Source organism: Populus trichocarpa, chromosome 1, assembly GCF_000002775.5.
Source record: "Populus trichocarpa isolate Nisqually-1 chromosome 1, P.trichocarpa_v4.1, whole genome shotgun sequence".
NCBI lineage: Eukaryota > Viridiplantae > Streptophyta > Magnoliopsida > Malpighiales > Salicaceae > Populus > Populus trichocarpa.
Window position 1 is genome coordinate 7,710,935 of NC_037285.2, and position 71,574 is coordinate 7,782,508.

Sequence of the window (71,574 nt, forward strand, 5' to 3'; positions counted from 1 at the left end):
TTTAAACCAGAATTTTAAAAACACCAAAAAAAATCATATATTTATTAATATTTGGGGTATAAATTTTACAATGTAATACATATTCCCAATGTTAAATTAAATGAATGGACAAAAATAAAATGTTAGAAATTAACTGTAAACTTTAATATTTGAGGGTATAAAATTTCACTGTAAAGTATATCTTCAGGTATTAAAAATACAAAATAAAAATAAATACACCATTAAAAATTAAACTTTAAAAGATTATGTTTTAGTCGTGTAAGATAATGATCTCCTTATTGAAGAGAATATTTCTTAAATTTTAGATGGACCAACAAATAGAAACATGAATTAAAAACAATCAATCAATAATGCAGTTTACCACAGATAAGGTGCGCTGGGGTGATGCATCTTTTCCGTGGACAACTAGTTTTCTTATCCAAGTTCTTAGAGACTAACAAGTTTTCATGTAACCATAATGTTAGATGACGAATCCTGAAACCTTCAACTCATATTTTTATGATTAATTCCAACACTTCTAAAAAAAACCTCAATCTAGGAGAAAAACTCGTCATTTAACGTCGTGCATGCCACGACAAGAAGCATGATTTTTTAAATCAATACCTAATATAATTAAAACAAGCATTTACAAAAATAAAAATTTAAATGATTTAAGTCAATTAGAATATATATATATATATATATATATATATATAAATTAGCCAAAATTCACCTTGCTTATTCATTTGTTTTCTAAAGAAAACAAGTTTTTTAATTCGAAGAATGATTTTTTAAATAAAATCTTAACATCATGTGAAAATCAAATTTTCATTTAAAAAAAATCATGTTGTGATATTTTCGATGCAATAGTATAAAAAATAAAAAAGCAATTAATTTTTGAAAATTATATAAAAAAATTATTCTCATTGAATGTTTTTTTTTAAATATGCATATTAGATTCATATAATGTTTTCTTATAAATTAATTTACAATATTGCCATAAAATGTTCTAATCTTATTTGAAAAGTAAGACATAATTGAATGATGTTTTAAATTTTATTGTAATAATATTCATGAAAAAGTATTTTATCCTAAAAAAACAAAGCAATTAAAAAACATTTAAAAAATAAAAGGTCAATTGCTCTAGGCTTTAAAAGGTTAGGCCCGCTCACCTAGCCTTAAAAAAAAAAAAACCTAAGAGCTTAGAATTGATAGACCAGATCTATACATCACTTTTTTAAATCCAAACAAATGACATGTCGTTCATTTTTTTTTTTAGAGTCCATGTTGAGTTAACAGTGTATCATCGCTTGATTCAATTTCTGACCATCAAATGTGGCATCAAAGGGATGAAAAAATAAGGTCCAACATATACAGACCTTAAAAACATAAATGTCTAATTATTTTCATCTAAAAATATTATAGAAAGCTCAATAAACTCATTAACAATTGCAATACACCATTCAATATATCTAAAAACACAAAATCAATCCTGAAAAATTTCAAGGTTGGCTTTGCTTTTTTTTTTTAAATGATTAAAGACTTAAAACCACCTCAATAGAACCACCCCATAAAAGCAAACTCATTGATACCAAGTTGTTATATTTCATGGCTAGAATGTGTTCGTATTAGACCTTTATCTCTCCTAACTTCTTTCCGGCGGCTATTACTATAAAAAAAAACAAATATGTTGTTTTAGTTTTTTATTCTAGTAACTTTTCCCCGCATTGTCGCAAACAATTAGGTCACCTTGGTGACCAGTCAACCCAACATCTAAACTAAGCCAAGTTTCAAAGTAAATCGGGTGGGAGCTGATCTAGTATGGGCCAACTAACATAACAAGCGCACTTGCAACTCGATCAACCCGAGCAAAACTTGGTTTGACTTTAAAATATTTAAAATGACATTAATTTCATATTTTTTTATAAAAAAATTGAAACGATAAAGTTTTTGATTGACCTGGATCAAATCAAGTTAACCTGTCTAACTCGTGATCTAGGTTATGATCCTAATAAGGTTCAATAACCTTGCTTTTGGGAATCCATGTTTTGTATAGTTAAATGATTATAAAAATAGACATTTGAAGTAAATACAATGAATAAAATTACCAATAAAAAATGTATTTTCTTAATCTAACCCTCATTTCCTTATTATTGCATCTCTTTATTATTTTAATGAAATCATGTGTTTTAATTGTAAGTACTATTTTTTGAATAAAAACTTATCATGGTCTCAAAAGAAAGTTTAAAGAATATATTAAAATAATGTCTTTATATTCTGTATGTGATTAAAAGGGATAAAATTAATAAATATGATAAAATCATGTAAAAAATCCATCAAAAGATATAAATAAGAGATTCATTTTCATTGAGTATTCATGAATAATTTTAATTTTTTTTTAATTTTTGCATATTAGGTACATAACAATTGAAAAACAATTGTTAATATTCTCATAAAAACCTATAATATTATTTAAGAATCATGAAAAAAATTGAATAGTAATTTAAATCATGTGAAGCTTTTATATATATATATATAGTGCATTTCAATTAAAATTATACATAAAAAAAACTAGAAAAAAAAAACAGAAAGAGGCTAGGCTTCTAAGCAAAAAAGATGAGACCCCAATAAAAAGAAGACTTGTAAAACATGGGCCTACTTTGCACACTGACCTTCTTTTTTATTTTTTTTATTAAGGGAAAAAGATATGTCGTCTACCCTTATTTAAAAAAAATAAAGCAAGCGACACATCATTTGTTTACCCATATTCCAATGATGGGAGAGGTGGTCAAAAAATCAAGCTATGTTATTTAGACTATTTTTTTAAATTTATTCTAATCTATAATTTCATAAAAACCAGTTCACCTAGGTTTCTTAGTGAGACTGAATTAAACAATTAAGTGACGACTCCTCAACCCCAACGTCCTATTATGTCGCACGTGCACATGCAACAATTATTATGGATTCAAAAAAATATTAAGCATATAATATATTAAACTTAAACTAAAATTATATAAGTTACTTACTTCTTGAATCATTTAGAATCTAATCAAGCTGAATATTTGTTGTTATCAAAGATCAATTATTTATTCTTACATATTTATTATTAATTTCTTGTTGTAAATAAAATGTTGCTAATAAACCTCCTAAATCCCAACAATACCTACCTTATTTTATTGCACTTCTTAACAAGATCCATAAACTTAAAAAAATATTACTCTATAAAAACTGGACTTAAGCTCTAGAGTAGGAAAAAAAAAAACAAATAGGAAAAACATAGCTTAAAATTGAGGAGAATAAAATGAAAAACTAACGTGTAAAGGAGTTAGCAAAATTTTATCTAAAATATTCTTCCTTCAACCCTTTTTTATAGTGGATATTTTTAACCAAAACTGATGCAAAATTAATTCTAATAATTATTAGAATAAATCCCCATTATTTTTCTTTAGTTACCCTCCATAAAAAAAAATATCCTGGTAGTTTTTTAGCTTGAAATTATGACATAAAAAATTGTTCAAGACCAAAAAAAAAGAGAGGTTGTATATCTTTCCTTGCCCACTCAATTCAGTCCCTGTTCTAGTAAGAAAAAAAAGTAGAATATTTGTCTCATGATCAAATTCAACTCTAAAGTTCAATTATTTTAAATTAATAAAATTTTATTTTATTTTATCAAACTAAACATCAATCGAGTACTATAAATTTCACTTGATATCGCAAAATCCTTATAGCTAAGCAACCAGAAGGAGCCATGAATTGATCAAGAACCAAAATTTTTATTTGATATCACAAAATTCTTATAGCTAAACAACTAGAACAAACCATCAAGTCTAATCTCAAATCAACGCAACATAAAAAGATTAAATTGAAAAAAAAAAGTGGGATCTAATAAAAAAAGACAAGGAACCTTAAAAAAGAGAGACAATGAGGTTCAAGGTGTGTTTTAGAGAGCTTCTACTCTTGTTTTTGAGTGTTTTTTAAAAGTGTTTTTAATTTGAAAATATCTATTTTTTAGTGTTTTTTTATTGTTTTGATGTATTTATATAAAAAATAAAAACAAATCTAAAAAAAATTCATTTTAATATATTTTTAAGAGAAAAATTATTTTGAAAAGTACTATACAACACAAACTCAAACACACAGTTAAGGTGTATTTGTTTGAGATTGTGGTGCATGGTACTTTTTAAAATAATTTTTGCTAAAAAATATATTAAAATATTTTTTTTATTTTTAATATCAATACATTAAAATCTATAATAAATACTAAAAAGATATTAATTTAATATTTTTTAAAACAAAAATATTTTTTTAAAAATATCTAATAAGTTTGGTGAGACATCCTACAGTTGCAATAGTGAATTTGTCGCACCTGAACTTATCGGACGCCAATCCCCGTTACCAAACATCCACCACTCAGAAAATTAAATAACAACCACATTTTAAATTCCCCATCCACAAGCACAGACCGCCTCTCCTCAACTGCCAAACACGCACCCTTTCCCTCAAAGAAAGCCCGCATTGAATGAATTAGGGTTTTCTTGTTTCAATTTCCCCTAAACTGTGTATGTGAATTCAAAGCAATTAATCAATAAAAATCCACATGCTAATAATTAGAGTTTTTAATCAGTCCCGATGTTGAGCTTATCTCAACGACCCATTTCTGCTCCTTCAATACCCAACCTTAGGGTTTTTAATCGACCTCGAAATCACTCTCTTTTTGCGAGGAATAATCGGATCTTTGAATCCAATTCGAAGCTACCAAAGCTTGTAAGTTCCATTTTTTTCTCCAATTTTTCATTTTAGTTATAGCTGTTTAGTTTAAGATTAGTAGTTAGGTCTTGTTTGGTTGCTGTGAGAATGCAAAGGAAAGAGAGGAACTTGAAAGTTGGAATCTTTTTATTGATTTAGGAGCTGAAGGTACTTAAAAATGCACTGACTTGAGCTAATAAAAGGCTATTTTTTTTAGCCAAATTGGGATTTTTAAGAAAAATGAAAAATGAACCTAATTGGGACCTTTTCTTTTAATCAGTGAATAAGTGTCTAGTTTATCGTTTTTCTTTTGTGGATTATGTTGCAGAAATGGAGAATTTCGTTCTTTAGAAATGAGGAAATTTCTCAGGTAAATCCTGGGTCTGATAGTGTTGAACGCTACGTGCCTGAGGAATTGGTGAAGCCTGAATTGGATAACTCTACGAATGTTAAAGGAGATTGGATATCGAGTCTTCGAGAGGTATGGTTTTTCTGATTTTTATTGATTTTATGATACTTTTAATTGTTTTTATAGTTGCCATTTCAATCTTACTTGTGTTGCTGTTTATATGAAATTACTGAGTTTGGTACGGCGGAGCTGAGTGGTGGGAAAAATCTAGATGGTGTTAGTTTTATGGTTGTGGCTTGGGTGAATTTTAGTTGTGGATTCATGTGATGCATGCCTTTCCTGCTATTTAAATGAAGATGTAGTAGATTTCCACTCAGGTATTATAATATTTAAGTGGTTAAGATCACTGAAGATCCCATGTTCGCATTTCAGCAAGGTAAATGTCTTGGTAATTGATGAGTCTGTGAGTTAATTAATTTACGAACAGATTCTTCATTTTGATAATCAGGACTTGCATACTGACCTCAGCTCGTATATAATTTGGGTGGAGTTGAAACAATGTAAATACTACTCTTGTTAGGAATATAATTTTGGCTATCAAGATAAACATATATGTTTCCAGTAAAATATTATTTGGAAATCTCATTATTTAGTTTGTAAATGTTTCAGGCTGCTCATGTAGTGTTGAGGGCATTTGGGAGCCGGTGGACTGTACCATGGACAGCAGAGACCATAGTTCAGGTTAGCCTTTTCCACTTAATTACTCTTTGATGGACATCTGGGAAATAGCAACTAGATAGTCAGCTTTTGTAGCTGTCAATAAATTACAAGGAGTTATTAGTAGTTAAAAAAAATTAAAATGTACACAAGAACCATAAATTTTTGTTAGTTGATTCCCAATGGCTTTTGCTGGCTTTGTCATGGAATTTTTTCTTCAATTTTATACCACCAGGTGCAACAGTTGAACTTCTGTGCATTGCTTGCTTCCTGATCAGGGCTCTCTAGAATCTCCTTTTTTGTGTTTTTGTGGTGATTGTTGTTTATATCTCATAGTGTCAACAAATAGCTAAATTCTTATTTAGATTGGAATTGAATGAACAAAACATTTACAAAATGCGTTCCAGTAAATGCCAATATGTCATGAAATGGTCATCTACCATGCAAAGTTTCCTTGCAAGTTGAAACTGAAACCTTAAGGATGTAATTGGGAATGAAATAATTGTAGTTGGAGTCATCTGGATTTTCTTTCATAAGATACCAAAAGCAGGACCACTTTGTTATGAACTTGTCAAATATATTTTTAATAGTAACCCTTTCACCCAAGTTAAATCATAGATACTAATTAAGATTGAAAGTGAGGACAGTAACTGAGCAATATTCGGTGATGCAGGTGATGCTTCTCTGGGTTGTTTCATTCTGGTTCATAGGGTCCTGGGTGATTCCTTTTGCAGCACACATTGCAGGTTTCAACAAGGAATCTCTAACATTTAGAGGTCAAGCTTTGTTCAGCCTTGTGACTGATGTGACTGAAGGCCTTGCTGGAATTGCAATTCTTCATCGTTGTCTGTCTCGATTTCGTCCCCTTTCATCTGATTGGTTTAGGTTCAGGCTGAAAGGGAACTGGGTGTTTGACGTTGCTCTTGGATGTCTCATGTTTCCACTAGTTAACCGGCTTTCACAGTTCAACCTTAGCCTATTGCCTATTCTGCCTTCAACACCTGTCACCCTCTCAAGTGTTGAGCAGTCAATTGCAGCACGGGATCCAGTGGCGATGGCACTGTATGCAATAGTAGTTTCAGTGTGTGCTCCTGTATGGGAGGAAATAGTCTTCCGGGGTTTCCTTCTCCCATCCTTGACCAGGTACATGCCAGTCTGGTGTGCAATATTGGTGAGTTCAGTTGCCTTTGCGCTGGCACATTTTAATGTACAGAGAATGCTACCGCTTATTTTTCTTGGAGTGGTGATGGGTGTTATATTTACAAGGTCACGGAATTTATTGCCATCTATGCTTCTTCATAGCCTCTGGAATGGTTTTGTATTCTTGGATTTAATGAAATAGCTCCTTAGCTTTGTACCTCACGTATACATTTACCGGTTGGTCACCTGTCAATGGAACATAGGCACAGGCTGGTGTTGTGGAGCCATATGCTTATCGAAAGGAAATTGAGCATGGGGTTTCTGAGAAGACTGCAGCTTTGGCAATGTTGATCAACCAATGTCTTCTTCTATATAGGTCCACCAACAGAATGCAAGTTAGTATTAATTGACAGAGATTCATAGGCCCCTCTATTATGTCTTTTCACTTGTAGAATTAGTCCATTACATCTTTCAGTCAGGCCTGTAATTATACTAGGGACAATAAGGGAGAAAGGATAATCCTTTTTCTTCCCGACAGTATCTTTCTTGTTAGCGTTGTAAAATACTGTGTTTCTAAATGGGATCCTCTCTTTTCCTCCTTTTGTTTTATTGTTTTTAATTTTTTTTTCTGGTTCTTCTTTGACATGGTAGAAATTTATGGCCATTTTCTGCTACTCTATAATCTATATGTCCACGAAAAAAAGAAGAAAGTAATTGCCAATTGGAATTTAGAGAACATAACTATCACAAATAAGAATTCGAGACCACAACAGTTTAAAGCAGTAAACTAGAAAGCAAAAAAAAAAAGACTGAAAATGCCAGAAGTGGGATTCGAACCCACTAATTATAAATGTGTTGTATAATCTCAAAATTACACTGAAATCTTTGTTTATCTATTATAAATAAGCAGTTGTGAACGCTTGAATTCGCATCCATAATTCCGCTGTAACATCTTTGTTTATGAGAGAAATAGAGACAGCTTCAAAAAATCCTTCCTTTGGGGGTATCAAAGAGAGCGGTTTTGAATTTGTTCGGAAATTGAACCAAACAAAAATAAAAAAATTTATATATACAAGCTTTTAATAAAAAAAAAATCATAGATAATAAATGAAGATGAATATAAAAAATAGAGAAACATATATAAAGCATTTGAACTTGTTGTGTTTAATGATTTTGTTTGCTCAAATAAATTTTTTATTTAATCAAACGATTATAGAAATAGCCACACATGAAATTGACTGAATAAAATAAAAGAGAAAAAAATATTATTTAAGGTTACACACATTAAAATTATTATCCTAAAATAAATATTTTCTATTTATATAAAATACAAAAAGAAAAAGTTATAGATGAATTAAAATAATCTCTTCAAAAACTAAATGTATATAAAAAAAAGTAACAAATAACCTTTATTTAAAAGAGGCTAAATAAATAAAATAAAAGAGAGAATGATTATTAATTTCAATCTAAAATAAAAAATTATTTTAAAAAAAAAAGCATAAAAGAAACTTTTTTTTTTTTAAAAAAAAGGCCAAATGCTCCTAGACTTGGCAAGCCAGGCCAGTGCATCTGGCCCATTTAGTAAGGGTCAACGTATTGTCTCATTTTGCTTAAATTCTGACTATTATGGTGGTTGAAAAATTAGAGTTGAAGGTTTTTTTGACCAAAAAACCTATTTTCAATCTATTTTTAACCTAAAATAACTAGAAAATACTAGGGGTGTTCAAAATAACCGAGAAAACCGAAGAAAAATTAACCGAAAAAACCGAACCGAAATGAAAAACCGATTAAACCGATTGTCAAAACCATAAATTTTAACAGGTCCGGTTTTTCGGTTTTGAACCAAAAACCGGAACAAACCGAACCGGACCCATTAAAAACCAAAAATTACACAAATCTCTGAGTCTGAGGTATAAATAGTTAATTGTAACCTAACCCTCCTGTCTCTCACAAAAAGTCGCCGCCCCCCTATCAATTAATTTCTAATTTTCCTTTCCCGGCTTCCCAATCTTCCTCTCAATTAATTTCTAATCTTCCTTTTCCATTTCCCAAGCTTCCTTTCCAGTGGGTTTTTCCCAATCTTCCTTTCCCATTTCCCAATCTTCCTTTCCAGTGGGTTTGTTGAAAGAGCTTTCAATGCAAAGGTCACATTTTTCAACTTCACATACGAAAATTGATGGCAAAGGGCAATGGAAACCATAATCTTTCTTTTTTTCTTGTTTTTATCTTTTCTCCCTTTTCATTTTTAGTTGTCTTTCTTGTGGTAAGTATTGGTGGTAATGGTTGAGATCGGTGGGACTAATGGCAATGGAAACCATGGAGGAGTTGTTTTGGATATTAAAGATAATTATCCTTCATCTAGCTCCATCAAGAAAGTTTCTGTTTTGAATTTCTGTGCCTTTCATGCAAAGGGTGTTGTAAATCCATCTTCTTTCTGTGTTTGTGTTTTCCTTGCCGTATGAAAAATATTCTGGATGATGGGATTAGGTTTCTCGGTTTTTTGCCAAAAAAACCGGATTTAACCGAACCGGACCGGTTCGGTTTGAACCGGTTTTCGGTCCGGTTTGGTTAATATTTCACAAAATTAATGTAATTCGGTTCGGTTGGTTTTTTGAGTCTAAACCGAACCGAACCGAACCGTGAACACCCCTAGAAAATACCGTAGATACCTTGATAAATCCATACATGACCTCAAAAAAATCAAAAAACATTTTCAAAAACAAAAATCCTCTTGAGCTTAGATCTATTTTTTAAGGCACTTTCAAGGTAAAAAGAAAAACTTAAGTTGAACTCTTCTCATCAAATGAAATCATTTGACATAAAAATCAACTGTTTTTGTGATCGAAATCAGTGCCAATGATGTTTTTCTCTCTTCACCGCCTGAATCTGACGATCTCTCTCTTTTCTCTTTCAAACCAGGGATTGAAAAAATATTGAGGGACTAAAGAGGTATAGTATGTGAAGTTTGAGGACTAAAATGAACTTTTTTTGAGAACTTTGAAACTATCACTCATTTGTGGTGTCTTTTCCACTATGGTCCCTTGTCTTTTAATTTTTTTTCTTAATCAACAAATTTGATTCAATTATCCTTTAATTTAACTAAAAAAATACAATTGTGTAAATATGTTCGATAATCAAAATAAAAAAAAATAAAACATTTTGAATAGTAAATCTATAGTAAAATATGAAAAATAAAAAGTGCACGTGTAAAGTAAAAAAAAACTTACAAACTCACATCGTGTAGTGTTTTCTATAATATAATGGTTCACTCTTTTGCATGAAAACTATATAGTAATTTGCACGAATAAGGATCTTGTAATGTCAATTAATGAGATATGTATCAACTTCAATGCATACGCAAATTACAGAGAATGCTCAGAAACCCAATAACTCAATTTTTCAGATCACAAGGATCTTGTAAAGATTCATGGACATCCCGTTTCTCACATCAATGATGCTCTAACGCATCATGGCCCGGCGTGTTTCCCACTTAATGTTTCAATCGTGACGGTATGCAGGACTGTTTGGGAAAGGAGAACAAAAGAATCGGGTTTTATGCCCACCCAGAAATGTTGCTTCTGTTATTGGATAATTTCCTTGCATAGATTGAGACTTTTTCTTAGAGTTTACCCGAGTGGAGGGTGGATTTGGTTCCTGTATTATCTTCTTGGTTCCAAAATCAAGGAGCGGTCTTGATCTCGATGCTCCAAAACTATCAGATAATACATGAACTTCAAAACTAAAATATAATTATTTGTATGTGTCTGTCTTAAATATCTGTAGTCTATGTAATATAGGCTCAATCAGTAACTACTAGAGAGGCAGTTCGCGCTATGCTGCTAATCAACTTATTTTTTATCCCACATAATAAAAATATTAAGATAATGTAAAAATTTTCAAGAAAAAAATTAAGATTCTGGTTATTGAATTGAATAGGTTTAATAAGTTTAACTAATTTAGTAACATATTTAGAAAATAAAATATCAACAGCAAATAAAACGAAAAAAAAATTAACAACAATTCAATGCAAGACATGAATGTTTATCAATGTTATAAAAATATATCATTATAATATTCTTAAAACGCCTCAATGATCTTATTTATTAACAAAGTAAAAATTAAAAGAGAATGAAATAATTGTACAGACAAATAAAAAAAATATGAATTTCAATTCCAAACAAATAAATTGATGAACAATGAAATTAAAAAGAAAATAATTTAATACAACAAAAAAACAAAAAACAAATTAACATGAGTATATTCGAGTTAGCACATAGATAAATTCTTAAAAATACATCCTTTAAAGAATAGAACATGATAATTTTTTATTTTCTAGCTCAAGCAAAAAATCAAATTAAATTTATATAACCCTGTAAAAAGAGTTTAAAACACGAAATCACAAGCTTAAATGTCTGTAACCAGACAGGATCGACCAACCATGCATGTTGCAATTCCTACACGGAATTCACGTAGGTGAGGACGGTAGTCCATAGGCCTCCGTGTGGAGTTATGGACAGACCTCCAATATGGGGTCCGTACATAAGAAATTTCCATGCTTCTTCCATGACTAATGACTTCATTTTGTAAAAGAGAGTCTAGCGTAGCTAGTGTTCATTTCACGTGCAGTACAGCTGTAGTGGCTCTGCTCGCAGCCAAACTTTGCCGGCCATTTTGCCAGCAATTAGTAACACTGAGCTGGCCACTTCAACGAGCTAAAAATAAATAAAATATATTTATTAATTATATTTTATAAAATAAAATTATTTTTATTTAATAAAAAGTTCAATTAAAGATTACCCAAAACTTATTTATAAGACATTTATAAAAAATATTTTAAAAAAATCTCATTTTACCAAATCCCTTATTCATCTTGAACCAATTATAAGTGCCTCTTGACATGGCCAGCCCCCATATGCATTGGTTTTATACATGAGTATATACAAAAGTTGCTGCTCTTCTCCTCATTTCCCATAAATAGAAATAGAACGTGGGGAAATTCTCTAGCGATGTTATTAACCCATGGCCTAGCTGGTAAATCTAGATATCATCTAACCTAACTCTTTACTATGTATTTAATTTGGATTTCAAATTAAATCTTATATGAGTTAACCCAATTAACAATAATATTTTAAATTAATCTGTGTAAATTCATATTAATTTGTCATACCTGTAATCTAGATCATAAACTTGATTAGGTTTAATAAATTTATCTTTAAAAAAATATTTTTTATTTAATTATACGATAATAAAAATTAACATGTCCAAGAAAACTAACAAAAACCAAATATACCAAGAAAACTAACTAAAACCTTTATTTAATGTATTATAGTGTTGATTAACATAATTTAAATCTAATTCATAAAAATCCTAAATTACCCTAAAAACCATAACCCTAAACCCTAAAAAAATCAAAAAAGAAATTTAGCACAAATCTTATGCAATTGATAGAGCAAAAGTGTGTAATATACTTTTAAACAATAAATGTAGGTGGTGGTGGTGGTAAATGGCAATGGCGGCAGAGAATTGAAGGGAGGCGCACACAGAGAATGTTGTGTCTCGTAATAGAAAGAAGGGATGGTGTTGTAGTTGTATTGTGGGTGTTTCACAATGGGGAGAAAGAGATGGGTGGGTAGCAACAAGTCTCGTAGTGATGGTAAGGGAAGAAGAGGAGAGGGAAAATAATGAAAGAAATGAGAAGAAAAATTGGTATGAGGTTATAATTTGATGGGAGTCGTATGCGACTTATGAGTCGCATATGTAGCATGTGACTCGTGAGTCGTGAGTGTTAGATATTACATACGACTCACTAAATTGTATTATTTATCTAAATATTTTATAGGTTGTGCTGTTTTTTCTCTTTTACTATGCTATTTTTTTTAAAAAAAAAGTTATTATTACCACATGTAGCATTGTTGTTGGAACTTTAATCGTTGAAAAAAAAGGGTGTAACTTGATTGCTCATCGATACGTGTATATGAAGTTTTTAGCCTATTCCTGTAACTAACAAATATATAGAAAATGCAACTTTTATATGAATATAATACTAACAGGACCACACTACTTTGTGGCTTGAATATAAAAAATTAACGTAAAATAAATATCCAGGCTATATGAAGTACTATTTGGTATTGTTATTAAATCTGATCTGATTTTTTATCTAACTCGAGTTTAAAGTTAAATCATATGGGAGTTGCTTCAACATAACCCGATCAACTTGACAAATCCAAAAACAATCTAGACAAGCGGTAAAAAACATGATTTGGCTTTAAGTAAATTCAAGATGATTTTTTTTAATATTGAAAACAAATTTAAAATCAAGCAGATTTTGAATGATGAAATTGAAAAAAAAAACAAAAATAAATGAAAAAAAAAAATAAATGAAAAAAAAGGATGAAAAAAAGAAAAAAGAAGAAGAAGAGGTCACTTCTTTCACTAATCATATAAGCAGTGAAGGCGAGTTGGCATCCCAACTCTCTTAGATGTCTTAAGTAACTAGTTTACAGGTTTGCGCTACGTTGCAAGTCGAATATAGAAAAATTGAACTTAAAAAAAAAATACGTTGTCGAGAACTATTTGACATTATTATTATACTCAGTCTAGCAAGCCAATCTTGAAATCTCTTAACCCGACTTCTTACTTGGCCCAGGTTTAAAATTAAATCAAGTGAGTGTTGTTCTGATGTGATTCAGTCAACTCAGAAAGTCCAAAGACAACTCAGACGACCGATAAGAAGCACGGTTTGACTTTAAAAAAATTTCAAGATGATTTTTTTTAATATTAAGACAGTGACATATTGCATCGATTTGAACTTTGCGGCTTAACCCTCCAAATCCACAATCATAGTCATGGACTCCATTGGGTTTAAGAATTTTGTTTATTAAACTATCTTTTTACTTAATTAAATAATAATAAAAATAGACGCTCATAAAATCAAATACAAAATAAATATTGGGATATTTGTTTAAGACTGTGATAACTTTATATAAAGCAAACCAAAATAATTTCTGAAGTAAAATTGAAAATCAAGTAAATACTAAATGATAACTTTTTTTTTTAAAAAAAAAAAGCCAGCTGTTTTCGCACCGCAAATTTTACAGGGTATAATTGGCAATGTAATCAATTAAAAAAAAAACTATAATTCTCATTGAATAAGAAAATTGCCTGCAACAAATAGAAATAATGAATAAAAAAATGACTACAAAAGGGTAGGAGTAAGTAATTAATAAAATGACTATAGTAATTGATAGATATATTAAAAACATGATTTTGGTAATGGTTGATATTTTTTGTTTGTTTGCCATAGATAGAATTTTGTACTTCATAACCAGTAAAGGATGAACGTTAATAGTCAGTCAATTAAAGAATTAACGTTAATAATTAGTGGTTAGCAGGGCAGGAGGGAAGTCTTATTTCCATTACATACTGAATTGGATAGCACTATGAAAATAATTGTTTTTAGCTCAATGCTTCGTAGAAACTAGAAAGTGTTCAAAACCGTGACACGTTGGACGTACAAGAACTTGCTACCACTGACACGTCACTTAATGAATATATCAGTTATATTTAATCCATGTGATAAAACCAGTATCTGATTTCTAATAATGGACCGCGATTGATATTTTGTGCCCCCAGCAACATGCAGTCATATGCTATTATTTTTAATAACGGGGGATTTCATTAAATTTGATAATAAAAGTAAAAATAAATAAAATAACCCTTTAACATAAAAAAATAAAAAACACTGTCAAACCGAAACAAAAGTCAGCCAAACAGCGACACGTGCCGAACTTTACATAAACACTCAGCACTCCACCTACAATATCCCCTCTTCAAAAACTCTACCCCATCCCCGAGGCTCTTCCCTGAAAAAGCGGGAACTCTCCCTTGCAACCACCTTGCTCTCTAAACAGCCGCCCCCACTCACCACCACAACAGCCGCCACACCATTCCCGTAGTCTCATAAACTTCTTAAGGCAAGCTTTGCGTGTAGTGAGATCCGCTCCTTTCGTTCCTCAGTTTTAGGTGCAATAAAAACTGAAATATTTTTAGAAGAAAACAGAGTAGCGGTTAAGAAGAGTCGCTTAAATCGGTTAGTGTCTTAAATATCAAAAAAGGAAAAGCTTCACTCGAATAAATCCATTACCGTTTATCCTCTGTGTGATTCTAAATTATCCGCTGCTCTTTTTTAAACTTTCTCTAGAATAATCTTTCTCCTCATTTTATTGGACAGTGACAACTCTTTTTTTTTATATATATATATATTTTGGTAATTAGTTATGGAGCAGAAGCACATAGTGTTATCGGCGTTGAGTGTAGGAGTAGGGGTGGGGGTGGGAATAGGATTGGCGTCAGGAAAAACAGTGAGTAAATGGAGAGGAGACGCATCCGACGGTATAAATTCGGAGACGATGGAGCAAGAATTGCTTAGGCAAGTTATTGATGGAAGAGATAGCGGCGTCACCTTTGATCAATTCCCTTACTACCTCAGGTCTCTCTTTCTCTCTCTCATTTGTTATCTCTTCAAAAATCAATATTTTGTGATTGCACTCGCAAACACTGAAATCTGATTAAATATATATAGTGTTATATTAAGTTTTGTTTAGAAAGTTTCATTTATCTATGGAAATATGGATCTTTTCTATAGGTTTTTTTTAAAAAAAAAATTAGTTTGGACATGGAGATTTTGAACTTGTACCATTAGCCTTACAATGCTTGATCAACAATAATTTTTTGAATTTTGATAATCAAAATTCGAGTAAATTTGTAGTTTATGTTGTTATTTACATAATTTTATTTATTTATGGAGAGCTTTTTTTTTTTTTTTTTTGGGGGGGGGGTAATTTAGAGAGTTAATAGTGGCTAAAGAAATTGAAAGTATTATTATTATTGTATGGCAGATAGTTCTTTTAAGCGTGTGTTGAGCACAACGAGGCCTCCTTGAGAATGAAAGTGCGTGAAATAATTAGTGTAGAATAATAGACATTCGTTTTGATTATCGCATAATGTTTGTAGATAAAATAAAATTGGATTCTGTTTGTGGACGGGCTGAGCAGGTCAGTGTTGGTCGTGATTTTCATGCCCTGCTTATGTTACACTTTTATCATTTAAATGATTAATGCTAATTTCGTAGAAAACGTCGGAGATCAGGAACATTTTTCTGTAAAATTAACATTAATCTTGATTTAATTCTTCGTTCAATGTGATTCTGACAATCACATGCATTTTTTTACATGTTTCTTTTGTACAGTGTTTTTAAATTTTAGCATCCTTTTTATTTTATTTTATAGTATCTTTTCAGTTTCCCAGATTCATATTACATTTCTACAAGTTGCTATTTAATTACTAATTACAGTTTAGTTAGTTGATTGATGTTAAGAAATTGCCGTACTGGGAGTTGATTCGAGTTCTTTTTTATCCTACAATTTTTCTTTGGCTTGATTTTCAATCTGCCTGTGCTTTTACGGGTTCAAACTACAAGTACAAATCTTGGTGTTATGGTGTAATAATAAATATGTAAAAATACACCCCTCTAAACTTCTGCAGCTAGGAAGAATTTTTACCTTTGGTTATTCCAATCCATACTAGTTGTGATTGTTTTATGATGATACCCACAGGGCTTTAGTTTTATTTTTTAAAAAAAAAATCTCTGTACTCTCTAATCCTGTATTGGAATTAGATGTTGAATGAAGCCCCTTCTCAAGAGCTCAAAGCATAGACAAGACTAAATAGAGAATTATACCAACATGGAAATGTTTTTTCTAAAAACAAAAAAAAAATTCTTATGTTCTTCCTCAATGTGCTTTGTGATAAGTCTCTTTATTGCTGAAACTCGCTTATAATGCTCAGTGCTACCCTGGTATCTGATTTTGCGTCTCTGGCATCTTTTCTGATGGCACAGTGAGCAGACGCGGGTATTACTAACAAGCGCTGCCTATTTCCACTTGAAGCATGCTGAAGCTTCCAAGTATACGAGGAACCTATCACCAGCAAGTCGGGCCATTTTGCTTTCAGGACCTGCAGGTTGGTTATCTGAAGTATTTTATATTTTGCTTGGTCTAAAAAACACACTCATATTCCTACGTTAACTTATGGGATCACATTTCAATTGCAACTTCTTTTTTTTTAATTCTTGAAGAGCCTTATCAACAAATGCTTGCCAAGGCTTTGGCACATTACTTTGAAGCCAAATTGCTGCTATTAGATGCGACCGACTTTTCTCTTAAGGCGAGTTTATGCTGTTGCAGTTTGTTGGTTCTTTTTTTTTTCCCTTTTTTCTCCTTCTCTTTCTTTCTTTTATTTATTTTGTGTGTACTAATATCTGAAGCGTTGGTTTTGTGCAGATACAGAGCAAATACGGTGCAAACAAAGAATCTGTAAGCTTCCCTTTGTTTATCCTAACCATCCTCTAGTTTGGCATGTGGATTTAGGTCCTTATTACGTTTTGACTTTCTATTTTTGAAATGTGAGGTTATAACTTCCTATTTTCTAAATGTGCTATCTTTATTGCAGTTGTTCAAAAGATCCAATTCAGAGACAACACTAGAGCGATTGTCTGGTTTCCTTGGATCATTTTCGATTCTTCCACAAAAGGAGGAGCCCATGCGTACGTGAAATATGACTAGGATAGGAATTACAGAATGTGTCATTGCTATTAATGAACTACAGTCAGGGAAAATCAGGGAATGTGGGGAGTGATCCATTCTTCGTTCTATCAAACTCTTTTAGGATATCATTTGTGAAATCCATCTGATTATTTCTAGGATGTTGCAGTCTGCTAAGAGCAGTATAAAGATACCTTCATGCATGATTATTCATGTTATTAGAAACTCTTACAATTGTTTTTCATTGCTAACTCAATTTCTATATGGTTTTTATGTTTCAACTTCTTCCGAAGCTCTGACCAAGTCGATGTCTTGCAGGCTCACTGTATAGGCAATCTAGTGGCGTGGATATTCCATCAAGGTAGTGTAGGATAGATTTCTTGATTGATCTTGTGGAACATGCAGCCCATTTTATTATGCTGGTTTTGTATTTTTCCCTTATGTGATGTGTGGCCTTGTCCCTGTTAGTTCAGGGGGCTAGACAGTTCTTATAATCCTCGGAAGCTAAGAAGAAATTCCTCTGCTGCAGCTAATCTAAGCAATGAAATTACACAGAGTAGTCCTGCAAATACAGGTTCTTCAGATTTTGATATTATCAACGTGTTTTCTTATTATATTGACTGTATTGACCTCTAAAGGGTGCAGTATGCAATAAAGTTTTTCATTTAAGAGTTTTATTCTCTTATGTCTGGTTATCTGCTACCATATGGTGTGAATGTCGGATGAGGTTCAGGGCATTGCTGCTACCAGAACTTGGGTTTGTTTATGGGTGCCACGCCACAGAAGCATTTTTTTTCTGATATTCAGTTGACTTTGCATTTCAATTTATGCATAGTGGACTGTATGTTCATTTCTTTCCTTTTTGTTTTTTATAATCATATTTATTTTAAAAGTAGCGTAGTCTAGATGCTAATTTACCATTTCTTTCACACGCTTACATGTCATGAACGTGGAGGTGATGTGCTACCAGGAGCTGTTGGGAATTTTTTTATGCAGGATTACATATACTTACAGTTTTACAGCATCTTTATAATTTAATTGAGCAGCAACTAATATTTCTGCTTCTTATAATTCTTCACATTTTTCTTAAAGCTCCTTTGAAGCGTACAAGCAGTTGGTCTTTTGATGAGAAGCTTCTTATACAGTCTCTTTACAAGGTATTGGCATTTTGGATTATCAGTATTTCACAGCAATATTGTGCTTCTATGTATTTTATGAATATTTATTGCAAATATTGGAGATTAGTTTGGTATACGACACTACTCACTCCAAGTAGAACTTTATGGGCCTTTCAATTTTTGTCACACATGCAGGTTCTGGTTCATGTGTCTAAAACTAGTCCCATTGTGTTGTACCTGAGGGATGCAGAGAAGATCTTATTCAGATCAAAGAGGACGTACAATTTGTTTCAGAAGATGTTCAATAAACTGTCTGGATCGGTACTGATCCTTGGTTCACGAGTTTTAGATCTGAGTAATGACTCCAGAGAGGTCGATGAGGGGCTTACTGCTCTTTTCCCGTACAACATTGAAATCAAGCCTCCTGGAGACGAAACTCATCTAGTCAGCTGGAAAAATAAGCTAGAGGAGGATATGAAGATGATCCAAGTTCGCGATAATAGAAATCACATCATGGAAGTACTCTCAGCGAATGATCTGGATTGTGATGATCTGGATTCAGTCTGTGTGGCAGACACAATGGCTCTCAGTAATTACATAGAAGAGATTGTGGTGTCTGCAATTTCTTACCATTTAATGAACAAGTATCCTGAATACAGAAATGGAAAACTTGTTGTGTCATCCAAAAGGTAAGCTATACAATTATATTGGTGTTCTTGCATTTGAAGTGTTATTCATTTATTCACTGTATTAGCTATGAAACAGTTTATCGCATGGATTGAGTATATTCCAGGAGAGCAAGTCCATGGGCAAAGATTCATTGAAAGTGGAAGCTCAGGCAGAAACATCCAAGGTTTTATACACTCGTCTGTGATTCAACATGAATTTTTTTTTTTTTTAAAAAAAAAGAGTACCGATGCTTGCTCTGCTTCTTGTGAATAATTATAGGAAGCAGGAGGGAATGAGACTGTTGCTGTGAAACCAGAAACAAAAGCTGAAGGTGTAAATCCAGAAAATAAAAGTGAAGTAGAGAAAAAGGCTTCAGGGGTTAAGGCAGTTGGTGAAAATTCCTTACCAGCATCAAAAGCTCCGGTATGCTTTCATTGGTGACCGAGTAGTATCACCTATCTGATGTATGTGCATCTGCAATCATATGAACATTGATTTCCACAATTTTGGATAATGTATAAACCCTGAAAATTTTATATGGTGTACCCCCTTGGTTTCAGGATGGACTTCTTCACTCTGTTTTATATCTGCAGCTCTGTCATTCTCCCTTTTTTTTTACTACTTAAATATCAATCTGATTTCAGGAAGTTCCTCCTGACAATGAATTTGAAAAACGCATAAGGCCAGAGGTGATACCTCCGAATGAGATTAATGTAACTTTTTCCGACATTGGTGCCTTGGAAGAGACCAAAGAATCGCTTCAGGAACTAGTGATGCTTCCTCTTCGTAGACCAGACCTCTTTAAAGGAGGGCTGCTAAAGCCTTGCAGGGGAATTTTGCTGTTTGGCCCTCCTGGAACTGGGAAGACAATGCTTGCAAAAGCTATTGCTAAAGAAGCTGGAGCCAGCTTCATCAATGTATCTATGTCAACCATTACTTCCAAATGGTTTGGTGAAGATGAGAAGAATGTCCGAGCTTTGTTCACACTGGCAGCAAAGGTTTCCCCAACTATTATATTTGTAGATGAGGTGGATAGCATGCTTGGGCAGAGAAGTAGAGCTGGGGAGCATGAAGCGATGAGGAAGATAAAGAATGAGTTCATGACTCATTGGGATGGGCTTTTGACAAATCAGGGTGAGCGCATACTTGTGCTCGCTGCTACCAACCGGCCATTTGACCTTGATGAAGCAATTATTAGGCGTTTTGAGCGGAGGTGGTTATCCTTATTTATAGTTTATATCCCTGTCATTCCTTGTGCCTTTAGTGATTCAATCTGCATTTGTTTGTATTTGCACTTTTGCCTTCTTTTAGAGAAGGAGAGTTGATAGTCTTCAACTGGAGTACTACTTTTCTTGTTCTCATATCATAGTATTCTGAATTATAAGATTTATAAAACAGACTAAATACAATGTTAAGATTATCTGATGCAAAACTCACAACACAGCTTAATAATTGTCCGTGCTGACTGTAAATTGTTAACATCATATGCAGAATTATGGTGGGGCTTCCTTCTGCGGAGCACAGGGAAAGGATTTTGAAAACTCTCTTGGGAAAAGAAAAGATGGAAGGACTAGATTTTAAGGAGCTTGCTACTATGACAGAAGGATATTCAGGAAGCGATCTTAAGGTGTGTATTGCTTACAGTCTTTTTGGTTTCGGATGCATCATTGGGTCTTTATTGACTGTGTTATGGCTATTTGAAACAGAACTTGTGCACTACAGCTGCCTATCGGCCTGTCAGGGAGTTGATACAACAAGAAAGATTAAAGGATTTGGCAAGTGTTTCTTCTTCCGTTTATTTAATTTTTCTAATGCATCTTGAAACGAAAATTTTCTGACCAACCATACTTTTAAAAGAATGCTGAAGAGTAACTTCAAATTTCTTTTCTTTCCGAACCTTGGTTTATTTGCAGGTGAAAAAACAAAGAGCTGAAGCAGCACAAAAATTAGGAGAAGCTACTGATACAAAAGAAGTAAAAAAAGAGAGAGTCATCACCCTTAGACCACTAAATATGGAAGACTTTAAGCTTGCAAAGAATCAGGTAAAATCGCTTTCTTTCTGTATCTTGAGCACACAGAAAGAAACAGCACAAGAATGATTCTAGGTTGAAAGACAAGGGAAAAGGAAGAGAGAGAGAAGCTATAATCTTTTAGCAACAGCTTAAATGATATAGGTTGCATTATGGATCAAGTTAAAAGAAACAACAGTTTTTTTCCTCTCTGTTTGTGCTATAGTTGTTTGGTGCTTCCAAACACCTTCTTGGGTCATATTTCATCTGAAGTTTTTGGTTGTGATAAAACTGAGTTAATCAAAGGTTGGTTTAGAGTGATGCTTAAGGGATAGTTTGACAATGTTTCACTCCATTGCTTACTGCTTGTTCCTTTTTTAAAGTACCTTATTTAAGTAGAGTCATTCGTAAATCTCTCTTGGTGATGCAGGTTGCCGCTAGCTTTGCTGCAGAAGGAGCTTCAATGAACGAGTTGCAGCAGTGGAATGAATTGTACGGGGAAGGAGGTTCAAGGAAAAAACAGCAGTTGACCTACTTCTTATGAGATGAAACTAGAACCCACAACCAAGGAAAGCTCGTCTCTTCACTGATGGATTGCTAAAGCTTCTTCTTTGCCCTCAAGGTTCTCTTCTCAGCCCTCAACTAAATTGAACAGATGAACAGAGATAGGTTGAGCAAATGCGAAAAAGAAAATGATGGGAAAAACTTTCAACTTTCTGGTTAACCTGACCTTCATGTAATGTCGTATTACCTACCTATATTTGGTGTGTTTATAATGCTTCAGATTAACAGACCCTAGGAATAAGAGCGCAACTTGACACTTGACTGTGTTGTTTTCGGCCATGCTGCCTGATGAAAATGAAACGGTAGTCATGTTGATGAAATTTTCATCTCATGTTGTTTCTGGGTAGTGCTTTTAAGTTCATCTTAGCACATTGAAAATTGGCATGAAGCAGCTTCTGCTCGTCAATTGTATCTGGCTACTTGCTCCACGTTGTAACATGGGAATCCTCACCGTCCTGAATCTGTGGCGAGGTAGCCCATTTCTCATCTGTTGTAATGAAGTTAAATTTTACTTTTAGCAGGTTGTGCTTGCTGCTGTTGTTTTTATTTTATTTTTTTGGCAAAGAGCTCAGAGGTGCTCCTCAGCTCTTTGGAAGGATTCTTTTCATCAGCTGCATCCATCTCTTTCTAAGCTCTTTGGAAGGAATTTTTTTTTTTTTTTTTGGTATGTTTTTAGTGGTTATTTTTTAAAATATATTTTTGTTTAAAAATATATTAAAATAATATTTTTTTATTTTATTAAAATTATTTTTGATATTATCAAGTCGATTAGAAAATAATAAAAAAAATTAATTTAAAATAAAAAAATAAAAATAAAATATTTTTTAAAAAATTATTTTTAAAATATAAAAATAAATACATCTAAATCTGTACCAGTATTCATCAGTATCCAAATCAATACAAATTTACTTCTCACAGCCTTTTCTTAGATTAGAGGAGTAACTCTGTTATAGAAAAAAATTAGAATTATATAAGTCTTGTATAATTTTTTTTTTCTTTGGAATTTTCTCCTAAGATTTCTTCTCCCCCTCATTTTAAGAATCAAACAACACAGTGATAAACGTGTGCCTGGTAAGATACTTCTTTGCTCAAGATGCAGCTTCCGTAAAGTAGCTCAAGACTATAAAGGTGGCACGTGATATATTATTACAGGTTGGGTTAAATTTTTCTTGACATAAAATAATATTTAGACAACAATTTAGGTTAATTTTACAAATACACGATGTGAGATATAAAATCAAAATAACTAGTATAATTAGCATAATTAAAATTAAAAAAAATTATAAAACACAATACTTTAATGTTAAAAAATAAAAAAAAAATTAGTTTAAAAAAGGTTGAAAACGAATCATCATTAAAAAAATTATATTTTTTTTTAACAAAAAAGACATGATAAAAAAACCAAAATTAAATAAAAATATTAAAAAACCAAAGACAACCCTAGTTAATTAGACTAACCCGTACTCGGGATAACCCTACAAGAAAAATAATGAAAAATTTACAAAGCTTAAAGGCCTATAATTTAATGTCAAAAGATGAAATTAAGTAAAAAATAATTTTTTTAAAAAAGTATTGAAGAAAAACAAATATGAGTTAACCCGAGTTAACTCGATTAACCTGTTAATCGGGATATGAGATCAAGATAACCCCACACAAAAAAAAAAAACAAATAAAGAAGCTTAAGCTCGAATAAACCAATTTCGAATGATGAATTAAAAACAAATTAATTTTTAATAAAAAAACTAAAATAACTAAACTTAAATCGAGTTCGAGTTATGAAATTATGATTACTTTATAAAAAAACACAAACATGCATCACCAACTAAAATTTCCAATCATAAAAAAAATAGCATTAAAAACCAATGAGGATCATATGGTATAAAACTAAATAAAATAAAATAATTAGGGAATAAATTAAAAAATAAAATAATTTAAAAAAATGATAAAAAAAATACAATAAAAAATAGACTAAAATTGAATAAAAAAATTAAATGATAAAATATTGAGAAACAAAATTTAAAAAAAGATAAGAAAATAATAATTAAAAAAATAAAAACTAAAATTAGATAAAAGAGTAGAAATTAAAAACAAAATCAAGAAAATAATAAAAATACAATTAAAATAATGAGAGTTAAATTCAATAAAAAAAAATAGAACACGGAGAGATGAAATTAAAAAAAAAAAAACCTTTAAAAGACATTAAAAGCTAAGTAAATTGAAACAGCAATATGGTCACCTCACGGTCCAAAAAAATATAATAAAAACAAAGAAGCCACTTTTTTTTTTTTTTTAGAATGTGCGAGTAATTTCACTATATAAAAAATATTGAAAAGACATAAACAACCCTAAACTATAATTTTTTTTTCTGCTTTTAAAGGCAATAAAATAACTTCATTGTTCTTCCGCATACATCCAGGACAGGCACAGGGAGAAACGATCCACGATCCTCAATGCGGAAATACAATTCATGTACGGCATAAAAAACCAAGACCAATTTCAGAAAAGAAAGAAGAATAAAAACCCAATAGACAAGCATCTAATTAAATATGTAATATAACAACAGCCACAAGACCACTCACAGAAGATAAGACACATGGAAATGCTGCCCATATATGTAGCGAAACAACTATACGAGTCCCGTATTCATCCATTTTTGAACCCAGTAACCTAATTAGAGGGGGTGAAAAAAAGAGAGAGGAGGATTCTAAGCAATACTGGGTAAAAGTTTTACTTCACAAAAAAAACACAGCTAGCAAATTTGTGTCAGAACTTATCAGCCACGGGAAAACCCTCTAATCCCTTTTCTTATCCTTCAATGGCCCCCTAGGAATCTTACTTAGAACCTTGGCATCGAAAACTGCATATTGCTTCTTGATCTCAATCATTGCCTTCTCCGCAAATGCATCTACCTGATCCTCATACTTCTCATAGAAGACAGGTACAGTGTGGAGCAATACAAAAGCTGTTTGGGAAACAATGAAAATCCACATCATGAGCTCAAAGTAAACACTCATAAAAACATCTAAACAGTAATAGCTAGTTCATTACCAATGTAGAACAAGGTCACAAAGTTGCACCAGCTCCCAACAATGGACAAGACCCATAAGCCAGCAATAACCTGATTAAACATAATGATGGTTAACAAATGGCACCTACAACTTTAGGCCATGTAACATCAGAGGAGAAAGAATAAGATACACAGTTAGTAATGCAGAGCCACATATCTTCAGCAGTCATGCCACAACATAATAGCTCACACAGGATCGCTGTCATGTTTTCCATATATACATAACAAGTGTCATAATTTGCACCCAGAGTCAATATGCCCATGAGATCACTAAGGGTCTCCTAACTCCTGGGAAAAACATCTAATATAGAAGTATTTTGGGTAGAAGGCACATGCAATTCAAAAATGATTATACCTACGGTTCAGCAACACCCTTGCATTGAAACAACAATACAGATACAAGTTATGATAATGCATTGTTGAAGCACGATACAGATACATGTTATGATAATGCATTGTTGGAGCAATCAAATCAACTTACAGTGAGGAAATTCTTCAGATCCCTTCCTGATGCAATATCCCGCAGGACAGAAAAACCCTGATTGATCTCAATCCTAAGTGCGGCTGCAGTCTGTAGAACTGGTTCCTCTGGAATACAAACTTCTGGGATGCGTGGTGGGGACCTAAAGAGGGGGGAAAAGGGCATTAGAAACATAAAAATTTACAAAGTTGAAAAATCTAATATGCCGGGACTGAAAACTTACTTGTTGATGAAGGTGGAGGCATTAGACCACAAGAACAGTAATGCAAGAGCAAGGATCAAGCAGTGGCAAACCAAAGTGACAAGATTGTATTCAAGCAATTCAAACAGAACCCATATAGCAGTTGCGCCACCAAGCACTCCTGCTGATATCTTCTTGTTCCTCCATAGGAAAACATCGGCAGCTATTTCACAATTACCAATTGCACATATCAGACACACAGAATGACACTCCAAGTTTCCCCTCAGGGGGAATGGGTAATTCATTCAAGAAAAGTAATCTATTATGTCATTATAGCAGGACACTAGATCCCAATTCAAATACAAAGCTTGATTCATTACCTATTAAAAGAATTTAAAGAGCTAGAAGCTAATTAATTGAGTCATTATTAAGTATTTATACATTTGAGAAGTTCTTCTAGCCATAACTTCTTTAAGCCCACAAAGGAAATCTAAGTTAACCCTTCTAATATAATTATTTGAAGTGTTTAACATTTGAGAAGTTCTTCCTAACCATAACTTCTTTAAGCCCGCAAAGGAAATCTAAATTAACCCTTCTAATATAATTATTCAGCTTCTTTTTACTTTGAAAAGAACGACAAGGCAGGTGGGATTTCACATCAAGCTATAAAGTTAAGCTTTTTTAGAACCTAAGACTTTATCAGAACCAATCACATCAACAATGTTAACCACCACTGGAATAGATTCCCTACCTTTTATCCTCTTAACATTCACTGCTAAATTATCAAAATCACACAGAGACAGATCTATTAAAACACACAGAGCAAGATCTGGATCTTTAAAACAATAACTACCATAAAGGGAAATCACAATTTGATACCATTCAGGAAAAAAAAAAAAAAAAAAACCGATTTTAGCTCATGTTTAATTTCTAATAAATCAAACACTATAAAAGAATCAAATTTCTAATAAATCAAAAACTATAAAAGAATCAAATACAAAATTTATTACCCTCATAATCAAACACACCACACAACAAACTTACACTTAAACACACTAAACAGCAAAAAACAAATTCATAAAAAATGGAAAAACAAATCATACTAAAAACACCACAAAGAGCACATATTTTAGGTACCTGTTCGATTACTAACAAATCAACCATACAACCACACTCACAAAACACCAAAATATCAAGTTTTCTTTTTTTATCAATAACAAAAATTGTTATCACAACAAAATCACACTGAACTGCGAAAAAATCATCAACAAGAAGAAAAATAATGAGTGAAAAGAAAAAAAAAAGCACAGTTATTTTCCTATACTAGTAACCAAGCGGGTTGTACACAAGCATCACAATAAAAAAAAAATATTAATATTATGAAACAAGGAAGCATACGTTTGCCGCCACCGAGAACCTTGTGTACAGGCTTTTCACGGCCAAAAAGGCGATAAATCTTAGATTTGAGGGAATCGGGATTAGATTTCGATTTCTCGTGATCGGAATCAGAAACCGATGATGAATCATGGCCGTGGGTCTTCTCCGATATCTTCTCCGTCACCGATTCAACCACTGAATCGTCCTTATCATGCTCTGCCATCTTTCAAACCCTAACCAAAACCCTAATACGCTACCGTTTCGGAGCAGAAAACGAAGCTTCTTGGCGTTTGGAGTATCTTTCGTAACGTAAGCTGTCGAGCAAGTGTTGTTTATGTAGTGGTTTTCTTAGATTTAATATAAACCGTTGGATTGTCATGATTGATCGTGCCCGTTGATAGGTTTTGGAGGAGACGGATGGACAGGTGGAAAGAGATAAATGAATGGGTCCGTTTTTTATAGAGCCGAGGACTAACGACCATTAGATTTGACGGTAAGGAAACGTTAGGTTGGTCGTTAAGATTTGTACAAGTGTGGACAAGAGGGTGGTCGGTACTTGGAAGTTTTTAAAATGAGAGTGCGGCCAGGAAGTCATAGGTGTTGATAGAATATAATGGTGATGTTGACACGTAGTGGAACCGCGAGATACACATTAATTTCTTAATATATTCCTCCTCCTCCTCCTCAATTTCTTAATATATTCTAATACAAATGCTATTAAATCTCATTCTCACTACATTTAAATATCTTCATATCCTATAAAAACTATCTTATAAGATATAGAGGTATTAAAACTTTAATTGTATCGTCTACTTTAATAAGAGAGTTTGTTATGAAAAAATCATCCTTATAAATCTTGAGAATTAAGTAAAAACTTTTGGTATTGACGAGGGAATTTCATCAAGAAAAAAATCATGAAGATAACATATCTTTAAGTGAAAAAAAATATTGAAGAAAGAATTTATTAAAGTGGTGTAAAAAGCTTGGTGTAGATTCATTAAGTGAAACTGTACTCTGAAATCTTAACAAGTTAAGGAATAGAATACTCAAGTACAATTTAGTATTCGAGGTGTGGATGTAGGTGTAGGTGTTAGGTTGGTTGTCATTAATGTGCAACAAATGGACAGCACTGTCCATTGACAAATGCAAGCAACCGTTAATGGACGGCATCGTCCATTAATGCAACCACCATTGTTGAAAATGAGATGGAGCTGGTGGCACCATTTTTGTCTATAAATAGGCACAAAGAGAGCCAGGAGAGAGAGACAGAGCTGCAGAGAAGGGCTGCCATTGTAGTAGCTACAAGTGCAGCAACGTGATGAAGTGAGTGCAGTACAGAAAAAAAGAGAACAATAGAGAAAGAGGAGTAGCTGCCAAGGGCAGCAACCCTGCTGCCATGTGCAGTAATGTGTGAGAGCAATGGGAGTAGAGTTTGAGTGAAGTGATCCTCCTCCTCCATGTATTTGTATTGTATCATTTCTCTGTCTCTAATAATACAGAACTCTCCCGTGGATGTAGGTGATTTGCCGAACCACGTTAAATATTGTGTCTCAGTGTGCTAAGCTTTCAATGAGCAACTATCAGAACATCACCGGTTCGGGCGAAATTCCCAACAGTAGGTTTGTCAGGTCACGTTAAGAATGAGTTTGCAATTTCTCTTTTCTTATATCTTTAGTTTAAGTACTTTGATTATGGTTATTGTGTTATTTAAAGTAATTTGTATTCATTGTAGAATTTAGTAACATACCTAATTCACCCCCTATTAGGTGTTTAGTTGTTTAATCCTTAAACAACACATTGTCCCTTCATTCTGGACAATGTCCTACCATGAAAAAGAGTTCACCAAGACAATTCTAACAGCACTGTGAAAATACTGCGCGACGAGAGAATGCACGCGCCACAAGTACAACGATCGAGAAAACAAACCAAACAAAATATCATAAAATGAGCATCTCATATTTACATTTAAGAAATTAACTAATAAAGAATGACAAATTAAAAAACTAAAAAAAAACCAGGTCATTTTTAAAATAAGTGAAGAATCATGTAGAATGCAAATAAAAAATAATAATGGAGCCGAATCTCCAATTAAATTAAATGTTAAAAGATAAAACTGAAAAAATAAGATTTTTAAAAAAGCAAACATGTGCAAAATTTTGAAATTAAGTTAATCTTCTATATTTAGAACATGTAAAATTCTAGACTTGAGTTCAATCAAGAAACTCAATTTTCAATTAATTTAATATTAAATAGTGAAATAAAAAAAATATCAAATTAAAAAATTTACCAAAGTAAGAAAATAGCAATAAAAAAAACGATGATAGACTAATATGAAAAAAAAATGATGAAATCGTAAAAAAACAATTTTAAAAATCATTTCAAATGAAATAAATAGTTATTATAGAATGAGCATCAAATCTAACAAATAAAAAAAAATAAAGGAGGAAATTGAAAACAAATTTGAATTCTATAAATTAATTAATATAAAAAATAATAATTAAAAAAACATAAATTAAATCTGAAGGAAAAAAAAACAAATTTAAGAGTTGTTGTGGAAATTTAAAAGGTTAAGCGTGGAAATCAAGGGAAGAATTAAGTTACATGCATCATATCTAAGGATGGGGATCCCACTATGACTATTCAAAAAATACCAAGAAAGATAATTTTTTTGTTGTCCTACGTTATTATACATGTTGCTTGAATACAATGAAGTGGCTTACTCGATTGCATGTGTAACGTTGCTTCCAATCACTTTTTATTTTTATTTTTATATTTAATAAAATATCAAATTTCACCACTTTCTATATTGTAATAACAAAAAACGTTAGGATGAAAGTACAAAAAAACACTAGCGTCCAATTAAATAAATTCAATTATTTAATTGTGCTTTTAAAAAATAAAAAAAATATACCCTAGAAGCTAGTCGATTAAATTTTACTTTTAACAGCAATAATGTTATTTTAGTATATAAAAATACCGACTTGTGTTGATTATTTTTATAATAACCAATGAATCCTATATATATATATATATATATATATATATATCTTACACGGTAAGCTTTCTGAGAAGGGCAGAATTATGAGTTCACTATTTTAATCCACGAGACACCAACTCCTCGGCTATAGTTCATCTCCCACGGTTCTTTTAACTGTAGAAAGTGTTTTTACAAACCAAAACCAAGTTTCCTTTTCATTAATATTTTTAATAGACTATTAGCATGAAAGACCCGTATCAATATATTTATATATATAAAAAAATTATGAAGTTAATCCAAACATAGAGAACGACGTCGACGAAGACGATTACGATAATATAATTAATTTTACCTTACATAAGTAAGTAGAATTATCTACTTATAACTTGTCTGTCTATGTATAAGTAAAACCTTTAATATTCTGTCCCTTTCGAGAATGCAAAATCTTGATTATTAAGCTAAGAAGAAGAAGAAGAAGAAGAAGGGAGAAAACAGGGTTAAGATACATGCAGTCCTCCGTTATACTTCACGGTTCAGGAGCCTATGACTATGAGACCGACACTTGAAATCAATAAATGTAGATTATAAAATCACCGATAGTTTGGTGTGTTTGAATACGTGGAATTAGTTTTTTTTTTAAAGTATTTTTAGTTTGAAGATGTATTGAAATAATATTTTTTATTTTAAAATATATTAAAAAGATTGAAAACACAAGATAAAAGGTAAAAACAATTCTTTTAAAAAATATATTTTTAAAATAAAAAACAAACAAAATAACTACTCCATTGATATAACGATTGCACATGTGATATGAGCCGGTGGAAGTGATGTGTGTAAGCTACAGATGTCTTTTCTATCATTCTAACGGGAGGGAAATAAAATGGGTAATTAACTTTTAATTGAAAAATCCCCAAGAAGGTTGAGTTTTATTGAAAACGATTGTGATAATTGATGCTTGCCAATTCTAGATCAAGCGTCACGTTGATTTATGTGGCCATGCCATGCCTCGCAGAAGAACACGACGTACCAGATCAGGCACGTGCTAAGCACCGAGGATGTGAACACCACAGACCCCATGCCCTTTCCAAACAAACACAAGAAGATAATTCTCAAAGAACAGAGTTGTTTGAGATCTGATCATCTAGATTGAAGGCGGGGAGACGGGACAATGGCATGAGGATGAAAAAAGAATCAAGATTGTGCTCATGGATTAGCTATTTGATTTAATCGTGGCAATAATTCACACGACCCTACATCCAGCTTCCAAGGCAATAGAAGCATCCATCAAAAAGACATACACGTTGGAGATCCAAAGCAGGGGGCAGAAGACAGCTATTTCCGGGTGTTTGAAAATAGAAACCGTCTTTTTTAAAAATTTAATATTTTTTTAAAAATAATTTTTATATATTTTTAAATTATTTTAATGGTTTAATATTAAAAAAAATTAAAAAAAATATTAATTTAATATATTTTCAAATAAAAAATATATTAAATCACAACAACCGCCACCATCCAGAAATATTAATGGCAATTTGGAGTTCAATTCCACGGAGGTCTGTAGTCAATTCTAAAAAGTAAAAACTCACCCACTGAACCACCAGTCCACCATTTTAATGCCTTTTTTTTTTTTTTTCCTAGTCGATGGGCCGATCTATTAATGCCTGTGTGTGAACCAAGATTATCAGGAGGGATTCTTACACACAAACGGCTCGTTGGGTCCTTCACTCCTAATCCATATCTAACAACTAACAAGTCCATTAGATTCTCTACAGCGAAAGAACTAAAAGCGCTACCTCTTCCCCGGCCCAGCCCAAGTTCAGGCTCCGCCGTGTTTCATTTAGTTGACGAAAACACCAATAAATTAAATTAATTTTAGATGAAACTTTTCATTCTCTTTCCCTAGGCATTTCAGCAATCAAACAGAAAACTATTCATGAGGAAAAAAAAGATGGATTGTAAACTCAAGATAAACATTACAAAGAATCCAGAAGAAACAGTATGCATTCATCACTGATTTGATAGACTGAATTCAAGAAGAAGAAGAAGAAGAAGAAGAAAGAGAGAAATGGTGAGGCATCACCTTACCTTATTCTTGCCATGAAACAGAGAGTAATGTAGAAGAACCGAGAATATCTTCTTTGGAAATTCTTCATGTCCTTTGAGCTTCATTGCCGACTGGACTTCAATGTTTCGTTGACTCCAGGAATTTTATTGTGGATTTTATTTTTTTGTTTGACAGTTTTAACCCTGGTCAATTATCTTAAGTTCAAGATACAAAGCCGTGACTTCTCAAAACGGATGGAGCATTTGCGGTATTTGGTTTGTTGGACAGTTGGCTCTAGTGGGAAAACAGAACATTTGGAACGAATATGCTATGCGCGTTAGGTACCAATATATATCTGGTGTCGAGACTTGAGTTACGACGACGTTTCTCTAGATTTTTGCGAACCTGTCATCCCTCATTACAGTTTACTATAATTGTTCATATATATAATTAACCAACTATTATTTTAAACGTTTGATTAACAAGTTTATATCGTAGCTAATTGGTTGAAGGCACAGGACATGAGTAGATGTTGTGGGTTTGAATCCCAATGAAGGCAATTAAATCTTTTTAAAAGACCTCTTTATTTTTTTTATTTTTTTTAAAGGGTAGAAACCTTATAAAATATATATATATAAATGTCCAGGCGTGTAAGCTTTCATCAATCCCACTCATAAAGCATTTTTAGCAAGTCCATGACTTTTTTTTATTGGCTATTTAAGTTTTTTGATAATTTTTTTTATATAAATGTTAATGGTTGAATTATGAATAGACTTTCCATATTATTTCTTATATTATCATCCATTTCCTCAATTTTTCTTACTTCAACCCGTTTTCTTTCAATTTTATTATCGCTCAACAACTTGAAGTAGTTAGGCTCCAACTTGACCCTAAATGGATGCAATTGGCTAAAAAAAAGAAGTTTGAGAATTGAAATGAAAAAAAAAATAGCATAGTGAGTCCACATTGTAAGAGTGTGAATAATGTTTTTGGCTACAATGATTTTGTCACAACTTCTAGAGTTTCTCTATTTTTCATTAAAATCCTACCACTCTCTTTAACCTTTCTTAGACGAGAGTCCTAAAAATAAAAAAAATAAAATTTTGGATTAAAATTATATTTTTGAAAATTTAAATGACCAAATAATTTATAACTTGAAAAGTATGAGGAGCACAATGAAGTTTCATGTTATTTTTTAAATTGCCATCCATTTCATCTTTTTTTTTTTCACTTCAATCCCTTTTTTTGCCGTCACTTAACAAACTTGAAGCGATGGCTTTAATTTAGCTCCAAAAGGATGCAATTAGCCAAAAATAAAACTCAAGGACTAAGATGTAATAAGAGAGAAAAATTGGTACAGTAAGTCTACATTGTAAGGGTGTTAATAATGTTTTTGGCTACAGTGACTTTGGAGTTTCTTATAGTACTAAAAGGTGTGGCTAAATCACTGTAACCATACTCACAAAATATTATTCACTATAATATTGTTTTGTGTTTTTTATCGTCAATTTCACATTTGAACAATCCAGCCTTTATTTTTTTTATTTTAATTTTTTTATTTAATATTAATTGTTTTGAAAATTATGTCTCGCAATGTTTTTTTGAATTTTTTTTATCAGGTTATATATTAGTCTCATGTATTTTTTTTTATTTCAACCTTTAACATTAAATCTATTAGAAGTTGGGCTAACTATTCATTTTTTAGGTTCTTTTTTAATTAGGCTTTATATTTTTTTTATTTGCTCTTTATGAGGTTATCTCAATCACATGTCCAAACTCACAAGTGAGCTTTTACTTTTTGAACCCATTTTAAAAAAAACTAAAAAAAAATAAAAAATAGAATTGGACTTGGTTTGTTTTTAAGTCCTTTTTTAATTAAATATATTTTTTTTTAATTTCGCCCACCAACAACTCAATCTTCTTCTTTATTATTTCAATTTTATCATTTAATATCAAGTTATTTAAGAATTGAGTTTCGTATTTTTTTTAATTTACTTAAAATGGAGTTATCATTGTCTCATGAATTTAGTTTTTTCCCCTTAATTTCAACCTTTAACATTAGATTTGTTGAAAATGAAACTTCATAATTTTTTTATTTATTTTTTCATAAAGTTATTATAATCTCATGATACAGTTTGCAAGTTTAATAAGTTAGCCTAGGTTGACTTGAGTTTTTTTAGTTCTTTTTTTTTATTGATTTTTTTTCTATTTCATCATTCAACAATAGGATTAGTTGAAAATTGAGTTTCATAATCTTTTTTGATCTGCTTTCTATGAAGTTATCTCAATCTTATAAACAATGTTACAAGTTTGATAGGTTAATCCTAGTTAAATCATGTAGTTTTTTTATCCTTTTTTAATTTAATTTGTTTTTTAATTTTACACTTTAATATTAGATTGATTAAAAATTAATTTTCATAATTTATTTTGATTTACTTTCTAAAAGTTTATGACAGTTTCATAACATAGATCGTAAATTTAACAAATTAACTTAATTAAAGTCATATTAATATTTGAAAAAAAAATAATATCCAATATATTACCACATCAATGTTTTAAAAAAATCATTCAATGCATATCATATTTTAAATTTATATTTTTTTTCCATTTAAAAATAAGATAACAATGTTTAAATACTTTTTTTGCATTAAAAAAATTATCCGATCAACACGGCCAATTATCGAGTTATAATTAGAAGAGAAAATGTACTCTGAGATGTGGATTGTGGTCTTAGCATTCTAGCTAAAAATGAAAAATACAGATTAGGTTCTTATTCAATATGCTGCCGTTTCGCTCCCCAGCCCATTTTACCCAAACTCAGAACCGAACCGTCGACATTTCTCCCACTGAACCACACCGCCGCCACTCTCCTCTGCAAAAGCCTTCTCTTTTCCAAAACCCACAAAACCTCCGTTAAAACCCCACTTCACTCTCTCACTATGTATAGATTCCAACGTCTAACACTCACCACCAAAACCCTCCACCGCCACCACAACAACTGCTTCTTCTCTCAAGCTGCCGCTGCTATAATCGAAGAACCACCCTCAATCCAAACCACCCTACTCGATGGATTACCAGAACCTGGCCCATTAGAAACAATATTCGCAATCCCGCGCTCAGATTCAGGCAAAAATGTGTCAGCAAAAGAGCGAAAAGCGGGGAGAGTACCAAGTATCGTTTTTGAACAAGAAGATGGACATCATGGCGGTAATAAAAGGCTGATTTCAGTGAAAAAAAATCGAATTAGGAACTTGGTCAATGAGCTTGGTAGACCCTTCTTTTTGTCCAGGCTTTTTGAGCTTGATGTCAGGCCTCAGTTCGAGTCTGATGAGGTTATAGAAAAAGTTCGAGTCTTGCCGAAAGCGGTATGTTTAGTTCCCTTTTTTATTTATTTTGCGGGCTGTTGCTATTTTTGTTTTTAATATAAGAAAATTTGAAATTCGGGTTTTTTAAGAGGAAGTGCTACAATGCAGTGAAGAGCTTCGGTGAGAGTGTTGAAAATGTCTAGTCTTTGCATGGATTGGTATGTTTAATTGATTGCTTAATGTTGGGTGTTGGTATTAATTTTGTTTAGAATATAAAGAAATTGAATTTTCTTTTTGTGAATTAACAAAGGTGGAGAAATTTTGTGTTAGGTTGCATAGAAAGATAGTGTTGGTGTTAATTGTGCTTTGAATATAAAGAAATTGAAAATTTCTTTTTTGTGAATTAATAAAGGTGGAGAAATTTTGCGTTAGGTTGCATTGAGATTCAGTGTAATGAACGAGATTCAGTGAACTGAGGTACTGAGAGGATTAAATGATGAAGAGCTGATTAGGAATTGTTGGTGTTAATTTTTTTTTCTCTTGTTTGTTCTTGAGAGAGGTTAGACAGTTGTTTATCTGGAACTGATGCTTTGTTGAACTGTGTCAGGTACATCTGCATGCCGGAACAGATGAGCCGCTTAATGTGACCTTTATAAGGGCACCTTCTCATGCCTTGTTGAAGGTCGATATCCCGCTTGTTTTCAGAGGAGAAGACATATCTCCTGGACTAAGGAAAGGTTAATCACTTGTTCATTTTGCAGTATAATGGTTTATTTGTCAATTAGGTCATCCATTCTCTTGATGAAATTTCATAATAACCACACTGCACATCTTCTTTGGGTTTTATTTGTAAAAAATCTGGGTTTGCTTATTGTGCATATGAATGTCAACTGTCTTGGTTTCAGGAATGCATATTGTTGATATATCTTGTTATGTATATACTTAAAATTGTTTAACAGTTTTTTGCATGTCTTAATAGGTTTAACCATTTAAGAACATCGAACTCCTTGATTGATCATGTTCCTTTTCTGACATGTATGTGAAATGTTTTTGTTTTTCTCCCCATAAAAGGCTCGCTATTATGCATGATGAGCAACAATCAGCTTAGGAATCCTGAGACTAGGGTTGTAGATTTCTGTAATGCTATCTAGCAGAAGTTAAAACAGAAAAAATATTATAGAATATCTTCTGTAGACCTATTGGCTTCTCATATTTAGCGGTGAACTAAATTTGAATCCAGTTCTTCTGTCAGAGTAACTTCCAACTATTCAGCATCAGATTGCTCGAGGATGAGTCCTGCCTCTCTTTGTGAATTTGGCACCTCCATGTGCCAGTTACATGCAAGACAAGTGACTTAAGCTTGATGCATGTACACCTGCTTCTCAGTAAATTTGGCACTTGCACCATGTTCCTAAACTTGTTATTCATACCTATCAAGCACATGGATGAGATAACCAATGTTCAAGTTGATAAAATTTGCAACCATACTCTTAATTGATGCAAAGTTAATAAGATATTCTACGATCGAAGTGCTTCTCTTACAGATTTCCATGTAGTTGTTGTACTCTTCTGTATTGGCATCTCCTATTACTTCATGGGGCTGCTGTTTCCGAGCTATACATCTAGCAGTCTAAAATGGTTGGGCACAGCATTTTGCATCATTATCCATCTCATTGATTGGCTGGCAGCCACAGTAGTTATATGAATGCAGTGCTTTCCCAAGTTTCAGTTGAAAGAGGAAAAAAAGATGTCTCTTGACCATAAACCATGATACTCATTTAATAGTCATTAGCAGGAAGAGTGTCGCACATGCATCATGTGAGAACCTTTTCACAGGACCAAGCTACCCGATAATAGCTAGTAAATTGTCCTATTGTTTCCTACCCTAGGAATTAGGGATGGCAATGGTTTCCATACCCTATCCATTACCAACAGATAAGAAATTTAGATATCCATACTGTATCCATCAGGTTTTGGATATTCATACGAGTATTCATTATTTTAGTATCATTTATTATTCAACATAAAATAAAATAGTAATATATATATATAAACGTTCTACAAATATATCTATATAATACAAATTTATATCTTGGGTTAGGTTTGGTCGAGTTTGACAATATCTATATCCTATCCGTTATTCATTAGGTAAGGTAACTATCTAAAAAAACTCACCTATTTGGGTCGGTTTGGATGGGTATCCATTGAGTTCTGATGAAATTGTCATCTCTAGTAGGGATGTTTATAAAGTCTTAGTCTCCGGTGAAAATACCCCCTCCACTGCTGCATAATTTATAATTAGAAGCATTCCCTCATTTTTCACTTTGAATTTGTTTTGTGCACAGAAACATTGATTTTCACTTGTCTTCCAAATTAATTATATGGTCACTTGACAAATTTGGCAGGTGCTTATTTAAATACTATTAAGAGGACTGTGAAGTTCGTTTGCCCTGCCGATTTAATTCCTCCATTTATTGATGTGGATCTCAGTGAATTGGACGTGGGCCAAAAGTTGCTCATGGGAGACCTCAAGGTACATCCAGCTTTGAAGCTTGTTCAGTCAAAAGAACTACCTGTCGTTAAGATTTCTGGAGGCAGGGCTTCTGACAAGAAATCAAAATAATCACCGTGAGACTGAGAGCAACCACCTGTTGTTTGCAAGTTTATCACGGTGCAAAATGGAGCATTGACGAGCAGGATTCTCGCAGCATGTTAGAATTTTAATCTGGGAGTCGCCACAATTTTTTCCCTTTCATTTCTTTTTCGGATTTTCCTCTCATTTTTGGATGACAGAGTAGGGGCTACTCTTTTGGCCGGGGTTAGTGGATGACATTTCTTGACTTGCTTGTCAATGATGCAAGATGTGGTACCTTATTACAGGGATTCTCAATATGTTTCTATTTCTTCTTCTTCTTCTTCTTCTTCTTCTTCTTTTTATATAATAATATGTTTCTTTCCCGCTTGGTTGTTTTAAAGAATACTAAAGAGTTCTCATCTTCAATGACCTTCCTTTTCAAGTTCCTAGGAACAAGGAAATTAAGGAAAAAAAAGACAGAAACTTGGTTTGAATTGTTGGCATGAAGTTGGTTTGGTGCATGTCTGTGGTCTGTCTATTGTGGCCCTCGTAATCTTGCATGCTTGCGAGGTGAAGCAGGAAAGCGTCTTGTTCGGCAAACATCTCCTGTAAAGTTTGAATTTCCTATTTCCTTGTATGCCAGTTGTAGACATTACTTGAATTAGAATCTAATCTTCTATGGATGATTTCTAAACCAACTTGGCAACATTTTTTGTTTTACCTTGCATATCAATCTGTCTTTCCTCAAGACACCCTCCTCGGCAGTTTTGCTGTTTACTTTCTCTCTTTTGTTTACTTTGAAGATATTTGCTATTTCTGGCTCCCCGGCTAATTTAGTCTTAAGGTTGCCATCTTATAAATGAAGATGCTAGGCAAAACGCTTGTTGATGAAACAGAAGGTGAAAGGGTGAAGCTAGCCTGTGCCAGTTGGCCTTCCCACGTTGGACCACTGCTCGCTAAGGGTCTTGACAAGCAATCCTTAAATTATTGCAGCTCAAATTGTTAAAAACAAATATAATTGTATTCGTGTTACATGGGCAACATTCATGTTCACTCGTGCTCAATGTGCCAAGCTTACTTTAGCACAATCTTCTGATCGTTTGAACCTGACGTAAGCCGAAGCAGCAAAAGCCAATAACAATCATTTTCTGTTACGCAAGACTCTTCTACTGCAATTGATGTGCTTGGGTCACATAACTTAATGTTCTGCTTGATAACCATTTCGATAGGCCATCAAAATACAGTCAATAACACATAATCAAGCACGAAGATTTGTAAAAGAGAAGATTGCAATAGTAAATAACTATGAGTTAAAAAATGGAAACAACTCAGAAAAACATAAAAGAGGCGGAAACTCTATTTTAAATATTCCAAACCTCAAAATCTGAAACCCGGGGAAACTCTCCCTCATCAAAAGAACTGGGTTACATCAATGTTAGTTCTACTAACTCAATTAAGCGACCTACTCAACATGATTAACAGAACATAATACCATACAAATGAAAAAAAAAACCTAAAATTCATGTCTTTATAAAGAACACATAGAAATCTTACCCTGTCAAAGAAGTACTGAAAATAGCTTCAACAACTTGAGTTCCTTAGCACCAAACGACCTATCTTGTAGCTCCCCGCAGTTAATAAGGAAGAGAAGAGATGAAGGTCAGGCTTGAAAACATTTGAGCAGAAACTTGAAAACCAAGCATATTCTTTCAATCAAACGATTACACCTTACAACATGGTTGTCTGAATCATGGGATTTTACAGAATATGTTATCGTGAAACTTGCTAGCTGATTAATGAATTAACTGTGACAATGTAATTCAGTAAAATATATGTACTGATGTTCTCAAGACATTAATGTGTTTTTGTTTTTATATAAGGTGCAATATTTTTCTTATCATATGATATATATTAATGATGTCGTGACACATTGAAAAATTAATTTTCTCGGACTAATGAGTGGTTACTGTAAAATCAATTCTCTATTGGAACATGTAACACTCCGATACTTAAGTTATTACTTGTATATGTAGAGAAAATAATGGACAAGAAAAAAAAATATGGAAGGTGCAAGGAAGCATATCTAAGTGTTGCGAGATTATGGACTTGGTATGCTAGAAAAGAAAAAAAGTCCTCTCTTTGATCCAATGACTGGATGTATTTATACACAAAGACTTGTAATTTCTTCATTGAAAAAGAAGTCATGTCATTGACCAATCAAGGTCTCTTATTGGTTAGTGTTATGTTGTGTCATGAGTTTTGTGTCTAGTACATGATTGAAGAAGAATATAATCCATGTCAATGTGATATAGTGTATTTATTTTCACTCGTGTTTATATAGGTTGGTAGGCGTAGCATAAATGTAGTTATTAATGATAAAAAAACAATATTTATCTTGCAAAAAGTTTGAGTACGAGACATAAAAACTATATGTGCTGTATATTAAAATTAGTAGTCAACCAGTAGATCTGGTCGCTCAAGCCAAGTTTAGGCAACTGTTTCCCATGTCGAGGCCAAACAACCCAAATAATTTTTTCTAGGTAAATCATATACATTCATTAAAAACAGTTGGGATTACAAAGGATATGAAGATTATGTCTAGGAGTGTTTTTTTTTTTTTCAAACCAGAGATATTGTGAAAAACGTTACAGCTTATGTATAGAATGTTGCAAATTTGATGAAAAATTATTTTTATAGATGTCCTTCAAGGGATCTACATCATGCGGCATCTATGCCATGCATGTTACATCCAATACGTTGAAAATGTCTTTGGCTGAAGCAAATACATTTGCCTCGGGGGTATGTTTGCTACAGGGGTGAAAATGGTTGACGGATCGAAATAATGGTGGTTTTTGCCTCAAAACTGTGGGCTATGGGCTTGCATCAATTCTATCTACTGACTGCTTAAGCCCACAAACAGTTGGGCTTCACTTTCTAAACTTCAGTCGGCTGCCGAAGATGACAAGGGAGGATTTTTGTGCTTCCCCATGGAATCTTCCAAGAAAATTATCAATAGGAAGTGCTTTTATGTCTGAGATGATCCTAACTGCAAGCATGATTCAACAAGCCAATGGTTCGAGCTTCTTTTAACAAATGTGCGATGGCGAATCTACATAGAGTTGAGTGGGGTGACGTTACCCCCTCTCAAATACTCTATTGGAAAAATAAATAGTAATAAATGAAGAAAACCTAAATAAAGAAAACCAAAGATAATACAACTGCATTGACCGGAAATTTCACTCAGAATTTCTAGTAAATTACAAAGGAAATTTCCTGGCGCTTTCTCATGTACATGAATTGAAAAACTATCGTTGATTGACTGACTTGCTAAGCATTTGCTGCTCGAAATTTCCTAAAGCAATTTACGGAGGAAATTTCCTTGTGCTCTCTCTTGTACATTATTAGAAAAACTGTCATTGACTGATTGACTTGCAAAAGTATTTGTATGAAAACTAAAGAATTAGAGCTTTTAAATTTTTTAAATTATTAAAAACATCCAATTATTTTTTTAAAAAAATCAAGAATAAAACATCAACTATTTATATAATTGCTAAATAAATCTAATAAAATAAATTGGACAAAACTAGTAAATAATCCAAAAATAACTTGAAAATAAATATATCTTCTCAATATGAATTCAGTATGTTTTCTATCTTGATTAGCTGACTTACTAAGTTAAGCATAAACGAACTTTACTCTAAAAGTTTGTTTAATATTTTACTTCAAAGTTTCCTTTTCATATTTTTTACAATGTATATGTTATTTGATTAGTCTGATCATAGAATATATTAAACATTGACTCGAAATTACCACTCGAAATTCTAGACTGGAACTGGCTTAAATGCTGGCTACTAACCCTTTTTTGCTGGATCCATGGGGAGAGAATCAGGGTAGAAAATGTGATTTCTTATTCAAAATCGTGGACAATACGCTCAAGATTATGGGAAGGTGTTTTTTGTTTACTAGGAGGATCAATTGGTAGCTAGGATTGGGTTGAAAAGAGGGAAAAAAGTGGTAGCCTTCCATATATGTTTAAGTTACCCAGATTTCTGCAGATTCTAGAAACAAAACGACGTCATTTTCGTTTTTCTTTCAATAACAAAATTTTTCCTTTCCTTCAATCAATGTGAAAAGGCGTCATTTGGCTTTAGGTTTTCTTCATTTGGAATAATGCTAAACGCACTATGTGAAATTATGCTAAACGCAACATTTTAGCACCTTTTGTGCTTCGATCCCTACTGTTTGAGAGGGGGTAGCAACATTTTAGCACCTTTTGTGCTTCGATCCCTACTGTTTGAGAGGGGGTAACGTTCGTTACCCCCTCTCAATCTACATAGGAAGGATCGATTCTTTTTTGAAGCCAAATTTAAACATTGAAAGAATTAAAGGGGGATGAAGTTGAGAATTTTAATAATTTTATAAATTATTTTAAATAAAATAAATAGTAATAAAAAAATATAAATCAAATATAAATGAAAAATAAATTAAATGGTTGATGTAAAGATTTGGAGGATCAAATATAGAAATCCATGAGGAGATGGAAAAGAATAAAAAAAACAAATGCCAAATTAGAGCTCCTCTAGCCACACAGGCCGCTCAGACATAAAGGGATACTGCGACGTATCGAACATCACCACAAAAACCAGCTCACACGCTTAAAAGGCGTGGGAGTCGCCACACGCTGACTGGAAGGATGATCCAACAAGCCAATGGTTCAAGCTTGTGTTAAGAAATGTGTGAAGTGGTGTTTGTTGTTTAGGTGGGATCCTTAAGTCAAGTGTTAATGACTTTTCAATGCTGCATGCTTTTAGTTTTGGTTCTCGTTTCTGTAAATAGACTGCTATTTTGGGAATCCAATCTGTTATGCAAATTTGAGACTCGATTATTAAGGAGAAAATTGCATTATCATTCACCAAATTACTACTTGTAAAACGAACTTAATTCCACCTAACTAAGCTTCGAATTTCAAATTAGTCGGTTACCTAATTCCTATCCAAAATCCTCACAAAATCTAATTACAAGAGGATTTCTCTTGTTTTTCCATCTTATTTACTCGTACGATGGAAAGAGTGGATAAAATTATCCAAAAAAGAAACTGATGTGTTTTGCAGGCTGGCATATACCTTTGCAGCTACATGTAATCAAGGAACCGTTTGCCTTCAATGCTTTCTGATTGGTTGGTGGACCCCTATCTTTTAGAGGCTGAGGACGAGCTCAAAACTGTCATATATCCAGATTAGAATCCCATCTGGTCTTAAATCAACAAATGTTCTTATCTCTTGGCTAGTATATAAATGTGCTAGGTGATTAGACAAATAATACTGGTTCTCTTAGGTAGTTGAGCTTTGGAGGGTTTTAGCGATGAAGATGCTAGGCAAGAATTTTCAAGCCATTCTCCTGTTTAGCTTTATTCTTTATGCAGTCCCATGTTATTCTCTTCCGTTGAAAACCCAAGGTAGATGGCTTGTTGATGAAAGAACAGGAGAAAGAGTGAAGCTACACTGTGCTAATTGGCCAGCCCATGTTTTTCCAATGTTGGCAGAAGGTCTTGATAAGCAACCCTTGCCATTCATTGCATCTGAAATTGTAAAGAACAATTACAATTGCATTCGTTTCACATTTTCTATACACATGTTCACTAGATATGCAAATCTTACAATTGAGGAATCCTTTGATCGTCTAAACCTGAAGAAAGCTAAGGCTGGAGTGATCAAGCACAACCCTTTTGTGCTAAAAATGACTGTCCCTCAGGCCTATGAAGCTGTTGTTGATGTTCTTGGGTCTTATGGTATAATGATTGATGCTGATAACCATATAAGCGAGCCAATTTGGTGCTGCAGCAATGATGATGAAAATGGCTTCCCAAATGATCCCCACTTTGATCCTGAGGAGTGGATAGAAGGCCTCAAATTGGTAGCCCAGCGCTTTAAGGGAAAAAGTCAGGTATTCTAATTGAACTTTCCAAATTCCTTCTTAAATCACGCTCAGATCTTTTGAAGGCGATGAGGAAACGGTTCTCTGTATCTTTTATATAAATAAAAGATCTTTTTGGTTTGATAATGCCATCAAGATTTAGATCAGTGTAGATAATTAACCAATGAATCATGTTATTGTAGCTCATCAGCATTGGATTGCGCAACGAACCCCGCGGCAAGAATCAAAATGCAACTCTCTGGTTTGATCATTACATCATGGAAGCAGCAGCACAGGTTCACCAGGCCAATCCAGATGTGCTCGTGATTGCTTCAGGCTTAAATTTTGCCACGGACTTGACATACTTCAAGAAACATTCCTTAAAATCTAATTTTGATAATAAGTTGATTTTCGAGGGACACTCGTACTCATGGGGTGGAAAGGGCAATCCCTGGGTGGATGGATCAGTAAATAAAGCTTGTGCAGATAAGATTGGATCACTAAACAACAATCTTGCCTTTGTTACTGATGGTGAGAATGCAGTTCCTTTATTTTTTAGTGAATTTGGTATCGATAGGAAACAAATGCCTGCTGGTGATGATAGATTCTTGAGTTGTTTTTCTACTTGGGCTGCTGAGAAAGACTTGGATTGGGGCTTGTGGGCTTTACAAGGAAGTTATTATCTTAGACAAAACGTCACTAACATGGAGGAATATTTTGGAGTCCTGGAAATCGATTGGGATCGTGTAAAAAACCCAGAAGTTGAAAGGAGGTTGGGGCTTCTTAAGCAAACACTTCTAGGTATGTCTACTTTTGATTGATTACACGTTCTTTCCTCTGCTAAATACTTCTTTTCTCTGTCATTTGCTACTCTTTTGAAAAGAAATCCTGGCATGCAGATCCAAAATCAACGGCTCCTCTGAACTACATTATGTACCATCCACAAAGTGGTGCTTGTGTAGGTGAAGGGATGGATGGGCAGATTCGTGCAGGCAATTGCAAGGGCTTGACTAGGTGGACCCACAATGGACATGAAGGTCCCCTTGAGTTGAAGCGAACTGGGCTGTGCCTCAAAGCCATTGGCGATGGACTGCCACCAATCCTAACCCCCGACTGCTCACAAACCACTTGGAAACCAATCTCCGCCAGCAAACTTCACTTAGCTTCCAAAGATCACAAGGGAGAATATCTGTGCTTACACTTGGAGCCTCCATTTGCTGGAAATATCGTAACCAAGAAGTGCATCTGCGTTGGAGGTGATCCTACGTGCAAGGATAATCCAACAAGCCAATGGTTCAAGCTTATTGAAACAAATATTGAGAATTAGAATTGGTTTTCTATTTCTTTATTTATCTTCCCTTTCCATATGTTTTTCTTTTAGGTTATTGACGTTTTCCTAATGGATTACTAATTACCATTATTCATTTTTAATATCTGTGATTTAATCTGCAGTTGTTTTGATGAATTTTTAATTGTCTAAAATTAGTTTTTTTGCCCCTTTTCAATCAAACCACTAAAACTAGCTAGATATTTGGAAAATAATTCTTGAATCAATATTTATAATATTCACTACAGTTATAAGAATCTGGCTTCTGACTTGTTCCAAGAACTGTCAATCCAATTTATTTATTTTATGATTATTATTTTAAAATAAAAGTGGCCAGCCTCCAGGTCATGGTTGAAAAATCAACTAGTAATAGGAATAGAATTAAAATTTAGGAGAAAAAGCAACTAGTAAAAAATAGGAACGACTTTATAAAAGGCAAATCCAAATAAACAAAGATTCAAAATTTTCAATAAAAAAATATTGAGTGATAAAATCAAAAAACATCAATTTAAAAAGAAATGAAAAATAAATTCAAGTCAACCTTGGTTAAATTGTTAACCTTGCCAACATGGACATAGGATTGAGATAACCCCACAAAAAAAAGATAAAAAAATAAAGATAACTTCCAAAAAAATCACATGTTGAAAGATGAAATTAAAAATAAATAAATTTTATAAAAGGATCTAAAAAATACCAAAGTCAACTCGTGTTAACCTTTGAAACTCATGATCTATATTATAAAGCCAAGACTAACCCCGTAAAAGGTTAAAAAAAAAAAACAAGAAGAAGAAGAAGAAGAAGAAAATTCCACCACAAAAAAAAAAATCAAGGGATGAAATTGAAAAAAAAAAGTAATAAAAAAGATCCAAAACAAAACAAAAAACAAAAAACGAATGGGGACCAAATTCAACATAAAAATAAATTAAAATTAAATGTTGATAGATGAAATTAAAAACAAAATGCAATTAGTAAAAAGGTTTTAGAAAAATCAAAAGAATAATGATTAAATTTGATATGAAAATCAAATTTAACCAAATGACGAGGATGAAATTAAAGATGAAATCAATCAAAAGTAGATAAAAAAACACAAACAAAAGAAATGGAAACCAAAAGAAGAAGAGCCAAATTGGATATCAAACTTTAATGACAGGGCACCTTTATAATTTGGCAAGGAGAAGAGAGAGAAAAGAGGGAAGAGAAGAAAAAAAATCAATTGAAGCCCAACCGCCACTTCATCGTCCACGTGCACCACACCGCTGTGTATAAGATGTTTGCACGCTTTTAACGCCATTGTGGATGGAGTATCTGGACAGTTGAATTTCGTCGCACGTGCCTTTTGAAGGGTGTGGGCGGCGTCCACTCACATATTCAACGCGAGAGTCACAAAAGAATTGAGATAAAAAGACGAAATTACCCCTGTGTGGAAGTTTATTTTTTTAATCCAAGGGCATTTAAGTAATTTGTTTGTGCATAAAAGCTATATTTTCTTTTTATTAATATTTTATTTTTACTAAAAGACCAAATTATCCTCTACTCAATGTGGCCATAACAAAAAAAACCAAGAGTAAAAGACAGAAAAAACCCAGCAAGGATGTTTTATTTTATGTTAGGTAATTTACTTGTGCTTAGAAAATGAAAATGTCAATAAAACCTCTAGATGCTAGTTTATTTTTTTTCCTCTTAAGGTTATCTTAGTCATTACACTATTCAAAAACAATTTTGAAAGACTGTTACGTGATAATAACAAATGTGTCCTTATAAATAAACTATTTTACCCCTCAATTGTAGTTGAAATGATTGTTTCTTAAGGACAAAGTGAGGTTTTTATTGTGAATTGTTACACTAAAACCTTTACACATTTTAAAGTTTTCTATAATTATTCATGGAACTTGACAAAAAAAAAAAATTATAGGCTTAAAACAAGGACTTTAACTTTATGTGTGTTTATTTTTGTAATCCATTCTATTTTTTAATTAGTTTTCTCAAAATATTTTTTGTCTAAAAAGTATAAAATTAATGTTTTTATAAGTGTTTTTCGATTATTTTGATATGTTTGTATAAAAATTTAAAAAAATCTAAAAAACTATTATTTTAATATATTTTTAATTAAAAAATATTTTCAAACAACATTATAGATCATATTAAAAAACTGACACTTTATACAAGTCACAGCATGTACTAAAGAAATTCTAAAAATAGAACAAAATATCAACTAAGAGCCTGATTAATATTGTGATAACGATTATTTTTTAAAATATTTTTTATTTAAAAATATATTGAAATAATATTTTTTTATTTTTTAAAATTTATTTTTGATATCAATACATCAAAATAATCTTAAAATATAAAAAAATAATTAAAAATTTAAAAAAAATACAATTTTTAAAAAAATACTTTTTAATCACAAAAGCAATCAAGCTATGGAAAACGCGCAAACATCCGCACAAAATGCGGTTTGAAATATACCTTGCCTAGTGCATAGAGAGGCCTGGAAAGTAAGCACCTAGGGAAAAGTACAAGAAAACAATCATGGAGCTGAAATTGCATTGGTTCTCAAAACTGAAAGAGGAAAGTAGTGAGGTGTCAAAGAAAGACCAAAAGTGAGAAAAAGAAGACAATAATGGCACCACCTTTACCGCAAAAGAAAAGTAACTAAGGCACAAAAAATGCATGCCGAGGTTGTGATTACCATCATGATTTTCATGGGAGTTTTATAAGGTAAAGGCAAAACATTTGTCCTGAAAATAAGCACGACAAATGAATTCTTTTAATTACAATTGGAATCTAATCTGTAATCATTCTTTCTTGTTTGGGAAATTTGTCTCTTTATCCGGACAAATCACTCGTTTTTTTAATATAAATCATTAAAAACATTTTGTACTTCGAGCGTGTATATAATTTGATCAACTTTTTTATAAATTATATTTTACATCTAACTGTTTATATACTTGATTTTAATTTATATTATTAATCAGCATCCAAATAAAATGTAAAAAATATTATATATTTAGCATTTGACTTATGTTATGATTATTATTTTTTTAATCCAAATGGCATTTATAACTGAAATCATTATATTAAATGGAATTAAAATCCATGATCCTAAGAAACCAAATCCAATCAAAATTCGTCCTCCTCTCTTGAACAGTGCCATCCACCTCAACACCCATCATTTAAGAATGCCTCATCTCCACCATTGGCTCATGTTAGCAGCTGCCCTCCTTCTTTGCTTAACAACACCACCACCCCTCCTCGACAACCATCACCTCAAACCCTAACCCCCATCCTTAACAATCATTTTCTATATCCTCTCCGCAGTAAGGAATAAACCAAGCAACTACAAGACTTGACTATCCATAATCAAGCCACTATAGAAACTTAATTAGTCACCACCAACAATTAGTCACTTACAAGTCTACAACCATTTAGATTGAATTTTTCATGGTTTGTGCCAAGTGGTTGTCGTTGCGCATTGACCACTACGTACTAGCGGTTGTTTTACTAGTCTTGGGTGGAAAAGGATAGCGATGCTAGTTGTTTGAGTTCGTTTATGATAGAAATTAGATGATGGTAGTAGTACTTTTGTAGTGGTGGTAGGTGGTGGTTGCGGTTTATGGATAGAGAGAGGAGGGGAGAGGAGAGAGCGTGTGAAAAGAGAATTATGGGCTTCTGCCTTCTGGTTGTTTTAATCTTTTTAGAACATTGATGAGTTATTGACATATAAGAATACTTTATAATTTATGAATAATTATAAAAAATATTTTAATGTTTATTTGTGATTTTATTTTTTTACTATAATTACCAACACTTAATATTTTAACAAAATTAATAAAAAAATTATATTTATTTATTTTAATTATCAAATATCCATTGCAGCCTCAAAATAAATAAAAAAATTATCATTTATAATTGATAATTGACAATAATATCATTCCTAATTCCCAAAAACAAAATCCATTTCAATCATTTCATCGAACAATTTCTGTACAATGATTCTTTTTGAAGTCTTTGGAACTCTCCGTCCTTAACGAACAAGAGGAACCCATAAGAAAACAAAAGGAACTCAGGAAGAATCAACTAATCTTCTCCTCATAAGAGATATTGGCATTGTTTAGAGATTTGAATGCAACCACCCTAGCAGATGCCCGTATAAAATGCTCTCCTCCAAGGATTGCCATACAAGAATCATCAGTCTTTAGATGAGGCTGCACTGATTCCTTTTTCTTTTGTACATGCATGCATGAGGCAATAGATTGATAAATTTATATATTCTTACACTTGTATTCATGATGGGATTGTTGAATGCAGGTCGAGGAAGGAAGAAAACAAGTCATTTACCTAATTGGGAGAGGCAAGATCAGAAAGGTTAGTTTTGTTCATCAGGGGATCCAAACTAGATCCTATCTCTAAGGATTGAACCATCATGTGGGAGAAGAAGCTTTACATTCTCATGGGAGGCATCGGAAGCAGCCATCAGCATCCCACTTGATTTAACACCCTGCATGTTCCTAGGCTTTAGATTAACAAGCACCACCACATTTCTCTGTTGCAGGTAGTCAAGATCCCAATGGACTGAATCAATTTCCTAATAAGGACAAATATATGTTGCAATGTGCTGAATAAGAAGGAAATTATTGAAGATCAGTTCCAACAACTTACTGATATCATAAAATAATCTGTATGTGTGGAATCTATCAACGAGTCCAAAATCACGTTGAAGTTTAGTTCCAACTAGTTACTTTGGCAGGTCAATCTTGAAGGAAGAACTTATCAGATTGTCCAGACCAAGGGATTTGCAAATTTGCAGCGTATCATGTCTGATAATTTGAATGAATGGAATAACATAGGCTCATGCACAGAAGAAAAAGAAACAAGAAAAAACATAGACTAATATTTTATAATTTATGACATGATAAGCGATCTTTCTCTTTCTCTTCCCATTTCTTTTCTTTTTCCTTCATTTTTCTTTCCAATAAATAGCACACCCCCCTAATTTTATCACAAATCAACTTATCATTACAAATCTGGTCATCTCAACACTTAGTTTGTCAACATTCATATTCTAATTCAAATTTTAGTAAGGATTCTGCACTTCGAGTAAGCAAAACTACTATTTTTTTATTTAAACTCAATTTTAAAAAGTTAATTTTTATTGTATATTTTTGTAATATATGTATTTTTTTAATGTTTACTTGTTTTATAGTTTTTTTTTCATATAAATTTATTATATGAATATATGATTTGTACATATTATGGTTTGTTTAAGATTTTATAAATTTGTATATGTTTGTAAATTGATGAAATTTATTTTGAATTTGTGACTTAGGTGTTTTATGATTAAATAAATAATAGTTTATTTAACGGGTTAATTTTATATTTTATCAATTTTATTGTTGAGTTGAAATTTTTTATAAATGTATAGAAATTTGAATTTATATAGATAATTGATAATGAATTTAGAGTACTATTAAAATAGATTGAATAAGTTTGAGTTAAACCAATATTTGCAAATTTATTTAGTTTACATAATTAATTAATACATGATGTCATCGATATTCTATAAAGATTTGATATAATTTTGAGTTAAACCAGTGTTTGCAGACATAACACATAGAGAGGCTTGAAATAAATATCATCTAGAAAATCTACAAACTTGAGATGATATCTCCTTCTTCGTTTGTCGACTTGATGAAGCATTTACTCATGCACATAATTGGTGTTATTGTGCTATGTGTGCTACTGTGATTTTAAGTATTTGCATGTTAATAGACAATGAATAATGATACAATCTAGCAATAGAAATTGTTGTACACTGATGAAAATACCGACAGGCTACAAAATATCAATAGATACACCAACGAATTAAGTCTATCAGTATATACCAGAGAGCATTGGAATTGTTCCCTTCAATATGTCATTGTTTATTGTGTTCAATATAGAGTGTATCACTAACAGATTAAATCTATCAGTATATTTCAGAGAGCATTAGAACTTTTCACTTCTCAATTATATTGTTCATTGTGTTCAATATAAAGAGTATCATCGCGGATTAAGTCCATTGGTATGTTCCAAAGAGCATTGGATATGTTCACCTCTCAATTGCACTGTTCATTGTGTTCAATACAAAAGGTATCACCAACATATTAAATTCATCGGTATATTCTATAAAACATTTGAACTTTTTAATTATGTACGTTGTTCATGTTGTCCATTACATACTGTATCACAAATGGAAACACAGATATAAAAATATTATTTTTAATTTTTAATTTTCCAACTAGAAAGTCATTGGTAATATTTGGCGGGTTTCTGATTTTTTTTTTATTAAATTAAAATTTTTAATTAGACTTTATAGATAAAAACACCGATGAACAAATTAAAAATATTAATATTTAATTTTTCAATGGAAAGGTCATTAGTAATAAAAAAAATCTGTGTAAAACAAATCATATTTACGTAGGAACAAAAGACAAATGCATGAGTAGAGAAATGAAGTTTAAATTGAAAAGATATATTTTTCCTTATTTATTTCAAATTATTAAATTTTTTATAAAAAAAAATAATTTCATTTTTATTCAAGATCAAGCTACTAATAAAAGGACATGCTCCATTCAAATAAAAAAAAATTGCATGAACACTAAAAGAATAATTTATTTAGCAAAACACATTTGCCTCACAGCATCGAGCTGGTATTTAACCACCTTGCTTCTAGACTGGCTTCCACTTTGTGCTTCCATGATTGCTTATTTGCATTTTTACTTTTTCCCAAACAAATTCTTTTCACCCCTTGCGTGCTTACATGAACTACCAAAAATAACTTGCCATGCAGTTTTAATACAGCAATAAAAAGAAAAAAGGTGCACTATGTTTTTCTTTGCCCCCCTCTATTTCCGGACAACATCATTACCTTCATTTGGATTGGTAAGACAATCGACCAAGTTTAATTAAGTCTCTCCTTTTTCTTCCTCCATCATTTTTCCTTCATTCTAGATACCTTATTAGTTACCTCGTACTGCAGTGGAGGTAAATAACTAATATAAATTATAAGAAAATTTTGTATTTTTTTAATATAAATAAAAGATTTTGAGTTTCATAAAAAATATATATATATATAATAAATATTTTTTAAGATAAATTTCTCATTCACCTGTATTTTTATTTTAATCATGTTAATATTTTATTTTAAAGTATTTTTTAAAAATAATTTCTAATAAAATTTTAGTTTTAAAATTAGGTGAATTTCACTTTTAATTTAGTCTCAAATATATTTATTTCCCATGTTTTTAAAATAAATTTCTACCATCATTTTCATAAGTTAGTCTTCATTTCGTAATCTATAGCAATATCAATAAAACTCCTTTTTTTGTATAGAATTTTACTAGAGTTTATGATGGAAAAAAAAAAAAAAAAACACTTATGTCCTTGGTGTTGAGATAGACTGGTCTTTTACTATGTATTCATGGGTTATTATAAGATTGATCGAGGATAATTTGATCTTTTTACTTTTCAAATACACAGTTTAATAATTATATTATTCTAAAAAGCAAATTATTTTAAAATGTTAAGAAATTCAATCTTTTTACATTTTAAAGATACGATGTAAAGACTCCACTATCCTTACAAATAAAAATTGTTAAATTTGCATCAAGGTGCTTTTTCATATATTCATAGTCCTTTTTTTTTAATCTTTTTTTATTGTTTTTTTTTTTTGCAATCTAAGTCTTTATCATTTAGTTTTATTTAATTTTTATATCGAATTTGGTACTTATTTTTTTATTGATGTTTATTTATTTTTAATTTTTTTTCTAATTGAATTTTTTTTCAATTTCATCCCTTAGTATTTGATTTCAAATTATTTTTATATCAAATTTAGTCTCTATTTTTTTAATTTTTATTTCTTATGTTTTGGATCATTTTTTTATTGCATTGTTTTTCAACTTCGTCGCTTAACATTTTAAAGATTTTGAATTTTTTTCCTCTATTTTTTAAGGCTTGCCTTTTATAGGTTTAGTTTCGGGCTCATGACTAAGATCATGAGTTTTGAAAGTTAACACGAGTTAACTTTGAGTTTTTTTAGGTTCTTTTTTAAAATTGATTTTGTTTTCAATTTTATCCTTCAATGTCGGATTTATTGAAAATTGGTATTCATGTTTTTTTTAATCTTATTTCTATGAGATTATTTCAATCATGTGTCTATGATCACAGGTGACACGTTAAATCGAGCTGGCTTGAGTTTTTTTTGTTTTTTTGTTTTTTTTTAGTTTTTCTCTTTAATATTGAGTTGTTTCATAATTAAACTTTATAGTTTTATTTAGTTTGCCTGTGAATATTACAACTACGTTGCATATTTAACATGTTAAGTTAAATGGACTCGAGTTAGGTTTCTCATACTTTTTTTTAAGTTGTTATTTCTTAAGTTTATTTATTGTCATTTTATTTTTATTTAAATTATTTAAGTTTATTAAATTGGTTATCATGCTTTCTAGAAATGCTTATATCACCTTAATATTTTTTTTATATTAAAAAATCTATTCGGCTGTCATGGAGCGCGACCCTATCTATCGGAGGAAGTTGACACCTGGATTTTGTTGCTGGACCCACAAAGGCCTCGAACTTACAAAGGTCACTATTGTATTATATGGGATTGGGAGAAAAGTGATGGCACGTTGAAGGGCCGGTGGTAAAGGTCCGTTTAAGGATTTGGAAGGTTGTCTGTACTTTGTCACTTATCTGGGGCCCATAAAGATAGTTCTCCATATCTATTAACATCATGGGGTTTGTTAATATATCCGACGGTTGCTATCGAATTCAACCGTTTATTTAAGAGAGAAGGCCTTTCTTTTCTATTGGTGATCCCCATCAGCTAGTGATTCTTTATCCGTTGATTTTCTAACACGATATATCAGTAACGGCCTTATCTCTGAAAGGGTGGAGTACGGGACTTCTTTGTTCTGTGTTCTGTTGAAACATCTAATAGAAGAGGAATAGGTTCTTTACACTGATATGGTGCGATCCGACCAAATCTTTTTTAATATCGGGTCATGTAGAATTTTTTTTAATAGTTATTAACTCCAGTTTAATAAATTAAATTTAAAAACTCTTTACACAACTTATTATTTAATCCAAGTTACATTAATTGTGTCTAGGTACGCTGGATTCCAAAACAACATGGATAATTGATAAAATTATGGTTTGGATTTGAAAAAAATCTCATAATTATACTTATTAAAAACATTAAGATGTAGATATATTAGATTAACTCGGATCAATTTATAATAACCTATCAAACCTATGATTGGGGTCATGGATTTCACTATGTTTAATAATATTTATTATCATTTAATTATATGATAAAAAAATTATTTTTAAATCAACAAAATATTGAAGAATTACTTCAAAACAATTAATAAAAAATTTCACAAAACCTCAATATTGAAGGATGACATTGAAAAAAAAAAAAGAAAAAAAGCTAGGCCACACACATAACAATGAGTGGCCCAACATGTTTGGGCCTTTAAATGAGCTTAGGCACGTGACCTTAAGAAAGGCTCTAGGCCATGTTTTTTTTTTTTTCTAAAGATTTATCTACCCCTTATGTTTTTTTTTTTAAAAAGACCTAAACAATGCGTCATCTGATACCAACCTATAATCTAACCATCATTGTTGCAGGGTACGCGGCGTCGCGGCGAATTTTCCATTTTTTAGAATCTAGGATGTGTGTATGGTATCTAGGGATGACCAGAAAATATTGTATTTGGTTGGTAAAAAAAATGGAATGGGAGTCGCCACCTAGTATTTTGGTCACTAGGAACCCTAACTGGTCTCAAAGATTGGGTACGGGGACTGGTTGCGTAAAGGGAAGGTATTAACACCCCAAATACGCCCTACCTAAGGTAAGCTGCATGGTTTTATTTGTCTAATAAAATTCAAGGTCTCGTTATGTTTCCTAATTGTTGGTATGGTTCAAGAAAAGTCCTCCTCAATAAGGAGGTCCTTATCTTATCGGGTAAAACCTGACCGTTCTAACGTCTATGTAAAAAAACATATTTTTAATATCAAGAATACGTTTTACGTATAAATTCGTAATCCCAAATATTAAAAGAAAAAAAACAAAAAGATTTTTTGGAATTTTTGAAATATTGGCCTAGTTCTCATGGCTTGAATAAACGGGTTATTAAAGCCAAAATGCATGCTAATACATATATTGTTTTGAAATTTTCTTTGTTTGTGTGAAAATATGGTGTTATAATATCTATATATATATATGTTGGAGAGACTAGGCCGTATTTAAAACAAAATCATTTTTTAATTATGTATATTTTTTTTTTGACGTTTCGACGCAAATCGGGAATTTTAATACTGAGTTTGTATCCTTACGGTATAAAAATACAACCCAAATATTAAATCACTTTGATAAAAATATGCAGGAAAAATCAACAATATTTTTAAAGATATTTTGGAAACTTTTTTTTCGAAAATCTTTGATGTTTTGATGAAAACCGGGTATTTTAATACCGGATTTGTATCTTTACAGTATAAAAATACAAACCGATATTGATCAAAATATAGTAATAAAATTACAACAAAATCCCATATATTTTTTTACTAATTTTTGCAGAATTTTCGTAATTTTTCACATATATATATAAGTAATACAAAAAATATAATATATATAATATATATAATATTAAATCGGGCTGGGCCGGCCCAAAACAACTGGGCCGGACTCAGCCCCAAAAGTGTTGGGCCGATCTCGGCCCAAAAAATGGATTGGGCCGATTTCGGCCCAGATACTATTATCCACTTCTGGGCCAGACCCGACCCAGAAGACTGGGCTGGGCCAGGACCAGCCTGGCCCAGCAACAAACGCTGGCGGGGGGAATTATTTTCCCCCCACCCTTCTGCATGCAGAACGTTATTCGTTCTGCATGCAGGAACGAAAAAAAAGAAAATGCAGTAATGAAGGGAGGAGGAAGAATTACCTGGCACGGAGGAGGCGGTGGAGCTTGCTGCGTTTCCGGCGGTGTTGTGGCGTTGCGGTGGAAGCCGGTGGTGGTATCAAGCGGCGCTGTAGTCCCAACGGCAGCTCCAAGCAGTGCTGCTACTTCCCCCGGCAGCGACGTTCTTCCCGGCTCCTTGCTGTTTTTTTCGTTTTCTATGTTCCCTCGCGGTTTCTAGCTCTCCTTCCTCTCAGTGTTGGGTTTTCGGTGTCTCTCTCCTCTGTTTCGGTTGATTTTCTCTCCTCTTCTCTCTCTTCGGTTTTTTTCTTTCTTCCGGGTCTCCTCCCTTTCTCCTCCTTTTCTTCTGTGTTCTTGGGTCTATTTATAGAGCCAAGAGGCGGGGCTTTTTATGGCTGCACATGGGGGGCAGGGGCTGCGGCGGTTGGTCGGCCATTCGGGTGCAGCTGTCGAGACGTTACTCCCCTGTTTTCTGCATGGCGCGCGGCGGGTGGTCGGCCAGCGGGCGTGGCTGGCGAGGTGCGGCTCCCTCGGTTTTCTGGCAAGGCATGCGGTCAAGAGAGAGGCAGCACACGTGAAGAAGAAAAACCCACCATTTTGCTTTCTTCCCCTGCTGCACGTCCATGGGAGGAAGAAAGAGGAACAGTGTCGTTCAAAACGACACCGTTCCGATCTTCTTCTTCTTTTTTTTTTTGGCATGAAACGGCGTCGTTTTAGGCAAAACGCGCCGTTTCATTTAAGTCCAGCAAGACGCCAAAACGCGTCAATTTGCAAAGCAGCCCTCAATTATCTTCTTTCCTTCAATTGCATCCCTGCCAATTTCGGTCTCCGCCCCTATAGTTGGCCGCGTTTTTCACTTTGGTCCTTGGCCTCTGATTTATGCAATTGAGCCCTCAATTGATTAATAAACTTTCAATTTCTTCAATTAGGCCCCTGAACCGAATAATTGCAGCCCCTCCATTTACGCGCCTCTTCCAATTTGGTCCCTGATTTCGGATTTTCTCAATTAAGTCCCCAATTGGCCCTTAAACTTCAATATTTATGCAATTAAGCCCCTGATTTGACCTAATAAATTCCTAAAAAATATATTTTGGCCCCAGAACTTAAATTTCTTCTAATTAAAACCCAAATTGACTTAAAAATCAATTTTTCTTACAATCAAATCCCCTATAAATTCATTTAAAAATCCAATTAAGTCCATAAACATCCAAATTTGGGCTTTTCTCCTCAAATTTCAAAATTCCCCTCTCAATAGGGCTCTCATCCTTCAAGAATATACTGTCCTAACTCCAATCTTTGTATTTTTAACCTCATTGACCAATTTTCCAACCATTTTCTGAGCACTCCCACCTCTTATTATTTTTTCTAATTTCTTCCGGCTATATATTTATATTTTTATGGGGGGAACCCAAAAATGGGTTACAACAGATGCCCCCTCTTTATAATACTTACGGAGCAGAGGTTTTGCGCAGTAAGTTTTATAAAGATAAACCCCAAAACGGAACTCCCGAAACTGATCTGGTTGAAGCTTGATTGATCTGAAACTTGTCTTTTACAGCAATCCTCCTCAACTTGGAATCCCATCTGGCGATCTCCTTTAATCAATTTGGAATCCCATCTGGCGATTCCTTTTTAATCAACATGAAAAACGAGGTCCCATCTGGCGACCTTCAAATAGCGAAACATGAGATCCCTTCTGGCGATCTCCTTTAATCAAACTTGGAATCCCATCTGGCAATTCCTTTTATTCAAACGAAATATGAGGTCCCATCTGGCGACCTCCAAATAGCGAGATACGAGATCCCTTCTGGCGATCTCCTTCAACTTGGAATCCCATCTGGCGATTCCTTTTATTCAACAGGTAATACGAGGTCCCATCTGGCGACCTCCAAATAGCGAAACACGAGATCCCTTCTGGCGATCTCCTTTATTCAACTTGGAATCCCATCTGGCGATTCCTTTTAACCAACATGTAATACGAGGTCCCATCTGGCGACCTTCAAATAGCGAAACACGAGATCCCTTCTGGCGATCTCCTTTAATCAACTTGGAATCCCATCTGGCGATTCCTTCTAACCAACATGTAATACGAGGTCCCATCTGGCGACCTTCAAATAGCGAAACATGAGATCCCTTCTGGCGATCTCCTTTAATCAACTTGGAATCCCATCTGGCGATTCCTTTCAACATGAAATATGAGGTCCCATCTGGCGACCTTCTAATAGCGAAACACGAGATCCTTTCTGGCGATCTCCTTTAATCAACTTGGAATCCCATCTGGCGATTCCTTTCAACATGAAATGAGGTCCCATATGGCGACCTTCTAATAGCGAAACACGAGATCCCTTCTGGCGATCTCCTTTAATCAATTTGGAATCCCATCTGGCGATTCCTTATTACCAAAGCTGATATCGATGTCGTTCTTCCTGATGGCAGGGTTCAAAACTTTTCATTCTCTCTTTTTCTTGTTCTTCTCGTTGTTCCAGAATCCACTATGGTTCAAAACCGTGATTCTTTGCTATCATCCTCTATGATTCTTTCTTCGTCTCCAATCTTGTTGGAAAGCATCAAGGTCTCCTCCTGTAATGATCCAAAAAACATATATGCAATGCTTTATGATTAGATGTCATGCATGCATTCGTACCTGGTTTTGAAACATAGGCCCCATCACCTTCTTCGAGTTCATGAGCCTCCTTCTTAACCTGAGCTTGCTTTTGAAGTCGCATGCTGGATTCATCTCTCGTGTTGCCTCCTATCATATTTTGGAGAAGAAATCTCTGACTTTCTTTAAGTAGTCCTTTTCCCAAAATGTATGATTTGTCATTGCCTCTTTGCCATGCTTTTGTCAAATGCTTTAGCTTGGTTTTCAAATCTATAGGCTTCCGTACATTTTAAACACGTAAAACTTTTCATGAAAACATCTCTTATTGCCCCCAGTGTAGGGGTGTGATTTTAGCCTAGGCTTTTGTATAGAGAAGGAATTCGTTCAGCCGATGCTAAACTTTTTTAGGTGTGATAACAACAAAACATGCGCTATTGGGATTAATGCAAAAAAATGATTGTTGTGAGATCAATGCAAAAAAAGAAAGAAGTCAATGGCCAAACTTTGCTTTATTGATTTAGGAGCGTACATCAAACATAATATCTTTTTACAGAGTCAGAATTCACAGGTCGAGCTAGGTCTTCTCCATCCATTCTAGCCAACTTCAGCGCTCCTCCTGAGAATGCCTTCTTTACTACGTAAGGACCCTTGTAATTCGGTGCCCATTTGCTTTGATCGTCTCCAGGTAACGGCAATATTTTCTTCAATACTAGATCCCCTTCTTGAAACAACCGCGGTCTAACCTTCTTATCATATGCCTTGGCCATTCGTTTCTGGTAAAGTTGGTGATGACATATTGCAGCTATCCTCTTTTCGCTGATCAAGTTCAGTTGCTCATATCTCACTTTGGCCCACTCAGCCTCTTCTAGTTCGGAATCCATTAATACTCTTAACAATGGGATTTCCACTTCCAATGGCATCACTGCCTCCATACCGTATACCAAAGAATATGGGGTAGTCCCTGTCGAGGTCCTGACTGTAGTGCGGTATGCGTGAAGTGCGAATGACAACATCTCATGCCAATCTCTATATGTGACTACCATTTTCTGAATAATCTTCTTGATGTTCTTGTTGGCGGCTTCTACTGCGCCATTCATCTTTGGTCGGTATGGTGAAGAATTCGAATGCTTGATTTTCCATTTAGTACACAGCTCCGCTATCATTTTGCCATTGAAATTCTGTGCATTATCTGTCACTATCTTTTCAGGAGGACCATATCGACAAATCAAGTTCTTCTCTATAAACCTCTTCACTACGTTCTGTGTTACGTGGGCATATGAACTAGCTTCTACCCATTTTGTGAAGTAGTCAATAGCTACGAGGATGAATCTATGACCATTGCTAGCTTTTGGGTTAACAGGCCCGATCACGTCAATTCCCCACATTGCAAACGGCCAAGGGGATATTAGATTAAATAGAGGAGCTGGTGGCATATTGACCTTGTCACTGTAAACTTGACATTTATGACATTTCCTGACATAATCGATACAGTCTTTCTCTAGTGTCATCCAAAAATAACCAGCCCTTTGGATTTTCCTCGCTATCATATGCCCGCTAGCATGGGTTGAGCAAATCCCCTCATGGACCTCCCGTAATGCCTTTCTAGCATCTGCCTCATTCAAACACCTTAGTAGGGTCCCATCAAATGATCTTTTGTACAAAATCTCTCCATCTAAATAGAAGCAATGGGATGCCTCCTCACACTCCTCATTCCAGGTTCCAGGATTCTTTTTCCTTAGTAGTCGGAATATAGGTTCACACGTTGTTGTTAACTGAGCTATGAACCTAGCAATGTAGTTTAATCTTCCCAAGAATCCTCTTACTTCTTTCTCCGTCTTAGGGGATGACATAGCTTGGATGGCCTTCACTTTATCTGGATCCACCTCTATACCTCTATCACTTACCACAAATCCTAACAGCTTACCCGATTTAACTCCGAATGAACATTTTACAGGATTGAGCCTTAATTCATACTTCCTCAGTCTCTCAAATAACTTCCTCAAAACTTCAACATGATCCTCTTCCCTTTTAGACTTGGCAATCATGTCGTCTACATACACCTCAATTTCCTTGTGCATCATGTCGTGAAACAAAGTCACCATTGCTCTTTGATAGGTTGCTCCGGCATTCTTCAATCCAAATGGCATGACCTTGTAGCAGAACGTCCCCCAAGGTGTGACAAAAGTTGTTTTCGTCTTATCCTCCGGAGCCATTTTTATCTGGTTGTATCCTGAAAAACCATCCATAAAGGAATATGTGGAACTCCGGGCAGCGTTGTCTACTAAAACATCTATGTGTGGTAGCGGAAAATCATCCTTGGGGCTAGCTTTATTCAAATTCTGAAAATCCACACACACTCTAATCTTCCCCTCCTTCTTAGGCACCACAACAATGTTAGATACCCATTGCGGATATCTAACTACTTCTAGAAAACCAGCATCCCATTGCTTCTCGAGTTCTGCCTTGACCTTGATCCAGACATCCGGGTGGGCCCTCCTCAGCTTCTGCTTGACTGGCTTACAACCTTCTTCCAACGGTATCTTGTGTACTACAATATTTGTATCAAAACCAGGCATATCTTCATAGGACCAAGCAAAGACATCTGAATATTCTTGTAATAGGGTGATCATTTTGATCCTTTGTTCAGAAGTAATTAGGGTACCTATTTTTAACTCTTTCTTAAGCTGATCACTGCCCACATTGATGGTTTCGAGTTCCTCGGCGATAGGCTTCCAAGTCTGTTCCTGTTGTTCTACTAGCCTAGTGAATTCACTGATATTACTTTCATCCCACTCTTCTTCTTCCATAGCTATCACATGCTCGTTCAAGTTTGGCCATTTATTCTTGATGCTAAATATATGTGATGTTGTGGGAGATCCGCTTTCAGGATTCCTGAAAGCGGGAAGTGTTTGGTGTAAATGCATAAAAAAAAGAAGGCAATTTGTGAAAAGTGCATGATCTCACAATTTATTTAAAGAAAAGGTGGGCTCCATGACAAACATAAAATCTAGCTGACATCATGAGCCTTGATTGTCAACTAGAGGAAATAAAAGCAAACATAAGCAATGACAAAAGCATGTTAAGACAAACAAAATTGGTTTACATTTTGAAAACCACTGGAGCTTCTTGGGTCACCCAGTTCTGAAACTTCTCGTCTTGAGCTAACTTGCGCACAAAGGTCTTGGCGGATACTTCTTCTATGGTGTAGACCGTCAGTTGTGGGAGTGCTTCATCTCCCTTTCTTGCTACTGTCTTCATGTCATCTCCTTCCACCTTGTTTTCCCCCAAGGTATTTATGCTCATGTTTGACGGCTCTTAATCAAGGCTTTCGGCTTCTTTATCATGTTGCATTATGTATGCAGCTTTTGGGAATGACACGCTAAGGGGAGGGATTTCCAGCTTTTCTTCATCAGGCTCTCTTCCTTTAATTCTAGCCATCCTTCTTGCCCTTCTCCGACCAGCAGCCCACCGATAATCCTCTTGGTTAGGTTGGTACCCTAGCCCAAATCTTTGAGCAGCACTTTTCATCTTTGCCAGATTAACCCCTTCTGGTATCCCGATAATAAGGTTATACTGAAATGGGATTCCGCGGTTCAAGAAGCATAGACTTGCCATCCTTGCTGCTTCTGAGATCCTTGGCCTTCTTAGCACTGTGTTTTTCGGCACCCAGTCGGTGTTCACAATCTCAAAGGCATGGATATTGTTACCCTTGCAATCACCCGCTTCGATAAAAGGCACAGCTACATTCTTTGTCATGGATACTGTCTCCTCGGCCTTGACAGTTACCAACATCCCATTCATGATATACTTCAGGCATTGGTGCAATGACGAAGCTACTGCCCCCGCTGCATGAATCCAAGGTCTTCCTAACAACATACTATAGGAAGGGTGGATATCCATAACCTGAAGTGTTACTAGGAACATTTATGGTCCCACATATAGCTCCACTTCTAAAGTCCCAATTATTGGCCTAGGCGACCCGTCATACGCTCTGGCCATCATAGTACTTGGCTTAATATGGGATTCATCGATCGGCATTTCTTCTAGCATGTGTTTTGGCAACACGTTAAGGGCCGAGCCATTATCAATGAGTACTTTTCCTACGAGGCAATCCTTGCACCTAACCGTAATGTATAAAGGCTTGTTATGTCCGGTACCTTCAGCATCGAGCTCGTCAGCTGTGAAGTACAGGTAATTCGTTGCATGGATTCTCCCCACTAGGTGCTCCATGGTTTTATGTTCGATGTCTTGGGGTACATATGCCTCATTCAATACCTTCTGCAAGGCGTTTCGATGCGGCTCAGAGCTGAGTATCAAGGACATAAGGGAGATCCTAGCTGGAGTCTTCTTTAGTTGATCCACTATGCAATATTCGCTATGCTTGATCAACTTCAAGAATTCATTCGATTCCTCTTCCGTTACTGGCTTATTAACTTCTAGTGCTTTGTCTAGATCTACCACTTCTTTGCCCTTTGACTTCCTCAACTCCTCGGGCGTAAAGCAACGACCACTCCTGGTCAAACCACTTATCTCAGGCTGGAACAAAGGAAGAGGAGCTTGAACGTTAGAGGCATAACCATAATTATAAGGCATGGCATTGTGATTCCCTATTGTGTAGGGCGGTTTAACCAAGATTAGCCTTGGGGGCCCATAAGCTGTTTGCTGGACCCTGCATACTCCTGTCATTTCATCTTGACCTTCCATCATACTCACCTCACCGCTGCTCTTTATGGGTTCAATCCTCAACTCCCCCATTTTTAGCATTTTTGCAATCTTTTCACAAAACTCGATGCAATCCTCAATATGATGTCCATCTCTTCCATGGTATTCATAGTAATCATATCCCTCCAAATGGCTCTCCACCTTTGTCTTTAGAAATCCTGATTGTACCAACATGTCGTACAACCTCTTCATGGGCACCTTCAACACCTTGCATTGATTTCCCACTTCGATCATGCCTATTCCACTACTATTTGGGGCATGCTTAGGCAATGGGTTTGAATTAACATTGGGCTTGTCCTCAAAGGATACCCATCCCATCTTAATAAGCTCCAACAACCTCTTCTTGAAGGCGTAACAGGTTTCAATCCCATGCCCGGGATTACCCCCATGGTACTCGCAAGCCAACTCGGGCTTGTACCAAATTGGGAATGGTGGTTGTAGTGGTAGTGTAGGGATAAGAGCTATTTGTCCGATGCTCAACAGTTTGGTGTACATGTCCTTCAAAGGCATGGGTAAGGGTGGCAGTTGTTCCGAAGTGTATTTTGTATGGGGTCTTTGGTAGTGATTTTGGTAGTTCGATTGGTTATTTGTTCGATTAGGGGAAAAAGTTTGGTTAAAGTTTATGCGTGAGAATTGAGAGGTAGGTACTTGAGGATTATGGAAATCTACTCTCTTGCCCTTATACCCACCTTCCAGATTGTTAACATCGCCTTCTCTCTTTCTTCCAATGAAACCCTTCTTTTCCACTGGCATCGCTATTCGCCCAGCCTTAATCCCTTGTTCTATCCTCTCAGCTATGCGTACCGCATCATAGAAGTGTTGAGAGGAGCTACCCATTAGGTGCTCATAATAAGGTGCTTTGAAGGTATTGGCAAACAAGCTCACCATCTCCGTTTCTATCAAAGGGGGTTGGACATGCATTGCTTCATCCCTCCATCTTTGCGCATAAGCCCTTACTGACTCCTGGCTCCTTTTCTCCATTGCCATTAGACTTGTTCGATCAGGAGCGATTTCCATGTTAAACTTGTACTGTTTGAGGAAAGCCTCCACTAAGTCTCTCCAGCTCTTGATCCTGATGCTGTCTAACCTCATGTACCAGCTTAAAGCGGATCCTGCTAGGCTATCTTGAAAGAAATAGATTAGCAATTTATTATCACGGATTACTTCCGCCATTTTGTTGCAGTAGGATCGAAGGTGAGTGTTTGGGCATTCCAAACCGGTATACTTAATGAACTCTGGTATTCGAAAATCTTTTGGTACCACGATGTTTGGTACCAAACATACTTCAGCTGCTCTCATAGGGTCAAACCAATCATTACCCTCAACTGCCCTTAATCTTTCTTCTAGAGCAAATAGCTTGTCTTGGTCCATCACACTGGGAGACCTATTATCCGGGACTCCCTCCATTGTTAAGTCCACAGTGATTGGAGCGTGAGTTGGCTGGATAGGGGTGATCGGCACGAAATGTTGTTCATTGGCCGAGTTTGCCCCCTGGTTTTGGGATACTTGAGGGACGTGCGCTGCTGGCGCTCCTTCAGGCTGTTGTGCTGATGTTCCCTCCCCATTCTTAGCTCTTAGAAGCTGCTCAAGTAAATCAGTTAACCGAGAAACTTCATTTTTTACGGACTCCAACTCGGTCTGATAATGTGACTCTAAGTGAGCTCTCTCTTCGTTCTCCATTCTTGCTCTAGACCGGGTGTTGTGGACCTTGGATGTGGGACCTATGTTTCACGATCTGGAATGCATATGATAAATTAAACAAATGCGTGATGAAAATATGATGCTCGTGCAAATGTATATTTTAAAATTGATTCATGACTTTCGTAATCCTTTAGGCAAGATTTCTGAGTTGACCCGATTGCTGTAAAGGGGGTTTGCCAAGTTCTTTATCATAGTAGCTTACCAAAACACACTTAGAAAGAAAGATAGGTCATAGCCTTCTTATAAATAGAAGTTGCTCATACAGTGATAACAGAACAAGGGAGTTATACATTGCTATCCTTAAAAGGCATTTCCTCTATTAGCTAAGTCCCCAATAAAACATGTGATGGCTGCCATGTATTCCCGATACTTTGAAGCATCATTTCCAACTTGGGTAGCTTGTCGTTGCAACCTTTCCGCATAACGGGCTACTTGCTCGACCTGCTTCGTTATATGCCTTATCTTATCTTGGAACACAGTGTTATCTGCAATTATCACTTCGTTGCTGGCTCCTAGGGCTTCATTACTTCTTTCCAACACTCGAACCATATCATCCGACCGGGCCAACTTATCCCTTACCCTCTGCAGTTCTTCCTTTTCGATATCCAGCTCGGCTATTTTGGAGTTAATTTGGACTGTAAAGCTGTCCATGTAGCCTTGACATTCTTGACGCTCTTGCTTAGCCTTACTGAGCTCCTCCTCCATCTCGAAGTAATGGCTTCTCAACTCCCTCAACTCTTCTACTTGTATCTCGATCTCAGATTGTAAAGTCATCATTCTTCCTTTCGAAGACTCAGCTCTTTTCTGGTAATCTCTCATATCAGACTCGACGGCCTTTCTTGCACTTCTCTCTTCCTCAAGTTGCACCATATATTGAGCTCTAATCCTTCTTTCCTCTTCTATGTCGAGCTGGGCTAGCCGATTCTTCTCCTTTTCAACTTCTATTTTCTTTGAAAGAATGCTCTTTCCCTTCTTCAAGGAATCCATCACCTCTTTGTCAACATTCATCTTGCCTTTTGTTGATCTTTTAACCTTTGCCAACTCTTTTTCTGCGAGCCCATTCTTCTTAACCAGCTCATCATATTCGGTCATTCGTTTCTTTAGCTCAGCCTGGACCCCTTTTGCTATTTCTTCCGCTACCTCGGCCCTTTTCTGCCATTCCTTTAAAGATGTCAATTGTTTATCCTGTTTTTCCAACTGCTGGTTCAAGTAAACCCTCATCGTGTTTTCTTCCTCTAATTGATTTTCTAATAACTGTTGTTGCCCTTTACTTTTATTGAGATCAATTACACATCGTTCTAGCTGCTTTCTCAGCTCTTCCTCAATATCAGTCCTTTTCCTTTTTGGTTGCTCTATTGCGGATTCTGGATGTTTTGGTATGGAGAAACCCCTTTCTTCAGAAAGCTCTTCATTCCTCCAAACGGCATAATTCTGGCTGAATGATGTTTCAAATGTGCTCCCTTCTTCCTTTTTTACCATCAGGGGTCTTTCCCAATCTTGTCGGATAAGCTCCATTTCTTCGAGGAAGGGTTGGTGCTTGAATAAACCGATGAAATCAGCTAAACCCAGAGTTCTTGGCGCGTACTGCATTCCACCCAACTGTCTTGTTACTAGGGCGGGCGCGTAACTGATGTACCCGGTTATACCAATCAAGGGAACCCATATCTTATTTCCACAGCTCATTGTGCAGATGGCATTGTTCATCCATGGTGCTTTCCATTTGAAGTTGCTCCTTGGCAATGCTGCATATTTATCTATCCATGCTTTCTCATCCCAATTCTTCCAAGTCTCATCCATGGTAACCTTTAACGGTCGTAGGTCAAACCACCAAAAGTTGTTAAAAATGTCCCTTGGTGTTTCGATATGACTGATAATCCATAAATACAACATAGGGGTGCAACATCTCATGGCTCCTTTTCCATGCATTCTGCAGTGATTGAGTGATAACATGGTTTCTCCCAAAATAGCTGATGAAGGATTGATCTGGTCACGCTCGTATTCTATGAAGACACTTGCTGCTTCCAAACTGATGACTGCGATTTCGGAAGGGAACAATACTAGCCCAAAAATGGCGAAGGCCATCAACCTGTATCATTCCTCTCCTAACTTGCCTTCTTCAGCATTTTTCTTCATTCGGGCTTCTATGACCTTCCATTTGAAACCCCCCTCGGCGACTCTACATTGACTGATCTTTCCCAAGCCTAATAAACTGACTACCTCCGAAGCTGTGTCTTCAAATCTTCGCCTTAGATAGATCCTGTGTCTGTTGTTTGGAAAATCTAGAATCCTTTCATATTCCTCCAAAGTCGATGTCATATCAATGTTCCCAAAGGTAAAACTCCGATAACTAGGATCCCAAAAATTCAGTAGGGCTTTGATTGCTGCTGCTTGTACGGGTAACCTCATTAGTTGTGCAATTCTCCCATATCGCCTTTCAAAAATAGTCTCATCAATGTATTCCATAATAGACACTAACTTCCCCAAGTCATTTACCATGTGATTTATCTTAGTAATGCAAGACAACCTACTAGCATCGATTCTTGGGCATTTTCCTTCAGCTACTTGAGTCAACTCAGATTCTTGCCCAAACTCTTGGAAAGATAGGTACTTAGTCATGATTTGGTTCAAAACCTGGATTGATGAATTTAGCATTATTAATCATGATGCAAATGAACGTAAGATAGATATCTTAAGGACAAGTTCTATTTAATAGGTGAGAATGGGTAGGTTTTCTATCTGGTCTTTAAAAGGGTCTCATATCTGCCCAGTGACGTTCTTCGTAAAGACAGTATGGGGGCGTTGCAAGGAACAGTTAAGGTAAGTATACCCACCATTACCAAGCAGGCACTCAGATATGAGTTGGGTGTTTCACGCATCTGAACCCTGACCGATAGTCATAGGGCAAATCGCTAATCCCCCACCTAACTTAAAGCTTTGTGTGTGCTTCTCAAAAAGTATGTGATGCATGTGACAGTTTTATAAGATGCATGAGACAGTTGTATACAAATGCATGAACAAAATGTGTAAAAATATTTAAAGCATATAAGCAGATAACAAAAGGAAAGGTATATTAAAAAACACACGAAAACAAAAACAATTCAGACAAAAACAAAGCTTAGTCCACAAAGTCCCCAGTGGAGTCGCCATTCTGTCGCAGGGTACGCGGCGTCGCGGCGAATTTTCCATTTTTTAGAATCTAGGATGTGTGTATGGTATCTAGGGATGACCAGAAAATATTGTATTTGGTTGGTAAAAAAAATGGAATGGGAGTCGCCACCTAGTATTTTGGGTCACTAGGAACCCTAACTGGTCTCAAAGATTGGGTACGGGGACTGGTTGCGTAAAGGGAAGGTATTAGCACCCCAAATACGCCCTACCTAAGGTAAGCTGCATGGTTTTATTTGTCTAATAAAATTCAAGGTCTCGTTATGTTTCCTAATTGTTGGTATGGTTCAAGAAAAGTCCTCCTCAATAAGGAGGTCCTTATCTTATCGGGTAAAACCTGACCGTTCTAACGTCTATGTAAAAAAACATATTTTTAATATCAAGAATACGTTTTACGTATAAATTCATAATCCCAAATATTAAAAGAAAAAAAACAAAAAGATTTTTTGGAATTTTTGAAATATTGGCCTAGTTCTCATGGCTTGAATAAACGGGTTATTAAAGCCAAAATGCATGCTAATACATATATTGTTTTGAAATTTTCTTTGTTTGTGTGAAAATATGGTGTTATAATATCTATATATATATATGTTGGAGAGACTAGGCCGTATTTAAAACAAAATCATTTTTTAATTATGTATATTTTTTTTTTGACGTTTCGACGCAAATCGAGTATTTTAATACTGGGTTTGTATCCTTACGGTATAAAAATACAACCCAAATATTAAATCACTTTGATAAAAATATGCAGGAAAAATCAACAATATTTTTAAAGATATTTTGGAAACTTTTTTTTCGAAAATCTTTGATGTTTTGATGAAAACCGGGTATTTTAATACCGGATTTGTATCTTTACAGTATAAAAATACAAACCGATATTGATCAAAATATAGTAATAAAATTACAACAAAATCCCATATATTTTTTTACTAATTTTTGCAGAATTTTCGTAATTTTTCACATATATATATATAAGTAATACAAAAAATATAATATATATAATATATATAATATTAAATCGGGCTGGGCCGGCCCAAAACAACTGGGCCGGACTCAGCCCCAAAAGTGTTGGGCCGATCTCGACCCAAAAAATGGATTGGGCCGATTTCGGCCCAGATACTATTATCCACTTCTGGGCCAGACCCGACCCAGAAGACTGGGCTGGGCCAGGACCAGCCTGGCCCAGCAACAAACGCTGGCGGGGGGAATTATTTTCCCCCCACCCTTCTGCATGCAGAACGTTATTCGTTCTGCATGCAGGAACGAAAAAAAAGAAAATGCAGTAATGAAGGGAGGAGGAAGAATTACCTGGCACGGAGGAGGCGGTGGAGCTTGCTGCGTTTCCGGCGGTGTTGTGGCGTTGCGGTGGAAGCCGGTGGTGGTATCAAGCGGCGCTGTAGTCCCAACGGCAGCTCCAAGCAGTGCTGCTACTTCCCCCGGCAGCGACGTTCTTCCCGGCTCCTTGCTGTTTTTTTCGTTTTCTATGTTCCCTCGCGGTTTCTAGCTCTCCTTCCTCTCAGTGTTGGGTTTTCGGTGTCTCTCTCCTCTGTTTCGGTTGATTTTCTCTCCTCTTCTCTCTCTTCGGTTTTTTTCTTTCTTCCGGGTCTCCTCCCTTTCTCCTCCTTTTCTTCTGTGTTCTTGGGTCTATTTATAGAGCCAAGAGGCGGGGCTTTTTATGGCTGCACATGGGGGGCAGGGGCTGCGGCGGTTGGTCGGCCATTCGGGTGCAGCTGTCGAGACGTTACTCCCCTGTTTTCTGCATGGCGCGCGGCGGGTGGTCGGCCAGCGGGCGTGGCTGGCGAGGTGCGGCTCCCTCGGTTTTCTGGCAAGGCATGCGGTCAAGAGAGAGGCAGCACACGTGAAGAAGAAAAACCCACCATTTTGCTTTCTTCCCCTGCTGCACGTCCATGGGAGGAAGAAAGAGGAACAGTGTCGTTCAAAACGACACCGTTCCGATCTTCTTCTTCTTTTTTTTTTTTGGCATGAAACGGCGTCGTTTTAGGCAAAACGCGCCGTTTCATTTAAGTCCAGCAAGACGCCAAAACGCGTCAATTTGCAAAGCAGCCCTCAATTATCTTCTTTCCTTCAATTGCATCCCTGCCAATTTCGGTCTCCGCCCCTATAGTTGGCCGCGTTTTTCACTTTGGTCTTTGGCCTCTGATTTATGCAATTGAGCCCTCAATTGATTAATAAACTTTCAATTTCTTCAATTAGGCCCCTGAACCGAATAATTGCAGCCCCTCCATTTACGCGCCTCTTCCAATTTGGTCCCTGATTTCGGATTTTCTCAATTAAGTCCCCAATTGGCCCTTAAACTTCAATATTTATGCAATTAAGCCCCTGATTTGACCTAATAAATTCCTAAAAAATATATTTTGGCCCCAGAACTTAAATTTCTTCTAATTAAAACCCAAATTGACTTAAAAATCAATTTTTCTTACAATCAAATCCCCTATAAATTCATTTAAAAATCCAATTAAGTCCATAAACATCCAAATTTGGGCTTTTCTCCTCAAATTTCAAAATTCCCCTCTCAATAGGGCTCTCATCCTTCAAGAATATACTGTCCTAACTCCAATCTTTGTATTTTTAACCTCATTGACCAATTTTCCAACCATTTTCTGAGCACTCCCACCTCTTATTATTTTTTCTAATTTCTTCCGGCTATATATTTATATTTTTATGGGGGGAACCCAAAAATGGGTTACAACAATCATTGTAGTGGCTAAAAATTCATAGTAGGTTTTTTTTAGTCAAACACCATAAAAACATTCTTAGCATCCCCAAATCAACCAAAGATCAACAAATCAAAATTTTACTCGATCTATTTTTCATGCATGTTTATAGAAAAAATACATTGTCATTGAATTTCTTTTGTGTAATGGAACATTTTAACACTAAGAAGAGTTAGTTTTGTAGTAAAAAAGTAGTCAAATTAGACACTTTCTCTCTCATTTCCATTTTAAGGCAATTCTCTCTCTCATCCCTCTAGCTCATGGACTATAATGATCTAAACTAAAAAGAAAATATAAACAAAAAAAAAATATAACAATCTAAACTAAAAATAAAGTTTTTCTTATTTTCTTTTTTATTTTTTATTTTTTAAAAAAGCATTTTTTAAAAGTATTATGATCATACAAGTAAGTTTTAATTATAAAATTAAAAAAGCATGAATCAATTAATTTTAAGCATGTATATGAAAAAAAATTCAAGAGCAATAAATTTGTGAAGAGTATATATAAAAATTTATAATTAAAAAATAAATATTTCATTTTTATTAAATATCA

The 71,574-nt window shown here is 34.2% G+C and overlaps 6 protein-coding genes across 6 annotated transcripts; 4 read left to right on the forward strand and 2 right to left on the reverse strand.

Annotated features, from left to right (window-relative positions):
* Positions 1-4,420: 4,420 nt before the first annotated feature.
* Positions 4,421-7,533, forward strand: LOC7472733 (uncharacterized). Its single transcript, XM_002297965.4, has 4 exons — positions 4,421-4,743; positions 5,054-5,206; positions 5,744-5,815; positions 6,465-7,533. Exons 1-4 carry the CDS (start codon positions 4,609-4,611, stop codon positions 7,131-7,133), a joined length of 1,029 nt encoding a protein of 342 aa, XP_002298001.3. The 5' UTR covers positions 4,421-4,608; the 3' UTR covers positions 7,134-7,533.
* A 7,221-nt stretch (positions 7,534-14,754) lies between these two features.
* LOC7472734 (cell division control protein 48 homolog C) lies at positions 14,755-22,409 on the forward strand. The gene is made up of 17 exons (XM_024583964.2): positions 14,755-15,020; positions 15,206-15,419; positions 16,830-16,951; positions 17,067-17,155; positions 17,272-17,304; positions 17,441-17,534; positions 17,851-17,893; positions 18,006-18,106; positions 18,625-18,689; positions 18,846-19,339; positions 19,416-19,503; positions 19,599-19,742; positions 19,964-20,532; positions 20,811-20,946; positions 21,026-21,094; positions 21,233-21,361; positions 21,759-22,409. Exons 2-17 carry the CDS (start codon positions 15,208-15,210, stop codon positions 21,870-21,872), a joined length of 2,502 nt encoding a protein of 833 aa, XP_024439732.1. The 5' UTR covers positions 14,755-15,020; positions 15,206-15,207; the 3' UTR covers positions 21,873-22,409.
* Positions 22,410-24,406: 1,997 nt separating this feature from the next.
* On the reverse strand, positions 24,407-27,380 carry LOC7472736 (reticulon-like protein B2). Its single transcript, XM_002299468.3, has 5 exons — positions 27,020-27,380; positions 25,664-25,844; positions 25,441-25,582; positions 24,941-25,010; positions 24,407-24,854 (listed from the first exon to the last, which is right to left on the reverse strand). The coding sequence occupies exons 1-5, from the start codon at positions 27,219-27,221 to the stop codon at positions 24,685-24,687; spliced, it is 765 nt and encodes a 254-aa protein (XP_002299504.1). The 5' UTR covers positions 27,222-27,380; the 3' UTR covers positions 24,407-24,684.
* Positions 27,381-34,747: 7,367 nt separating this feature from the next.
* Positions 34,748-38,287, forward strand: LOC7479285 (uncharacterized). Its single transcript, XM_002297968.4, has 3 exons — positions 34,748-35,384; positions 35,932-36,061; positions 37,730-38,287. The coding sequence occupies exons 1-3, from the start codon at positions 34,959-34,961 to the stop codon at positions 37,945-37,947; spliced, it is 774 nt and encodes a 257-aa protein (XP_002298004.3). The 5' UTR covers positions 34,748-34,958; the 3' UTR covers positions 37,948-38,287.
* Positions 38,288-42,947: 4,660 nt separating this feature from the next.
* Positions 42,948-45,243, forward strand: LOC112323529 (glycosyl hydrolase 5 family protein). The gene is made up of 3 exons (XM_024582033.2): positions 42,948-43,842; positions 44,016-44,613; positions 44,712-45,243. The coding sequence occupies exons 1-3, from the start codon at positions 43,261-43,263 to the stop codon at positions 45,137-45,139; spliced, it is 1,608 nt and encodes a 535-aa protein (XP_024437801.2). The 5' UTR covers positions 42,948-43,260; the 3' UTR covers positions 45,140-45,243.
* A 17,380-nt stretch (positions 45,244-62,623) lies between these two features.
* LOC127904525 (uncharacterized) lies at positions 62,624-64,174 on the reverse strand. Its single transcript, XM_052448694.1, has 2 exons — positions 63,062-64,174; positions 62,624-62,977 (listed from the first exon to the last, which is right to left on the reverse strand). Exons 1-2 carry the CDS (start codon positions 64,172-64,174, stop codon positions 62,624-62,626), a joined length of 1,467 nt encoding a protein of 488 aa, XP_052304654.1.
* Between the last annotated feature and the right edge of the window lie 7,400 nt (positions 64,175-71,574).

Bases quoted from the DNA above. Each gene is read 5' to 3' on its own strand.
- LOC7472733 (XM_002297965.4), top strand. From the start codon at position 4,609: ATGTTGAGCTTATCTCAACGACCCATTTCTGCTCCTTCAATACCCAAC. The intron at 5,207-5,743 runs GTATGGTTTTTC...TAAATGTTTCAG, and splicing joins GGATATCGAGTCTTCGAGAG to GCTGCTCATGTAGTGTTGAG. The intron at 5,816-6,464 runs GTTAGCCTTTTC...TCGGTGATGCAG, and splicing joins CAGCAGAGACCATAGTTCAG to GTGATGCTTCTCTGGGTTGT.
- LOC7472734 (XM_024583964.2), top strand. From the start codon at position 15,208: ATGGAGCAGAAGCACATAGTGTTATCGGCGTTGAGTGTAGGAGTAGGG. The intron at 19,340-19,415 runs GTAAGCTATACA...GCTATGAAACAG, and splicing joins CTTGTTGTGTCATCCAAAAG to TTTATCGCATGGATTGAGTA. The intron at 20,533-20,810 runs GTGGTTATCCTT...CATCATATGCAG, and splicing joins ATTAGGCGTTTTGAGCGGAG to AATTATGGTGGGGCTTCCTT.
- LOC7472736 (XM_002299468.3), bottom strand. From the start codon at position 27,221: ATGGCAGAGCATGATAAGGACGATTCAGTGGTTGAATCGGTGACGGAG. The intron at 25,011-25,440 runs GTAAGTTGATTT...ATGTTTAATCAG, and splicing joins ATCTGAAGAATTTCCTCACT to GTTATTGCTGGCTTATGGGT. The intron at 24,855-24,940 runs GTAATGAACTAG...TTTCCCAAACAG, and splicing joins TGTGACCTTGTTCTACATTG to CTTTTGTATTGCTCCACACT.
- LOC7479285 (XM_002297968.4), top strand. From the start codon at position 34,959: ATGTATAGATTCCAACGTCTAACACTCACCACCAAAACCCTCCACCGC. The intron at 35,385-35,931 runs GTATGTTTAGTT...GAACTGTGTCAG, and splicing joins TTCGAGTCTTGCCGAAAGCG to GTACATCTGCATGCCGGAAC. The intron at 36,062-37,729 runs GTTAATCACTTG...CAAATTTGGCAG, and splicing joins ATCTCCTGGACTAAGGAAAG to GTGCTTATTTAAATACTATT.
- LOC112323529 (XM_024582033.2), top strand. From the start codon at position 43,261: ATGAAGATGCTAGGCAAGAATTTTCAAGCCATTCTCCTGTTTAGCTTT. The intron at 43,843-44,015 runs GTATTCTAATTG...ATGTTATTGTAG, and splicing joins GCTTTAAGGGAAAAAGTCAG to CTCATCAGCATTGGATTGCG. The intron at 44,614-44,711 runs GTATGTCTACTT...CCTGGCATGCAG, and splicing joins TCTTAAGCAAACACTTCTAG to ATCCAAAATCAACGGCTCCT.
- LOC127904525 (XM_052448694.1), bottom strand. From the start codon at position 64,174: ATGCCAGTGGAAAAGAAGGGTTTCATTGGAAGAAAGAGAGAAGGCGAT. The intron at 62,978-63,061 runs GTGGATCAACTA...AACGCCTTGCAG, and splicing joins AGCATAGCGAATATTGCATA to AAGGTATTGAATGAGGCATA.